The sequence below is a fragment of the Phoenix dactylifera genome, chromosome 10, assembly GCF_051530095.1.
Source record: "Phoenix dactylifera cultivar Ajwa chromosome 10, Ajwa_hap1_PhDact_Kaust_v1.1, whole genome shotgun sequence".
Taxonomy (NCBI): Eukaryota; Viridiplantae; Streptophyta; class Magnoliopsida; order Arecales; family Arecaceae; genus Phoenix; species Phoenix dactylifera.
Genome location: NC_143199.1, coordinates 31,048,285 through 31,100,834, shown reverse-complemented (window position 1 = coordinate 31,100,834; position 52,550 = coordinate 31,048,285). Strand labels below are relative to the sequence as shown.

General features: G+C 37.7%; 6 protein-coding genes and 1 pseudogene across 17 annotated transcripts; 4 read left to right on the top strand and 3 right to left on the bottom strand.

Moving 5' to 3' along the window:
* The first annotated feature begins 283 nt into the window (after positions 1-283).
* Positions 284-8,218, top strand: LOC103699135 (alpha/beta-Hydrolases superfamily protein). The gene is made up of 9 exons (XM_008781192.6): positions 284-717; positions 1,762-2,079; positions 2,808-3,007; positions 3,221-3,571; positions 3,690-3,890; positions 3,996-4,066; positions 6,240-6,379; positions 7,634-7,828; positions 7,908-8,218. Exons 1-9 carry the CDS (start codon positions 687-689, stop codon positions 8,051-8,053), a joined length of 1,653 nt encoding a protein of 550 aa, XP_008779414.2. The 5' UTR covers positions 284-686; the 3' UTR covers positions 8,054-8,218.
* Positions 8,219-8,445: 227 nt separating this feature from the next.
* On the bottom strand, positions 8,446-10,233 carry ROC2 (rotamase cyclophilin 2). 3 transcript variants are annotated; one of them, XM_008781179.5, is made up of 2 exons: positions 10,105-10,233; positions 8,446-9,123 (listed from the first exon to the last, which is right to left on the bottom strand). In XM_008781179.5, exon 2 carries the CDS (start codon positions 9,087-9,089, stop codon positions 8,565-8,567), a length of 525 nt encoding a protein of 174 aa, XP_008779401.2. In that variant the 5' UTR covers positions 9,090-9,123; positions 10,105-10,233; the 3' UTR covers positions 8,446-8,564. The 3 variants fall into 3 exon arrangements, with proteins under 3 accessions (XP_008779401.2, XP_088562124.2, XP_008779405.2); XM_088705998.2 differs by having other exon boundaries at positions 8,446-9,952; positions 10,105-10,216; XM_008781183.4 differs by having other exon boundaries at positions 8,446-9,092; positions 10,105-10,188.
* A 1,839-nt stretch (positions 10,234-12,072) lies between these two features.
* On the top strand, positions 12,073-18,393 carry LOC103699104 (bet1-like SNARE 1-1). 3 transcript variants are annotated; one of them, XM_008781159.5, is made up of 6 exons: positions 12,073-12,301; positions 12,756-12,903; positions 15,291-15,438; positions 17,741-17,797; positions 17,953-18,012; positions 18,092-18,393. In XM_008781159.5, the coding sequence occupies exons 2-6, from the start codon at positions 12,890-12,892 to the stop codon at positions 18,179-18,181; spliced, it is 369 nt and encodes a 122-aa protein (XP_008779381.1). In that variant the 5' UTR covers positions 12,073-12,301; positions 12,756-12,889; the 3' UTR covers positions 18,182-18,393. The 3 variants fall into 3 exon arrangements, with proteins under 3 accessions (XP_008779381.1, XP_088562126.1, XP_026657626.1); XM_026801825.4 differs by having other exon boundaries at positions 12,155-12,301; positions 12,761-12,903; XM_088706000.2 differs by lacking the exon at positions 17,741-17,797.
* Positions 18,394-21,032: 2,639 nt separating this feature from the next.
* LOC103700024 (AT-hook motif nuclear-localized protein 20 pseudogene) lies at positions 21,033-24,078 on the top strand (annotated as a pseudogene).
* A 7,377-nt stretch (positions 24,079-31,455) lies between these two features.
* LOC103700014 (transcriptional regulator TAC1) lies at positions 31,456-32,004 on the bottom strand. The gene has a single exon (XM_008781997.4). The coding sequence runs from the start codon at positions 32,002-32,004 to the stop codon at positions 31,456-31,458; it is 549 nt and encodes a 182-aa protein (XP_008780219.2).
* Positions 32,005-35,189: 3,185 nt separating this feature from the next.
* Positions 35,190-46,014, top strand: LOC103699088 (serine/arginine-rich splicing factor SR45a-like). 3 transcript variants are annotated; one of them, XM_088705997.2, is made up of 7 exons: positions 35,190-35,355; positions 38,333-38,453; positions 38,539-38,625; positions 38,773-38,884; positions 40,551-40,700; positions 41,354-41,417; positions 45,456-46,014. In XM_088705997.2, the coding sequence occupies exons 2-7, from the start codon at positions 38,431-38,433 to the stop codon at positions 45,629-45,631; spliced, it is 612 nt and encodes a 203-aa protein (XP_088562123.1). In that variant the 5' UTR covers positions 35,190-35,355; positions 38,333-38,430; the 3' UTR covers positions 45,632-46,014. The 3 variants fall into 3 exon arrangements, with proteins under 3 accessions (XP_088562123.1, XP_008779371.2, XP_008779363.2); XM_008781149.6 differs by having other exon boundaries at positions 35,212-35,433; positions 38,431-38,453; XM_008781141.6 differs by having other exon boundaries at positions 35,213-35,355; positions 38,431-38,453.
* Positions 46,015-46,963: 949 nt separating this feature from the next.
* Positions 46,964-51,072, bottom strand: LOC103699056 (uncharacterized). Of its 6 annotated transcripts, XM_088705991.2 has the most exons (9): positions 50,711-51,070; positions 50,330-50,548; positions 49,027-50,234; positions 48,305-48,452; positions 48,071-48,198; positions 47,724-47,786; positions 47,554-47,622; positions 47,209-47,362; positions 46,964-47,124 (listed from the first exon to the last, which is right to left on the bottom strand). In XM_088705991.2, exons 3-8 carry the CDS (start codon positions 49,303-49,305, stop codon positions 47,258-47,260), a joined length of 792 nt encoding a protein of 263 aa, XP_088562117.2. In that variant the 5' UTR covers positions 49,306-50,234; positions 50,330-50,548; positions 50,711-51,070; the 3' UTR covers positions 46,964-47,124; positions 47,209-47,257. The 6 variants fall into 6 exon arrangements, with proteins under 6 accessions (XP_088562117.2, XP_008779324.4, XP_008779348.4 ...); XM_008781102.6 differs by having other exon boundaries at positions 46,964-47,362; positions 50,711-51,072; XM_008781126.6 differs by having other exon boundaries at positions 46,964-47,362; positions 49,027-49,222; positions 50,711-51,071.
* Positions 51,073-52,550: the final 1,478 nt, after the last annotated feature.

Sequence of the window (52,550 nt, the reverse complement as noted above, 5' to 3'; positions counted from 1 at the left end):
ATATTGTAACTGCTACCATAGTTCTGAGAGGGCTTGGAGGCATTCTGTTTATCTTCAGCAGTTAGTTAGGAGCTTATCTCCTAGTCTGTAATGTTTGGTCCTTTTTCATTTGTCTTCTAAAGCTTTGCATGATAGCTGAAAAGAAATGGTTTCAGAGAGGAGGGTAAATTTGGCAGTGGTCAGATGATCTGAAAATGATGATTGGGTTCTTTTGCACAAGTTGTCCAACTATCGTTAGTAATTATCTAATTTTGTTCGCTGGACTCGCTGCATCTCGTGTGGGCCATAAGATTATTCTAGTCGCTCCTGAATTGCTTCTCAATTCAGCCCAACCCACACGTGACGTGCAGCACCGGATTGAGCACTGGGTTCGGAGGAGGAGGAGGAGGAGGAGGAGGAGAATGGGTCGGCTGCGGCTCGAAACCCTTCGATTTGATCGCCACGCGTTCGCGGTCCGAGTAAGCGTCCAGAAATACGGGGGCATATGCCTCCGTGTCTCGGACCGAGATTGGGGATGGAGGGAATCACCGACGACGGTGGTCCGCCGCACCGAAATAGTTTTGCTCCGTGAGTTTGGAGAAAAGCGAAGGAGCCCGTCACGACTCGAGCTGGATTCAGTTTGAGAAAAAGACACGTCGTGGATCGCATTCGGCATCCCCGGTCGCCGACTCGCTTTCCCACCGAAAATGGCCAAGCGACTTCTCCTCCTCCATCTCAGTATCTCTCTGCCCTAATTTTTTTCGAGTTGTTGGGTCTTGAATGTTCTTTCTTTTCCTCCAATCCTCTAAAACACTTACTTTCCTTTTCTGAACCCAGAAGAACAAGAGATCTTTAACGGGTTTTGCCGCGAGGGTTTCCATCCCATTCGAATTGTCGGCGCTCTCTTTCTTGTTTTTTCCTCTCTGCACCGTCCGGTGCTCCATAAACCAGACAAGAAATCATCGTTCTGACAAATAATATGATACTTCTGTATTATTTTCCGGCTCGTTTTTTAGTGTTTGATCAAATGATATCCGATTCCAAGATCAGATTCTTTGACAACTAATGGTATTCATATTATGTTTGATTCCAAGACCAGATTTCTGGTCTTCAAAGTACATGGTATGTAAGCAATATATAGTTAATAGATCATTGGATGATCAATATTGGACCCCCATTGTCTAATCATGACCCGACCAAATCCTAATTTACCTATATATATAGGCTAAGAGTCTCTAAATCCCACGATTTTTACCATGTAAGCAATTTAGAGGTAGTAAATTACATCAAACTTCTTGGATCATTAATGTTAGACCTCCATTGTCCAATATGACCTGACCGGATCCTAGTCATTCATACGTACATATATAAAAGGCCAATTGGGTTTGCTTGAAATCTTTAATCCTTCTCTTAGTTGATTGATCTCCCAAATTTAATGTAGTTATTATATAGGAAGAGTTTTATAGAGTATTATTCATTTCTGAAACTGCTTTAGTAAACAAGATTCTACTTAGCCAAGTCCACCTGGTATTTTAGATGGAATCAGAACATTTTTTATATACCTATGAGTGTTTGCTAGATCTGGGGTATGAACACATTAATTTAATTCCAGATTTTCTATTTCAGAAAAAAGTTATGAAACAAGCAAGATAACTTTGATTCCAGAACCCTCAAGATTGCAATCAACTAAGCTAAGAGCTTGAAATAAGTTTCAAATGTAGCAAGGTGCCATACTTTTGAGTAGTATGTTCTAATATTGAAACCTTTTTCTTTCTCATACAGATTCTAGCATACGTCTTATGAGAAAAGAAGATTCTTGTCGGCAACTTGCATCAGGTGTTCTGAATCGATGGCTATCACAACACCCCAGAGCCGAGAAAAAGGAGAAAGTAGGGGCCAAGGATTTGAGTAAAAAAGAGGAAAGACTCCCAGATTCTCTGAAAACCAACCTGAATGAACCTGGTAATTATGATCCAATGCTTGTCAAAGATGGTTCTGATGATCAAGAATTGAATATCTCGAAGTGGAAACTGGAACTTGCTTGGCTCTCTAAAGCTCTTGAGCTGGCAATGCAATTTTATAAGTGGGCATCTTCTACAGGTTCTTTCTTTTGTGCCTTCCTTTTCTCCTTCCCTTTCAACTAACTGCATAGACATCCATGATCATTGTATTTAGTTGACCAATTTTCCTTCTCTCGTATCTTCTTTCATTTAAATAAATATTGATGTCTAAAGCATTATTCATCTTTCTCCATACTGTCATTTGTGTAATGCAGACTCATTAGTGATGTGATGCTAGGGACTGTTTTTCTATGATTGACATGCATGCATATATATTAGACATGAAATTTGACATCATGGAAATCAAATGCTGTACTTTACAGGGATCAATTTGCAAGCCATCCCTCTTTTTATTTCCATACATTAGTTTATCTATTAACAAACCTGAAGTCAGTTTATATTAGGTGAAATGCCAGAGGAGGCATGTATTGTTTCAGTATGGTAATCGAGATATAAATGTTGACGTATCAGCTAATACATTTCTAGATTAGCTCGGAATTTGACATTTCAGTTGTAGCACATATGGAAGTGGAAAACAACACATAAAATATTGTCTGATTATCATACAACATAATGAAACTGATAAGCAACACTAAACAATTTAGATTCAAGATGCATCAAACGCATTGTATCAGGCCTGTAAATATAGTTGGGGATGTGGATTATTTTATCATTTTGTAATCCTTACAGCAAGTCTTCACTCATAATAAAATAGATCCTATTATGCTCTCCAGCTATGGATGCTAACTGAGTGCTGACTAACTGCAGGAAGTCATGAAAAGCAGAAAGCACCACCGAGCACTCATTCTTTTATTGAGATTCTTACCAATCTTCAGCGGAGTAAAGTTAGCATCCAGGACTGGAGCCTTAGTGATCTTACAGTTGGTTTGTACCTCATTTACTTGAGCCAAGCTTCGGCAGAGAAGGTCGAGGATTTCAAGGGGATTCAGATCTTTTCAGATGCTATGGTAATTTCTGATCTGCTGTTTTGTAGGAGACTTTTGAGTGGATATTTATTAGTGAAATGTCTCAATCATTAATTTGAACTTCATTGGCATGTCACTTTATATAGGAACTTGTTGGTAATGCTGTTAAAAAGTAATTGATACTTCTTTACTTTTAAATCTGTTGGAAGGATATTATGATTTGCTAACTTGCATGATTTTATGGTTTTTTGCTAGGTTCAAGAACTAATTTATCACATTGAACTAGCAAAGGGGGCTTATAAAGAAAATGCAACTGGTCTTGCACGCCATAGCATGCTTCGAGAAAGGAACATCATAAAGTTTGTAAAAGATTCCAGTGTGATGAGGCCTGGATACTATATTGGGATCGATACCCGTAATAAATTAGTTATTCTTGGGATTCGTGGGACTCATACCGTATATGACCTTATTACTGATGTAGTTTCTTCAAGTGATTCAAAAGTGTCGTTTGAAGGCTTCTCAACCCACTTTGGAACAGCTGAAGCTGCTCGGTGGTACCTGGATCATGAAATGCAAACTATTAAAAAATGCTTAGAGAAACACAAGGTGATGAGGGATCTTACTGTCCTTTAATTGTCCTTACTAATTTACTTTTAATTTTAAATTTTCTTGCATATTTGTGGTATCTACATTCATTATACTGGAAACCATAATTTATGGACAGGAATATAGGTTAAGGCTAGTAGGACATTCCCTTGGAGGTGCCACTGCTGCACTACTTGCAATAATGCTACGGAAGAAATCAGCAGAAGAGCTTGGCTTTAGTCCTGAAATTGTTTCTGCTGTTGGATTTGGAACTCCACCTTGTGTATCAAAAGAACTCGCGGAAAGCTGTGCCAGCTATGTTTCAACTGTTGTATTACAGGTTGGAAGTTATAACACTTTGATCTGATGAATTGTTTTCTGATTGCAGTTTCTCATTGCAGCATGATGCCTTGCATTTTTGTTCTTCTATTCGCCCCTTCTGCAGGATGATATAATTCCCAGATTAAGCGCTGCTTCACTCACAAGATTGCGAAATGAAATTCTTGAAACTGATTGGTAATTATCTAGAAACATGGTCAGCCTTCTACAACTATGAATACTGAAGTAAATTAGTTATGTATTTGTCAATATATATATGTATTTGTCAATATATATATGTATTTGTCAATATATATATATATAGATAGATAGATATACATACATGCATGCATACATAGATAGATAGATACATAGATAGATAGATACATATACATACATGCATGCCTGCATATACATACATACATACATACATAGATTCATAGATAGATACATAGATAGATAGATAGACAGACATGCATGCATGCATATACATACATACATATATACATGCAAGCATGCATATACATACATACATGCATGCATGCATATACATACATACATGCATGCATGCATATACATACATACATATACACACACACACACATATGTAGAGAGAGATGGACTTGGCTACACTCTAGTGGATCTCCAATCAGATTTGGATATGTCTACATTGGACAATGGAGGTCCTACATCGGACAATGAAGGTCCTACATCGATGATTTAGGCCGTTGGATGTGCTATGCTACCGTTAAAATGTTTACACACAAAAAATTATGTGATTTGGAAATTTCTAACCTATACATCAAGCGATCAAAAAAATATATATAATTTAATGTTATTTAGATTGTCCATTTTTTGACCATTTGATGCATGAGCTAGGTGTTTTCAAATCACATGATTTTTGGTATGTAAGCAATTTAGAAGTAGTAGATGACATGCATGGATCATTGATGTAGAACCTCCATCATTCAATCTAGATTTGGCCGGATCTGAGTGGAGATCCAATTGAGTGTAGTCAAGTCTAGCTCCATATATATATATATATTGGTCGGGATACTTTTTGGAGATCTTTAGTTTACAAGAACAAATATTTGTATGAGTTTGTGTAAAAGAAATGTTTAATCAACATTTGTCCACCCTCAGGTCTAAAGAATGATTGAACATGACAAGGAATATGTATTCAATGTTACAGAAGGGATTGTGCAGGATTTTGCAAAAACTTAGCAGTTAGCAATAAATTGAGGGATAGATTTGATGTATTTATTTCTTGAACAAATCTTGAAGTTATGCAAGCATTCTCACACATATCGTGCATTTAAAATATATAGAAACTTAGATTGGATATGAAACTTTAGTAGAGACAATCTGATAGAAAATTCTGGATAGTACCTCCAGTTTGAGTGCTGCGAGTATCTGTCGTTCGAATATGGAGTTCCTTTCTAACTTTCAGAACATTATGATATTAAGGCTGCCTGAACCTGTTAGACTTCCAGGCTTGAGAGGACTTAATTCACACCGAGTGATTTAATATAACATCACATAACGAGCATTTAAAATACATGGAAACTCAGATTTGATGTGAAACGTAATAGTGACAATCTGATTGGAAAGTCGGAATAGTACCTCCAGTTTGAGTGCTGCCAGTACCTGTCAGCCAAATATGGAGTTCCTTTTTTAACATTATGATGTTGAGGATACTTGATCTGTTAGATAGACTTCCAGGCTTGAGGGGACTTAATTGATTTAATATAACATCTTGGCATGAACTTTTTTTTTTGCTTAATACGTTGAACCATTTTTTTTAAGCAAATTGGTTGAGCATTTTGACCAAACTAACAGCCTGTGGCTATTGATAGAAGTGTCATATAATATTCCACTTTATGTTAAAATAAGCCTATTTGAAACATATTATTTTGGCATACTCCTTTGGGTGCTATCTTTCTCCACCCTCTACCCTCTTGCCTTCTGCCATGGTGTCCCTTGGAGTAATTGAAAAAAGAAATCCTTGTTTTGTTTCAGAAATGCTTAAATAGAAACAGTCCTTTATTTGAACTTTATTATCATTTGATGGTGCATCCATTTATCCACAATCTGTTTACAGTCAGCAATGCCTATGATAACATGCAATAAGCCCAACTTTACAGTATAACAAAAATATAAAGTACCAGCCACTAGGTGATGTTGAAGAGAGTGTTGTTCATTGAATTCTGTTTAGAGCACAAATTTAGATGCTCAATTCTGCACAGAATCCACATAATATCTGTTTTTATTTTATATATCTTTTAAGTTTTAACTATGATTGTCATGTTCGGTAGTTATGAATGCTTGATATTGTAGTATTTTTATTCCTGGAAATTTCTTAAACTTTCAGGATGAGTGTTTTAGAGAAGGAAGACTGGAAAGGCATTGTAGATTTAGTTACGAATGCTAAGCAAGTCATGTCCTCAGTTCAAGATGTGGTCGTGAAACTTGCTGATTATGCCAAGTTTAGGAGTAAATCAAAAACTTCAGGTAAGCCTCTTAAATATTTCACATGGGGCGGAATTTGTATTTTGTAGATCATGAACTGAAATCACCGGACATCTCCTTCATGCTTCCTATGGAACTTCTCTCATGGTAGATTGGCAGTATTGCAAGCTGCTAGATAATCATAGTAGGTTAGTAGCTTTATTACATATATCATTGGAAACCTCTCTTTAGAAGTTCTTTCAACCAGCTGAACTTAGAGTAGCCTGTTAACTATAAGCGACTTCCAAGCATGCTATGTGTTTTGCTCTTCTAGCTTACATCAGTAATGTTTTTGATAAAAAGATTACGTCACTAATGTTTATACCAAGAAATTACAGTAGCAAGCAGTTAACCTGTCAATGGCTGAACCTTCCAAGCTGCACTAGGATATCTTTTGCCTTGTAGATATACAAACTTGACGCAGCCTTTCATATTCCAAAAATGTGCGAGAATATTATGATGCAGCAATTTAAATCTGCATGAATTGTTTGATTATATCAATTCAATTAATATCAGGATGGACTATTGTCTGGTAAAGTTGTCTATCCACTATCTTCTATACATCCCAAGATCATTGGATAGTACTTATGTTGCTATAAGCCATACTTGGTATCCATTGGAGTGTCAATTGCCTTATTTTTTTTAAACATATCAAGCGTTTGTGGAAGAATAAGGTACATTCTCTGAGACAGTGCGACTTATTCTGCCCATCTTTTGACTCCAAGGAGGGATTCATAAACTCAAGGATGCGCGTGTGCGCACAAACACACCACACACACACACACACACGCACGCACGCGCACACAGAGAGAGAGAGAGAGAGAGAGAGAGAGAGAGAGAGAGAGAGAGAGCTAAGTTGTGTTTAAAATCTTGTCAGTGCAGAATAAATCAATATTGAGAATTTATATTGTTAATCTTTATGCTAACTCAGATTTATTGGATTCGTAACTCCATTGTAGTGGAGGCTATGTAGCTATGCTTTAAGCATTGCTTGGGTTAAAAATAACTAACTGTCTTGGTTGAATGCCTTGCCAGCCCAATTATTAAAATACTGAATCTTTCACCATGAATAATTTCTTTTGATTTTGTTTTAGTGTTGGCAATGTCATTTGTTTTTTGCAAGTTGTTGGTAAATGAAATGTTAACCGTGCATATTCCAATGTCAACTTAAAAGTCTTCATCTAGTCTCACAAAGCACTTGGAACTCCTGCATGACTTGTATATTCTTTATCTGATGTGACCTGCCATTGTTGACAGACGTATCTGTTAGGAAAGATGCATCTCCGCTGCGAACGCCCCATGAAGAATCTCAAGCCATTGCTAAACAAGAGGGAGCTGTTTCAGAGGAGCTTTTCACCCCAGGGACACTGTATTACTTGAAAAGAGAGATTGATGATATAGGTGGCAACATGAAAAGTAGAGAATCCTTTACACTCTGGAAGAGGCATCCAGGTGAACATTTCCAGAGGATATTACTTTCCAGTAACTTAATTTCTGATCATAAATGTGATAGCCATTATTATGCTCTAAGGGATGTGCTCAAAAGCTTGCCAGCATCTGATGACAAAGTCCATTTTAAGATATGATAGACCTCTCCCAAGAACTGATCAAATCTCGGATAAACGTCGAGATGTGACCTGCCTTTCACAGCCCATCAGCAATTGGTTGATTATATAAGTCAAATATGTCATCTCCATCCTGAGTTTTAAGGTCTGGGGCTGTCATGTAGGCTATGCTTCAGGGTATTCACATTGTTTTGGTTTTTTTTTTCTTGTATATTATTGGAGATGGATGTCAAAAAAATTGGTCCATCCACTGCTTTCTAATATCTGGTTCATGTAAGAGTTAGTGTTCATCTTTTTTTTGGTCGGCATAAGTTCACTTGCCATTGATGGAGCCCATCTATGTTGTGCTCCTTCTGCTTATGCGAGGGCAAAGCATGACAGCCAATTGAATGGATTTGGCTCCTTAAACTTGGGAGTGTTGATATTTGCTGGGAGCTACTAAAGCTAGAAAATAGCTTTGTCTCCAAATCAGTGATACCCAAGAGCAGCATGACAGCAGACCCATGAATGTGAATGACCTGAATTAATCAAAATGCCATGATACAGGCAAATCTTAGTACATAGATCTTACAGCCTGAAGCATTCAGTAACCCACACAACATGACAGCCTCTACTTGCACGAATCAATTTTCCATGATCTGTCCAGAGTCTTCGATCACCACCGGCGAAGAAGTCCTCCCACTTTCAGAACCCACCTCCTCCATTGCCTGCACCACGCTGTAGCCATCGACAACCTTGCCGAACACCACATGTTTTCCATCCAGCCATGAAGTCTTCTCGGTGCAGATGAAGAACTGTGATCCATTTGTGTTGGGACCAGCATTGGCCATGGATAGCACACCAGGACCCGTGTGCTTCTTCTTGAAGTTCTCATCCTCAAACTTGAGGCCATAGATGGATTCGCCACCAGTTCCATTGCCCCTGGTGAAGTCCCCACCCTGGCACATGAAGCTGGGGATGATGCGATGGAAGGTAGAGCCCTTGTAGTGCAATGGCTTGCCCGACCTCCCAATCCCCTTCTCTCCGGTGCAGAGACACCGGAAATTCTCAGCAGTTTTAGGGGTGACATCGGCAAACAGCTCCATCACAACGCGACCAGCTTTTGCCTTTCCAATCAGTATATCAAAGAATACCCTGGGGTTTGCCATTCTCTGACGGGAGTAGAGAATTCGTCCAGTAAATCTTTCAGTCCAAACGAACAGATAATAGTAGTAAGATTTCCTCAAAAACCGCACCAGTAACAGTTTGCTTTGCTCAAGTAATAAGGAATAGAAATCACAGGAATAGTTATCAATTGCCAAAATATATTTACTCATAGAAGACTAAAGAGGTTACAGAAAGAACTTATCATTACTATTTCCCATCAGCAAAACAAGAAGTTACTCTTGGGTGAGACACAGAGGGAGAGCTTATGAGAATGAAATGAACATATGGGATGCTTTTTCTAATATGAAAATCAGAAAATACTTTATTTAAAAAAAAGTTTTTGGCAAAAAACTGATGCAAAATCTGTTTGCGTACTCGGATGAAATGCTATAAATCAGTATTTTTTAGGGATTTTTCGAGCACCTAATAACAGAACGGATTTCTCAAGTATATTTGAGGGAGAAAAGGTATCTTTCTAATATATGTGGATCAGCATGCATTTTAACTTAAAAAATTCTTGGAATTATTAGGATTTCGGTGCAAAACTCTGGTTACAACCTCGCATGAAATTCTTATCGAGCATTAGCTCATGAAATAATAAATTGAAGTAAAAGGTTAAAGCACCGAAAAAGAGAGCAAAGAAAAAAGTGATCTTTTCACCACTCGGTCAAAAAATACATGAAATTTACGCCAATGATGAAAAGATCTCCGTCTTCCTCAAATGACTTCCAAGAAAAATATGGATTGGAAGTGGATATTTGATGGGAGAGACAATTCTATATCGCACAAGTTTTGAGCTCAACAGGCGTATGACTTCGCCTCCAAGCCTTCGATATGTGCTTCCTCTTCTTCTCTCTTCCTAATTCTTGAGTTCCGAAGATATATGAAGAAGTTCAGGAATTGAGGGATTCACCGATGGTGCGAAGAACCAAATTACAATCAAATTGAAAAGATCGAAATACATATACAGATAAAATACGGAGTGCGGCGCAGAGGAGAAGAGAAAAAAAATCTTACCCTTTGGGAGGAATAAGGATAGGAGGCGTCCCTAGCGTCAGGGTTTTGGGTTGCGGAGAGATGGAAAGGCCTTATAAAGCGTCGGGTTAGGGTTAGGGTTAGGGTTTCACGAAAAGCTCATTCCGGCATTCGGATGGCCCGTTCCATGTAAAAGCCCGGCCGATGGATCACTCTATTGACTCGGCCCATCTATGCATACAGGCCGAGCCCATCTCCATGGGCTTGAATTCTGTTGTCAAGCCACGCAATGACCCAAAACCTGGCCACGTCTTAAACCCCGGTCACCCAGAGGCAAACGATTCATTTCTCAGTTTAATTACAAATCAGTAATACCATCCAATCCGTTTCAAAATTTGTGAGGTCTTCCCTGAAAAAAAAAAAAAAAACATCAACATTAATTTGATATACAACTAACTCCATGAACACATTGAGTGAGGGACAATTTAATGTGAAGGGACGTTCTAGCTCTCCAACTGTCTCATTTGTTGTGAAGGCAAGAGGTTGTGTGGTGTCAACGTCTTGGTGGCCGAAGATGCAATACCATGAACCCTTGGCATGGTGACTTTTACAACCACAGTGCATGCACCACCAATATATATATATATATATTGGTTAGTTTCAAGATAGAAGGTAGAAGACCTACCGCCACTCCTTTCATTAAGAAGATGAAATGGAGACGTAAGCAATGGGTGAAACACAAGGAAGAGACCAAGGGGATAGGGGAAGAAAAGAGCAACAGATGGAGACCCGCGGGACATCGACGATGTGTTTGCTTGGCACGAAGCACTTGACGTGGGGCTGCTAATTAAGGAGACTTTGAGCCTTCCCTCTCTGATTTTTTTTGTGGAGCAGCATTAGCACAATACCTCGTCAACTGCAGAGCCTTCGCGAGCATGTTATCGGTACTGCGACATTCCTCTCTCCTCACTGCCTAGCGAAGAGCCGAAGCGGCAACTCCAATCCAATCCTACTTTGGTCATCTTCTATTATGGTTGCAGATGCAGGGATCAAACATTTCTTTGTTTATTGAATTATCAACTAATTTATAATAAAATAGTAAATAGCAGCAATCTATGCTCTTTCGCACATGCGTGATGAGTCGGATGGCCCACGATCAATGCCTCGTTGAAGAGAAATCTTAGATGCCAACGGCTAGAGAAAGAATCAAAGAGAGTGCGAGAACTCGTGCGGCCTGTGTTTAGTCCCATATCGGTTATCGTTGGATAGATTTTGTGTATTTATATAGGATGAAGAAACTCAAATAATATCTTCTAACTAGCCATTTTGGATAAAATCTTGAGTTGTTTCAAATAGTATTAGAGTGAATGCAGCATGGTCAGTGTTGATCGTGGTGATTGTGATTGGATTTGAACCCTTAACCTTACGAGGACGTTAAGGATTAAACGAGGGGAACCTGAGTTATTTGCTAGGTAGACCTTAGATACTTATACATGATTAAAGAACCCAAATAATACCTTCCAATTGGTGAATCATGTATCATGCATTTGTGCTAGTCCTTCACTATAGCCAACACTATATTGGGCTTGTTTGGCTAAAGCTGAGTCCATTGTATCTCTCATGACAAAGAGGCATGTCCAAGAGAATTTTAAATCATGCAAAAAAAATTAGCCTAAAAGTTGTTTGGTAAGCTTTACATATTTCAAACTACCATTCAAACAACTACTATTATCCAGACCCAAAAAATGCTAGAAACACTTGGAAATTATTCAAACAACAAATACCATTTTTTTTTCCTTTATTTTCTCTTCTAGCCTAGCATTACTCTATTTCTTTGGGTTTTTTTTTCCAGAGTTCCTCGGTAGTAATTTGAGCCTACACACCCAAATCGGCGCGCTTAATTTTCTTAGCCCTTTAACCGGCCCGGCCCATTATGAAAAGAAGTGACGCACGGGTTCCTCCTTATCGATCCTTGAATGTATAAATGCCACGTCAATACTACGTACAAGTGAGGGAGTGAGGGTAAAATCGTAGGTGCCAGCGACGATGCCGTTCTTTAAAACTCGTGGGCGTTACAACGCCCCCTCCCCCCCCCCCCCCCCCCCCCCTCTCTCTCTCTCTCTCTCTCTCTCTCTTCTTTGCCAGGTTCCCCTTGGGCGAGATCGCGGTGCGCTCTAGAGATCCAGAGCTCCAAGAGCTTTAATTCTACTTCTCGTCTTCGTTGGCGATCGTCGTAGGGGTTAGTTTTCTTCCCATATTTTCTATCGGTCGATGGCTTGCATTTGGATTCAGGAATTGGGCTTTTGGATTCAAGAATTGGGTTAGGGTTTTGGGGGGTTCTTCCAAGATCGGAGATGTTATGTATTGCATCCATTTGGCAAGGTCGTTTCTGTTTTCTTATTTTTTCGATTTATGCTAATAACTTTTTTCCCCTCTCTAGAGGTTCAATAATGGGTTTTTTTGTATGGAATGAGTTATTTTTTATCTTAAAAGATTTGATTCTACGAATTGTTTTTATTGCCTTTTTTCCTTTATTTTTTTTCATTTTTTTGATCGATTTGATCTTAGGATGCAAGAATTTAGTTAATTTATGCAAACTCGGTTGCAAGAGTTTAATCAAGTTAGATGAACTCGAAATTTTTTGATCCATGGAAGTATTAATGCCATATTTTTCATCTGTATTTCAATTGTAGAATAGAGAGAGGAAACTTTCTGCATCGCTCTTATCCAAGAAAGTTGATCGTTGCATAAGACAGAAAGAATTGGGAGAAAAAAAAACTAAAGAAGGGAAAGGAAAGTCTTCTAGTTTGCTTAAAATAGTGGATCAATGAATTCAAGAAGGTATTTTTCCAACCCGTCTCGTATTCCATAACTTTGTTGCAAGATTATGGTATGTTAGCTTGATGATTTATAAGCTAGATATTTTATACTTCCTCAGGTTTATTCCTTTGTCTTATCTTAATATTTAATTGAATACCACTTGATTTTGTTTGTGGTGATATCTGAAGAAATGGCTTCTGTCTTGGTGCCCAAGTTCTTGGTTTTTGAGTTGAATTGACACTTGGAAAACATGCCCTTGTTGATCTGAATTTGATTCAGACTGCATTTGGGATCGATTGTAAATTAGAGCAATGTGATAACCATGGAGACCTGGATTGGAAAATAATGAGTGTTGAGCCCTAGCCTGAAACTGATTCTGTTCTGTCTGGATCTGGGTACTTATCCAATCCAATTGCATTTTCGGTTTTCTTTAATTTACCAGGCACATTGTTATATGTTAAAATCAGATGACTGGTTTTCACTCCAAAAAGATCTGAATGATATCCAATAAAAACACAGAGTTATCAGATCTGAATGGGTTTCGGGTCTTATTTGCTGGGCTCAAATTCAAAATTTTTGGTTCAGAATTAGTTTGACCTGTAAAACTCCATTCCCTTCCTGAAATATATTGTGCTTTTTCATATTTAACTTATTCTCATCGAAAAATAATTTTCTCAAGATGCTTTTTTTCCCATTTTGAGAGAGCAATCTTACAAGTTTTCAGTCTTAGTAGCATTTTATGATGTGGCTGTCTTAGTTATGTGGTTGAATTTTGTCTAATTTGACATAATATCCATAATCCAATTTAGTTAATATTTTTCTTGATTCACTGCCTTTATTGTTTCTCAGTCAAAAGTTTTGTTGGCTATTGTTATGGTTAGGGACCTATGAAATTCATTGTGATAGTTGATTTTGTGTCTTAACTTTGAGAACTGTTTTCTCATAGAGTTGTATGTGCATGTGGAATTTGGTATATGAATTAAACATGTTTGTAATACCTATGGGTGGTTAATATTATACTTCTCAGTAGTGACTAGTTCTACAACCACTGCCCATCACGGTTCAACTGTTGCATCTTAGGCTAATCTACATGATGTAAAAACTTCAGTATAGTCATATTCTAATAACCAGAAAATGATGGTGTCTAGATTTCATCATAGTTTTTGGATAGCAATCTAAGTTTTGGCTATGAAATCATCCTTTTTTCCATGGGCCACCTTTTGACACATTATACCAGTTATTTTTGTTTAGTAGTTTTGCACCTCATTCTTCAAAAGACAGAGAAATATGGAAAAAATATAGTTGGTATTACTCTTGAAAAATTGGGTATCTAATCAATTTTCATAACTTCAAAAGTTAAATTTTGGTGACATATGGTAGTGAATGATCATTTTAAAAGTTTTGAAATTAAATTTACAAGTGTTGGACTTTCAACCTACTAAAAAAAATGTGACGCCAAAGGAGCTGTTTACCTATTTTCAGTTATTTCAAGTGAAAAATAATATATTTTGACATGTTAGACGAACCAAAATTGACCCCAAATTTTGGTCAGTTTGAGCTGAAACAGGCTAGTTTTGGCCAGTTCAGTCACAACTGACGCAAACTATTGATAGATGCTCTTTAAAATTCTATTTTAGTATTTATAATCATGTTAGATTCATTTTCTTAATCATTGAAGTACATAGGTAATAGAGTAACAATTTCTGTTCATTTTTTGTTTCTTATTCTTGAGTTAAAAGAGGAGATATTAAATATAAGCCTTGATGGACCAAGGCCTCCAGAAAAACCTTATTATTGTACTTTGTAGAGAGTAAAGACTAATGTGAACAAGTAGATGCAGCATAGTTCGCAAAAATAATACCTTTTATATGTAACATCTGACAAATGCATGCACTTGACTACGTAGAGTCAGCCTCAAAAATATGGGGGAAAAATTGCCCAAATTCAATATTGAACATCAATTGTTTAAAAACTCATTACATTTCATATTAATTCACCGAATAAAAATATTAGTATACCTAATTTCACTTCACATGCAATATGAACTTCAGCCTTAAATTATATAAACCGCAGAGAATCCATAGGACAAATAATTTAAATTGTTGCATAATAACTTTTGTTGGTTTCTTTTATTTTTCTTTTTTTTTATTTTTTTAAACTGAAACTCTGAAATTTGGAGTGAATTTTCCAAAACCGTTAAAACTACCAAAACCGAATCTCTATCCAAGGACCGAAACTGAGTTTCAAAACCTTGTTTCCAACTAATTGAACACTTTTTTTCTTTCTTCCTTTTCTTCTTCTTCTTCTTTTTTTTCCCTTCTGGGTTAGAGCTATTTAGTTATTAAAGGAGTATTAATTCCTGCAAGATAATATAACTGTTACTTATTATGGAATTTTATTGATTACAGGGATTATCGTAGCACCAGAGCTGCTCTTTTTGATGGCATTGAAGAGGGTGGAATCCGAGCTTCATCCTACAGCTCTCATGAAATTGATGAACATGAAAATGATCAAGCTGTTGAAGGGCTACAAGATAGAGTCAATATTCTAAAGAGAGTAAGTTATAATCCATTATGTGACTGCATGTACTGTAAGTTGATACCAGAACTTAAGAAAAATAATTTGCAATGATTGGAGAGATATTTCTGCACTAGTTTAATATGTTCTTTTATAGTTTAGTTCGCTAAGTATATTTCTATCTTCTGTTCTGTTTCAACACATTAATTATCCAAGAACAATTATTTGGTTCAAGGTCTTTCTGTTGGCTCAGACACAAAATATATCAATTTGCTACATTTATGAATTTACTTATATATATAATTCCTTTGCAGATTTTGTTGTATATGAAACTTGTACACATCTTCTAGATATAAACTCTGATATCTCATCATGTTTCACCTCAAATAGCGAACATTTTCTGATGCATTACCATGGCATGACCTTTTATTCCCTTGTCATGCAATTTTCTAAGCTTGGTCAGTCTTGTTAGAGCTAGATTCAAGTTGAATTTGATGGCAGATGCCTGGGTAGTTTGTGCATGCTGATATAGTTTATACTGTGATTTTAAGGCTTGCCCAAGAACCTCCCCATGATTGGCATTTGCTGAAGTCATGGTGAGGATCACTGTCCTATAGATTTAGAGGTATAATGTTCATACATCTTAGTTGAAGCTGAAGGAGGTGCACCATAGAATGGATAAATGTGTTCGTTGTTGCATGTAGTTGATTACTATACTTTTGAAGGGACTGTGTTGAAAATAAACATGAGGAGAACAGTTTTATTGGTGAACTTGATATATTTGTGAAATTCTTTTGAGTTGAAAACATCATTGTTTTGATAGGTCCTGAGTACTCAATGATTTGTGAATAGAACTGTATGAATTATATATACACAACAATAGGGGAAATTTTGATATTATATGGGATTGCTATTAGTTTGGTTATTTTACCTCACTTCATATTGCAAGCATACTAAGCTATTTCTAAGTTTGAGATTTGCTATTAGTTGGCTGAAGTTTGCACCCTCTAAGTGGTGGGCTGGACCGGTGCTTCATGAGATTACTAGTGTCACTGGAATTTATGTCTATTCCTTGCTGGATGATGTCCGTGCAGTTATTTGCTTTCTGTTCTTATGTCCTAAGTTCTCCTTGTTTCCAAAATTCTTTACTACCTTTTTAGATCAAACCAAGTTTTTGCAGCCATGGCATATCCAACCAAAATATATTAGCCAGGGCTATCTTAATTGGTATTCAGTAATGAAGTGGAAGATCATCCAAGATTTTAGATTAGAAGACCTATCATAGTTCATTGAGGATCCATCTTTTGGAGCCAACGTTGAAGCCTATCGACGAGCAAAAGTTAAGTGCATTAACTTGGACAGTATTAGGTAGGCCTGGAGTTTAAGCTGAATCAACAGAGTGATTTTTTATGCCTGATACATGATCAGAACTTGTTCTTTCTCAATATCAATTAACTTTTTTCCTTCCATATCTGGAGTCATGAGGTGAGGGTATGCCCAGCCTTCTCCTAAACATACTTGTTCTATTGGTGAATGGTTTGTTTTGACTTGATATGGGGGAGGCAAATAAAACCTTCAAAAGTTTATTTTTGTTTTTCTGCTTTCTTCTTGACCAGAGTGTGAAAGGTTAATATATGTGAGGATTGGGGAATTGGGAGTATGTCGAACATTCTATGGGGCGAGAGGTATGGCTTGTATGCAGTTTGCACTATGCATAACATCTATCCTGAAAGGTGGTGCATGATTTCATGAGACTAGAGAGCGAAATAGACTTCAAGATTGCGGCATGAAGGTTCGGATTCCTTTTATGCCATGAAAGTAAGACAATTTCTTTGTCATCATCTTGATTGAATGTTCAACAAGCATTTCTGTGGCATCTTTTTGATGGAACAGAGTAATCTACTTGTGTCTTAAGAGCTAGAAGACAGAAAAATTTTGATTTTGGGTGGATGGTGTGGCAGATCGGTAATTAGTACTTGTGTGTTGTTTGATTTATGTGATTCAAGCAACCTTATGATCTTGTTCTGATCAAAGGAATCTGTTCTATGGTTTATATCTTGCTGGTTCATGTGACTTAGCCAGATAAATATTTTTGATACACCCTAAAACTTGAGCTTCATCAACCATTGTGGATTGGCTTTTTTGGAGCCTTAGCTTCACTTCAAGCCTGATGTTGTGTACTTGTGAATGTCAGTGCAGTTAGTTTTACTTTAAGCCTCCCCTTTTGTTCTCTTGAAGTTTGTGACGGTATATAGTTGTTTGGCAACTTGACCTGTTCTAATTCTTGCATTTTATATGTTATATGGCAATGGCTGATATTTTTATTTTTAAAAAATGGCAGTTGACAGGTGATATCCATGAAGAGGTTGAGAGTCATAATCATATGCTTGACCGAATGGTACCTAGTTTATAGCTATCTCTGCTTGTTCCCCCCTCCTCCTTTTTCTGTCACTCACTCACTACAGACTCACACAGAAAGAGAGAGACACAGAGGGAGAGCTTGCACTAGCATGACAAATTAACATCTTGGTAATATTTGCTTTATGCATCCAGGGCAACGATATGGACACATCTAGGGGAATCCTCTCTGGAACGATGGATCGATTCAAGACGGTATTTTAGATAAAACATATTATGCTATCTTTCTCTTCTTTTTTCTGCTCTGCTGATTTTGTTGAGCTGTATCTATCAGGTTTTTGAGACCAAATCAAGTCGCAGAATGGCTACGCTTGTGGTGTCTTTTCTGGCTCTCTTCTTGCTCATATATTACTTGACCAAGTAGCAACCATAGCTTTTTTTCTTAAGCTACTACAGGTAGCTTTGGTAAGAACTTAAAAAGACACCCTTAATTCTGTCAATGTTGGGATTCTCATAACAATATCAGTGTGTATAGTATTTCCTGTGCAAATCGACAAATGTTAACATGTAAGATCTAGGTTGCTGGTATCCTGTTTGCTAGAGAACCTTTACTTTGTGAATCCTTTTTCTTCATCATTTGCCGTAATTGTATGATGGTGCATGCGCTCGTTCAATCTTATGCTGGCTGTGCCAAGAGGTAGTAAAGGCATCCGGCTGTATGTGGCCGAAATTCCAAAGGCCTCAAATTGATCCGCCATGATTCTCGTGAAGAAGGGTCCTTTGGAGTCATTGTTATATAATCATATTCAGGCCATCACATATTGGAATTGTTTGTACAATCATGGGCTGGTTTGTTGAACTCGTGGTCAACCACCAAGGAAAAAGAATTAAAGCATGAAGCATGAGAAGGGTCAACAAACTTCAATATCTTTGGGGGGCTTAAGCTTTTTGATACCCTGATGTGGAAGTTTTGACTCTCTAGGCGGTAAGCTTTCATCCTTCATTGGCAGTTTGGATAAGCAATGCTTGCCGGCTCATTTACCATATTTGGCCTATATGTACAGATGAACAAAGACAACGAACTCGAGGCAGGGGGGTCAGGGGTAATAAGCTGTCTAGTGCACGCCAGCAAAATCTTTTCACTGTTTGGTGTCTTTGCTGCCTCCCGGACAGGGTGCACAATTTGGGTGCTCTGCAGGTTCTTTTGCAAGCTTCGACACTAATTGCTGGATTTTTTAAGACTCTATTATATAAAAGTTGTGCATGGTTTCTTAAAACACTTTTCTTGAGCGAACATGGTTTCTTATACTCTATTCTACATGACATCCTTGATTGCTCTTGTTTTGACATCAAGTTACCTTGCTATAGCAGATGCTTGGATGGAAAAATAGAGTTGCTCCTGCTTGAATCAAACATTCTTCAAGCTTCTTTCAGATCCTTGATACCAACCAAAGCCTAAGTTTGTTAAGTTCAGGTCTCAGGCTTTCACTTTTCAACATTTTATTTAATTGACTTGACACAATCCTATGGATTTTGAAGAGAGGGGGGAGGGACAATGGAGAGGTCTTAGGCAGGCAGGCAGAGGTAGCTACTTCTCTCGTGGAGGTGGGAAAGATAATGCTAAGACAAATAATGTCTGAATTCTACGGAATTTGATTTGTATCATCTTTTTGCGCACATCTGCCTCTCCTCATGTGCCTCTTACCCGTGCCACTGTATCATTTAAGTTAGGAATGTCGCTCACAGCACCATCTATTGAGTTTGACAACGCTTAGGTTATCCATTTCATGAAAGCTGTGCCACTAATTTATTCCAGCCGTGCCTTTTTATTTGTTTATTTACTTTTTGGTTATGAGTGCTGGAGGCCAAGTGGAAATTTAATAGTGAAGCATATGAGAGGATCTCTTAGTTGGGGAGCCGTTGAACTTGCAAGTTGTGCCAGGGACCACCATTTTTAGGAATCTCAAAGTTGTATATTGTTGACATTTTCCCATGAAGCATTATATTCCGTTGCATAGCATATGCTTAACTTTGTGAGGCCATTAGATACTCGAATAAATGGGTGGATGAAGGAAGCTTTCCAAAGTTTCAATGACTCAGCTTGGCAAAATATTCATCTATATTTTGTGGCCAACCATTTTGATCATTGTGGAATGCTAAGGATTTATGTTTTAAAATTTATTGGTATCTTGATATAAGTTTTTATTCGAACTAATTTATGTTTAATCTTTTGGAATAAAATCTTAGGAGTTGGCCAAATGATGTACGTTTGTATTCCGCAGAACATTTTAGTTTCCAACATTTTGGTAAAAGATGTAACAAAATGTTGGAATTGGACGTTGGTAAGCACCAACAATGTAAGGCAAATCCTCCAGAAACCGTAGAGTTTGTTGTTTTAATTAGCTAGATCAGGATGCTGTATATTACCAAACTATCCTACTTATGTTGGTAGAATTGAATGACAACTAAAAATTATGGTACATTTCATCGACCAAAGCTTTCTAGATTCTTAGGTTTGTCTCCAACAGCATCTATCACAGATAGGCAATAAGAATACAACATAAAACCTGAGCAAAATCCTCCAGCTGCGCCGGATACCTACCAGATTTTATTTTGATGTTTCATGCCAACAAAAATATTATGTGGCCTGAGGAAGTTGATTTAAATTGGTGGAGTTGATGTGATACAAGAACGCAATTGAATATTAAATTGATAGGTCAACATTGATAAGCCTAAAGAATTTTTCATGTGCACATAACCGGTGCGCCAATGCATTTTCTATTCATGAGGGCTTAGTTTTAAATGGAAGAAAACTTCCTATAATTTCTTAGCCTATCTAATTCTGCCATGTACCAATACATACAAAAAATTCCTAGAATTAACTTTGGTGGTATCAAGTTGGCTGTGGACAAAATTATTTTCCTATCATATCCAAGGATCTTCTATCGTATGCACTGTGTATTCATGTGATAATAGTGCTGTAAGAATGCAATTGACCTTTTTCTTTTGAGAAATTACAGTAGGGCCTCCCTACTTTAAGTTGTTATGTCTTGAATAATGATAACTGCATCATCTTGATGATATTTCTCCAAGTTATGTCCAAATTTGTTCTTATTGAATAATTCTACCTTATATGTGAAATTTTGCCTATAAGTTTGTGTTTCGAACTTACTGATATAATCTTATGCATTGGTCTTATAGGGATTTCACTTTATAGGCATGACAAGATATGAGGGGAAGCTATTTATTTAATTGGACAAGTGCAGGTAAGGAAGATGAAAAGGTAAGGTCGATGCAAAAGCATAGAAATTTCTATATTAGGTTCAAGTAAGCAATTAAATAATGCAGGCTTTGGGGTGTTCTATGTAATTGCTTGTAACCAAACTAACACTATGCAGCTGTAGTAGAATAATATGTTACTTACAAGAAAAAAAAGTTGGAATAATGTAGAGTTTGACATCTCCCCATTCACTTATTTTTTTACCTCTTTAAGTGTTGGTCTCAGACAGGCACTTCACTGAACTTTGTACTGATTCAAGAATGGCAAGCTCCATCTACAACTAAAATATAATGATAGATGCAATACTTTTATAGGCTTTACTTTGCAGATAACTAAAACATAATGGGAAGTAATTGGAAATGATTGGTGCAATCCCTTTTAGTTTTCATATAGGAAACTTGAAGGCATCACTAACTACGTTGTCTCTCTCTCTCTCTAAAACAATTATTTTACTACTCCTCATTGAAATAGATAAAGAAGTGCCTGATTAATAGTTACACTTTCTTATTTTTTTTTTGAAGGCTGTGAGACAAGGGAGAGCCATGAAGGTTCGCTCTGTGGTGGGTTAAAAGTAGTAGGAAACTCGAAAGAAAGTAAACAAACAAAATAGGTCCTCCGTTTGATGTGCGTGCGTGCGTACGGTTGGGATGTCGAAGTTTTAGAAAGAGACGCGCTCTCCACCTGCCCCCTGGCACGCGTTCCTACAAAAAACCCTAATTTCCACCACACTCTCCTCTACTCCTGTACCACCTCCAACGCAAGTTCATGGCACCCACCTGCCTTCCCATCACCAACGTCGCCACCAACTCAACCAAAAAAAAAAAAAAAAGTTAGATGATCGAGCTGAAAAATTTATGGGTTGGACTAGTATAACGAGCAGAAGAATTTTATTTTTTTTTAGATTTGAGCCATCTCACTTCAAAATTATTTCTGGATATTTATGAATATAAGTCTATCCCAACTTATAAACTTATTATTTTGCTGGCTGTATTGGCTCAATTCATGAATCTCATAATTAAGATTTCCAGCCTAATCATCTGAACAAGCCTTAAACAATACAACAAAACTTTCCATAGATTACTTTCCTCAATCAAAATCTTTTATGGTGTTGCTCATGCAAGGCCAAGTGTCATGCATTCTTGGATGGCTATCGTTAAAAGAGATGGACGGCCATCAAACAATACATACCGTATATGATACGGAATGTATTTGTAGACTGTCTTTTTTAATGGTGGTCCATTATTTTATGCCCATCCACTTAGGGTTTTTTTTTATTGAACAAGAAGAGAGAAGATTATTCATTGAGTCTGGATCTTCTATGGTGCATATATTGCACTGCAAAAGGCCATGCATATTTGCATGGGCGACACATCGCCCATCTTAGAGATGAACGGCTGTTGCCCGGTACGCTGCCGCGAGGAAATGGCTGGGTGCCAAAGACTCTGATTGCCTGGTTCATTTCCAAGATTGAGGACGTGTCGACCATTTAAATATGCAAAGCCCTCTGCGATGCAAGACACACTGCATAGGATCCCTCCAACACCAGCTCCTAGAAATATTATAATAATAGGTGACCAAAAATATTAAAGAAAAGCAATCCTTTTCCTTGGTCTCCCATAATGGTACCTCTTTCTAGCTGTTGAAACTTCTTTTCCCTGATACAAGGCATAGATAATAATCCTTCTTCCTCTTAGCCCTTCCTCCTGAAGTTCTCCTACAGACAAAAGCTAATTAAGCCCCTTTTCTCTTCTTCTTCTTCTTCTCCAGAGGGCTTTCTTTCTTTCCTCAATATTTGATTCATGTCCCCATGCTTAGGGAGATGAAAGGCAGATTAGGAGGAGAAGGAAAATAAAAATAAACGAAGTAGAGGGGACTAAAGTCGCTATAAGAGGAGGAAGAAAAGAAGAAGAAGAAGACACTCCTCTCTCTATACCGGCAAGCTGGCGAACCATTGGTGGCCTGGCCACTTGGGCCTCCCTGGAGCCGAGCCGGCCTCCATCTCCCCCGGTACCAAGAACCAGGAGACACCCCCGAAAGAAGCTGATCCAAGCGGCAGCGCCACCGCTCCCAACGATGACGAGGAGAGGGAGAACAGCAGCGAGCCAAAGGAGGGCGACGTCGTGGCCAGCACCCGCAGGCCCCGTGGCCGGCCTCCAGGTTCCAAAAACAAGCCCAAGCCCCCCATTTTCATAACCCGGGACAGCCCCAACGCCCTCCACAGCCATGTCATGGAGGTCCAAGGTGGTGCAGATGTTGCCGACGCCATCGCCCAGTTTGCTCGCCGCCGCCAGCGCGGCGTCTGCGTGCTCAGCGGCGCCGGCATAGTCGCCAACGTAGCGCTCCGCCAACCATCCGCTCCGGGTTCCGTGGTGGCCCTCCATGGCCGGTTCGAGATCCTGTCCCTCACGGGGACGTTCCTGCCGGGCCCTTCACCACCAGGGTCTACTGGGCTAACGGTGTACCTCGCCGGCGGGCAGGGGCAGGTGGTGGGGGGTAGTGTCGTGGGCTCCCTGATTGCTGCAGGACCCGTTATGGTGGTCGCGTCGACGTTCGCAAACGCAACCTACGAGAGGTTGCCATTAGAGGAGGAGGAGGGTCCAGGGCAGCTGCCAGGCGGGTCGGCCCTGGGGATGGCTGGAGGCAGCGGCCCCGGTGGCCTTCCTGACCCCTCGGCTCTGCCCATCTTCAATTTGGGCCACGACGCCTTTGCATGGGCTCACGCGCGGCCGCCGCCGTACTAAGGGAAGGAGACAGCGCTGACAAGGGAGGAAGCATGAAATATCCGAGGAGGAATGGAGTCATGGCCATTAACACATGTAGATGGATGGAGTGAGTGCTCAGGGTGAGCTCTTATTTTATGTCTTATTAAGAAATAGTCTGTAGACTGGATGTGGTATTAAGTACTGATCTTTTACAAGTCCTTGTACTCCTAACAAAGGCTGCAAGCATAATGATGCTGTCATGATTGTTTGGAGATTTTGTTTGTGATGAAGGGGATTGTAGGGGACATCAAGAAAAACTTTCTGAAGCCTTAAATTGTGTTGCTAGCTAGTCATCCTGATATGATTTCTGATCCCTCTTTAGGGTTCTACTTCTGCTACAAAGACTAGATGCAGCACATCTATCTAAAGCCAAGATCCCCTTTTCAACTCATGCCTCAGACCTTCAAGTGTTTTTGTTCAATCTATTTCCCTTGTTTCCTCTTTTTGTTTTTAGAAGGATGACCAATTCATAAAGAATGAATAACATAGATTTTTTTGGAATTTCGAGTATAGATAAGGTATCACGAGGTCTTCTATTTTTTTTTTTCTTTTTTTCTTTCTCTTTATCCAAACTAGACTGATAAAAATCACTCAAAAAACTAGACTGATAAAAGATTAGGGATTGTTAATCTGCGTGGTAGCCGATTGAAGCATATACAAGACTAGTTCTTTTTTAACATGATACTCCTTTTTTTTTTTTGTCTAAATAGTGTTACATAGATTTGCTTGTTGACATATCTCAATAATGATTCAGGCTGAGTTAACCATACTTCAATTTTTTCGAAAAAGTAATATTCAGCATATGTCGTTGAGAATAGTACCATACTGCACACAAAAAGCAATCTTAAACAAATAGCTTGCAGTACAATGTCTTGGCAAGGGAAAGACACAGATAATCAAGTCAACTATGAATGTATATATAGCGAGGATGGCCAATAATGGCTGGAAATTATCCTATGAATTATGTTGTAACAAATGCAAAATAAAAAATACATGCTTTTAGCAAGCCCTAACTTTATGGAATTAACTTCCAACTAGTAATGATCTGTATATTAATTCCCTCTGCCAGTCATGCAACATATATAGGATGGCTACCCCCTCATATGGTTCAGAATTCAAGCTACATCTCAACAATCACAAACCGAAAATGATATCATAGAAGTTGATTTTAGAATAAGTTGCAAATATTGTCAGCTTTTTTAACCTTGTCTGGAGAAATATTTCTATTGCTGGTTTTAATTGATAATAAATTAATAAGAAAAAGACATGGTCAGCTTAGTCAATAGAAACTGGCTTAGTTTCTTCCTGCTGATGAGGCGTGATATATATATATATATATATATATATATATATATATATATATATATATATATATATATATATATATATATATATATATATATATATATAAAGATCAGCTGCTGATACGAACTCTCGAATGAAACAAAGCTTGCAGTGGTCAAATATGTATAAAGATTACAAAGTTGTCCTCATTTTCAGTTATAGTTCGCTCCAGAAAGACAAAATCCAATACAAAAATTTGACATATATAATTCTATTATCACCTTTCTTTTTAGTCGTAGGCTTTCTTTTTAACCTCCTGCTGTTTTAAAAGCTGCAAACAATTCATGATTAATTACGCATTACAAAGAAAGGTTGGGTTAATTTATTTACATCACTTTGAATTACTTCTCATACATAATAACAATTTTTAGGCCAATCCAATCATGTTGATGTGCTTTGAAAGATTAAGTTAAAGGTACTAGGTTCTGTGGTGTAGTGTGAAAAGGAACTCTACTCCTTAAACTGCTCATTTATTTTGTTTTGCTGTTATTCCTGGACTTCTTTAAGTTCGACATCTGCCTTGTCCACCTTTTAAGAAGTCATCTATTACCTACTGGTTTTGATCTTTCTTTAGATTTATATATGGTGCTCCATCTCAATAATGGCCCTCTTCCAATGAGTGAAATCTCTTGTTTTGTTATTTCATCTTTGAAACCTAATTATATGTAAATTATTTCAGAAATATAATATTTTGCAGACAGCCTTATGTAATAACGCATGTTAGAGTTTTGTTTTGAGCTCATTTCTTTTCAAGGTCTTGGAGCTTCCAGAGACCTATTAGTATTTTGACAGCTTTATGCAACCTAGTCTTCATTCAAAGAATGAATTAAAGCCAGCACTTTTAATCTGAAATATATAAGACGTCAATTGTATTATCTTTGTTGAAGTATCCAAAAATATGCTGTCATTGTCAGTCCTTTGTAATTTGATTTTTTTGCAATCTGCCAAAAGGACCAAGACTTAGAAGCATGCAAGATTAAGCTTTTCTTGGAGTCCAAAATTGTGTAGCATCAAATCTTTTTGGTCAGCTAGGCTTCTCAGAGTTGCATTGAATTCATGTTAAACCTATAAAAATATCAATGAATTAACGATTGCTTCCCGTTGATTACAAATTAATATCAAACACCCCAACTCCTCCATATGCAGTTCTCATTCTTCTCCCTTGCTTTAGGATCCGTTGATTTTTGACACATTCAAAAAAATGCTTTTGTAACTAATGGTTGTTGCCTAGGCTAATGTCAATCAAATCTATTGACTTTGGTGAGAGCATTATTTGCTCTCTTCTTAAGTACTGCTTCCTATGTTAAAATCATGATCTTAAGATTGTCGGAACATCGAAAGTAACGCCAAATCTAACCCAAATCTCACACGGCATGAAGAGCATTCCTTGACTTCTTAACCCAAAATTCACATGGCATGAAGAGCAGTTTTAATGTCGGTCTTCCTTGAGATGATTTCACGACCAATTGTCATCCATAACTGGGTTGCCAATGTCCTACTCGATCAGCAACTAAATTTCTACAGATACCCGGCCATTATATAATCAAAACTGTTCTAAATAATGGGTGGAGCGGGTTGGAAGAAAAAGGGGAAGCAGAACCATGTGCAAGTACTCTATTTTTAGGGAATGGAATTATCTCATATGGGAGGCTTTTAATTTGTTGTTTGAGTAGCCTCAACCTCTGAAAGCCATTCTTCAAGTAGAGTTCAATGCTGGGCTGCTATTGAATATTTGCTAATTTTTACATAATAAAGTAATTACAGGTTAGTGTTTCCCATAATCAATTGCTTATTCATGTCCACTGTTCATTTTCTGATATTGACTGTCCCCTTCTTTCCCTATAATTTGAGACTTGAAAGATGAGATTACTTGAAAAAATTTCTTCCAAAAATCCTAATAAAGTTTATCTTATAATAATTCATCACTTACAACATCGAACTATAAGCAAAGTCATGGGTAAATCTTGTAGACTTATCTTGTAGGTTTTGTACAATGACTTGGTAGCATCGGCCGCCTTCCTGTAGAACTTATTCTAACCTTAAAATGAAGTAAATTAGTATCTCATGCAAGTACATTTAGATGGTCTTTTCCAATTACTAGGTAAGCTAGGTCAAATCCAAAGATTTCAAGATTGCATACTTTTAAAACATGGAGCTAAGAATATAGGAGGGGTTCAACTTCAGAATCCAAAGGTGATGTCTAAGAAACTAGCTAGATTAAAGAGTCATTGCTTTTGTTTTCTTATGTACCATTTAAATATTCATTTTTAATGTAAAATGCTGATAACAATTATCAATCGTAATTGGTATAATCATTTATATCCTTTGCAATCTCACATGTTCCTTTCCTAACAAGCATTTCTTTAATGCTTGTTAGAATTTAATCGTTTTCTTTTTTCTTTAATGCAAGTAATGTCAGAATTGGATGGCTGAGAACTTACTTTTCACTAGATCTCTTATAGATTGTTCACCTAGCTCTCGAAGAATAAATTAAAGTACCAAGGGCGACTCTTTCACATGGATTAAACATAAAGTACTCATCCTATATAGCTTTATTTTATGAGAAGGCAGTGCAAGTTGTGTGAAAAATAGTAAAGCCTCAAATCCATGCATGAACTAAATCAGGAAGATATATGACACCCATTAAATAACTCCACCTCAAGGCTCACGAAATGATGTTTCTTTATTCTGTATTTCTTGTGATTCCAAGGTTATCATGAACTTAATCTCATCACTTACAATATCTCGGGGATCAAATAAAAGCCTGAAAAGAATCCACTAAGCATGCATTAATAATCCATATTGAAACCATTAGTAACACATAGGAAGGGGACCATGTCTAACACTAGCTTACCAGCTTAGCTCTCGGAAATATATAAAAAAAAGGGAAGTGCGGACCACCCGATTTGTTCTTGTGTGTAAGAGATTCTTATGTTATAAAATTAGAACCGACGATGGATTGGGAAGCTCCAGATTCCAAGTTGAAGCACTCAATGAAGCTGGAGTACGTCCACTTGATTGTCTTTTGAGGCGAACATCTTCTAGATTGTCAATGTATTAAGTTTATTTAGCAAATGATCCTAATTTTAAGTAGTAACTTTATTTTCAGGGCTGTGGGGCTCGGTCGTATACTAAAATCCAGTTCTGACTTCCTTTTAGAAGCATTCATGTGATGATGGAAACCACCGGCAATTAATTATCAATTCATCCATGTCCTGAAAAGAAAGAATTGATTAAAGATTTTAATATGTTGAGTGCATAGACTTCATTGAGGTCCGGAGTCTTTCTACACTAGAAGGCCTTATGAGATGTCTGATAGGGTTTCGCTAAAGCATTTTGCTCCAAGGGAGCAAAATCTTTTAAGTGAACTTAAGCACGATGAGTTAGAATTATTTGGTGTCCTCTAAAAAAAAACAAAACAAAACAAAAAAAAGCTTAGCATAGAGTGCTGGCATGCTCCATAGGGCACCAAAGGAGGCAATGGGACCGCAACCTGAATAACATAATTGTGCATTTGGTGACCTAAATGGGATTGCTAAGATGATCTTAGATTATTGATGATCTTTATCTCGAGATAATTTGATCTCCAATGATCTAACATCATCGTGTTTAGTATGATCTGTTTTAGTAATTAAAGATCCTCAGATATTCACAAGTAATTTGTTTGGTAATTCATAAAAATCAGAATCACTGACCATATAATACTAAAACTATACTTGATATATTCCATTAATATATTTATTAATTCTATAAAATATATTAATTGTTATTATAGAATTACTATTTTTATTTATATGTAATATATAATTTTTTTAATACTAATATTTATTTTGACTAGGAAAATTAGGAAAATAATATTTTTATAGCAGTAATATATTAAATAATTTTAGAATATAAATATAAAGTACAATAATATATTTCTACTATAATTTAAAATACAATTGAATAATAATATGACAATAATATGACTAATAACATAATATAATATAATATATATCATAAATGCTATATACGAAGATTAATATAATATAATATATATATATATATATATAAAATATTGAGATAATATATTAATGGTATATTGATATACCATTTTTTCTCGCCAAATTGAGAGATACTTTTTTTTTCCAAATTTTAGTCCAAGATCACTTTTCTCGGGTCATCTTGAATACCTATTCTCAATGATAGGTTTTCCATCACTAGGTTAGACTGTGTTTTGAGGAGTAGTGAAGGTGATTTAGGATCATTGCTATGTAGGATCACCTAGTGCAACCAAATACAGTGATTTTATCATCTTTACCCACATCACTCCTGATCTTGAAGTTATCACTCCATAACCAACCTTCTGCATGTATGACGTTTGAGCCAATGCGGCAATCCATGTGTGATGCATTCCAACAAATGCATCTGCTGCCACCAGTATAGTTTGGCATTATTAATGTCCCTACTAACGTTCTATTAACAACATTAGAATAAAGTCATTATTAATTAATAGAACACTCTACATATAAACATGCATTTTCAAGTACACAACTCTCCTTGTTATATCATTAGCATTGCAAATTATATGCAATACTATCGCATCCAACATATGTTGTGTCCCTTTTTTAAGAACCTAGACCTTATAGAGACCGAAAATCCCTACTCTTCAACTGAAATTTATGTTAACAAGAGGGGCATGCAAGCCAGACACATGGCCCTTCAACCCTAATCCAGATTTTCTAGCAGGGGTTCACTTCCTTTGTTTTCTATGTAGGAAAAAAAAAACTAATGTGATTTACCCTGCACTGAATCAAGCATTTCCTTTGGAATGGGCACAATGACAACTTGATATCTTTGCACCGGCTTTCGTGCGTAGGGAGAGATGTATAATATCTAGCTGACCAATTCTATATTGGAGAGTAGCCCACGGCCCAGCCCATTTATAGAGACAAAAGCTGGTTTCATCCGAGCCCACAGAGACAACTAAGGACCAAGGCCCATTTTAAAATAGCTACATACAGACCCAGAGGTTCCAGTAGCCGTCTTAGACTCTTAGGTTACCAATGTAATCCATATGGCTCTAATTTTATTGCATGCTAGCCTGAGCCTGTTCACTACAGGATTCAACTTATCTCCCTGGTGAACAGCCAATAACACCAACCTAAAATTTTATGAAACCAAGTTGGTTAAATAGAAACTAAAGAGCATCATATGTTATTCAAAAGTTACTAATCAAGATATGTAAACCAAGCAATAATCTCCATGGTTGGCTTATGGGAAAGTTCATGGAGCAGCAGCCAACCATACCGATGCCGACTTCTAACGAGTAGCGCCGGAAGCTCAAAATTATTCTCATTCAAGTGCTCACCAGGGATCTTATACCTAGACCCAGGAGGTAAGAGAAATATGATGGGGATTGGACAAAGCACCGATATAAAGCCCCATAGAATCACTAATCACAAGTCCAATGGAAGTTTATGATATTCTCAAATGACAATTAAAGAGGACATGAGCCAATTCCCCACACATTGTTTTATACTAAAACTTTTCACCAGCAACTACAATTAGAAGAGGAGAAGCATTAAAATCATTTACTAACTGATTGTGTTAATTTGTGTATTCAGATTTTTGGTTCACAGGCTTTCTAAGTTAGCAAGGAGATCCTTTACATAAATCATTTCTCAGTGCTAGGGTCCAATTTGTGCATGTGTGCGAGGAGTACTTCATCCAAAGAATTAACATTTATTACGATTCTTGTTTAACAGATGAGCATCAGAATATTTCAGAGAAATACTTGCACTACTCATGCCACCCTAGCTAAGAAATTAGAGCTTCAAAAAATATATATATATATTGAAATCCAAATCGTTGAGGCAATGAGACCTTCCATTGCAACTTCATAACTATTCCTAATCTTGCTTGAAGCATCCACCGATGACAAAATATTTTCTCAACATATATCTTAAGCTCGATCTGCTTAATTACTTCAAGCCTGCTTAACAGGTTTATAATCGCAAAAACCACATACTTTGACAAACGAAAGCAATTGAACAACAAATTAAATGCCTTGGGGGTCATATTTGCGTGAAAAATATTCATGTCCACTGATCATTTAACATTTCAATTCCTAAGGTCATTCAGTCTAAGACATTATCATCACTAACCTCAGCTCTCATATTCATTCGTCAAAAGTGATAATGGAAGATATTTTTTCCTTGGCACCGCACTGTCATCAACTTCTCTTGTTCTCATGTTATTTCCAAGTGAAGAAAACAACACCAACTTTATAGTAAAACAAATTGCACTATATCGAATATATAGAAATACTCTCTATGATCGGGCTTCTGGCTCATGACCGAGTCGGAGTTCCAAATCCAGTTCTTCTTCCTTCCCGTCCATCTTCCTCTCTTCTCTATCCTCCATAGCTTCATCACCACCATGAAATCTTAAATCCAGATGCAACTCCTCACCAAAAAGACTCAGTTCTTGCGGCCTTCTCGAATGATCATCCTCATCACTAGACACTTTCACCTCACGATTCGAAGATGCTGATGCTGGAAAGTACATGGCATAATTCCTCAGCGACTCAGAGAACGGTGGATAAGTGGACTGATGGCTAGGGATCAAGCAGTGAGATCCACATCTCTCAGAGCCTTCACCGGGCTCTTCAGTAGCTGAAGGGATCACAGTCGACCGCATCCTGGCTCGGTCCTTCCGGTGGATGTTCATGTGGCCGCCCAAGGCTTGTGCAGTGGAGAAGCCTCTCTTGCAGAAGATGCACTCATAGAACCTTCTGCCCCTGGCATCACCATCCACTTGCTCCGACGATTCTGTATCATCGGCTGATGCCTCAGATTCCTTGTTTTCACCAGCTTCCATCACAGGACTTGCCTTCGATCCTTCATAATTAGCAATACAGTGGAACTGTGTCTTAATTGAAGAAAAAGTGATAGATCAAATGAGAAGAAGAGATGCGAGGAAAGGGGTTAGGGTTGAGATTGTCTTAAGGGGGATGGAGGTCTGGCTGAGAGAAGGAAGTGGACAAGACTCGTTGCTATTTGTCAACTTGGTCTTCAGAAGGGAAGAAAATAGTGTTGAGAAGACACGGTTTTGATCTCGTAAGGGATATGTATACTCTCTTGCGGCCGGCCCTTGCTACTATTTTTATTTCTTCGATTTGTCGGCTTGTCATCTGGAGTTCTTTCCGTGACTTCAGTTCTTGTAGCTTTCGGCCCGGTCCTTGACGCGCTTAGGGTTTCAGGGAATGGCATTTTTCGGTGTCAAAATTATATATGGATACTTTTTAGGGCCCTTGTAGACCTAGTCAACCTATAGCCATTCCACGCCAGCATGCTGTCTTATTAAGCAATAGAATTAGTTAACTCTATCATTTATAGGTCGATATATAGATGGTTGATGAACTAGATACGAAGTAGCACAACTGTGTATTTGTGTGTGGGTTTAACCCATGAGATGCAATAAGAAATTATGAAAAATCTTTGAGACACCGGCACGTAAGATCCGAACGATCGAAGGCATCCACCAGCACATATTCATTAATCATGTACACCAAAGTTGCAGCCGAGAATAACTTGAGCCTTCCATCTAGTTGAGCAACATTACAATATTTGGCACGTTTTGAATCTTTACACACCATGCACGTAAAATATATAAATCCATGAACATCATGTTCAGAAGGCATAGAAGTTCAGCGCTCTAAAGCTTTAACATTATAGGCCTTGAGTAATTAAAAGACACAGCTATTGCATTTTCCCACTTTTAAAGATTGGTATTTAACAAGCAAAGGTCAGGAAAAAAAAAGAAAGAAAGATAGAATATGCATACATATAGTATTGACAAAAAGATGAACTGTTTTCAATGACACACATTAAGTCTTACTGTTGAAATGTACTGCAAAGGAAACGTCAACTTGGACTACTTGATTGTAGATATAGATCATATTTCAGCTATCCCTTCCGTTTAGTGTGATACAACTAGTGATGAACTGATTCTTTCTGTAACACACAACATGCCATGCACCAAGTCTTGATCTAGAAAATCTAGGCTCATGTCATACAGATATGAATACTAGCTAGCTTTCACAATTGTTGTTATTCGTTAAGTCATAGAAGAAGTTGGTGTTTCCATTTGCGGGACAACTGGAGAGAGACTAGAGTTTAATTTCCACCAGATCTGACTTCTCCCCCATAGGAAACCAGAGGTACTTAGGGATTCTCAGACTAGACCTGGCTCAAGCTACGTTTAAAAGGCCGGTGTAATTTTTTTGGAACATTAAAAGGCCAGTGTGTACAATTGTTATAATATCGCTATGCAAGTATGTTTATATACGAATGCTCTTGATTTTTTTGTTCACGCGAGTGCTATAGACAAAAAATGCCAGTGTATCTATCAATAAGGCCATTCATGTGTCACTTTTGAAAACCCTAAACGGTTGATTGCTCCGGAAAAGAAAATATGTTTTCTGTTAATACACTTGTACAAGTTTGAACAAATCTAAAACATTTTTACTTCTAAAGCTTTATTCGTTATTGTTACACTTCGCTGTAATTTAATACTATATGAACTTTGCATGCATTAAGTGTGGTACGCTTTTTACAATGAACCGAAAAACTAAAGGTAATATATGGTCCATGAATTTACCACTGCCGAAAAAAAAGAGAGGCAAAAATAGCAAGCAAGGAACGAACTGACACTCGTTACTTTAATATTTTGATATTCCTTAATTTTATGGAAAATAAAACATACATTGAAATGGCCAAGGTAAAGGATACAAACAAAGCATATAGATTCCTACATAATATATTATAGCAGATTTGATAATGTGGCACATATTCTATGCCATTTATGTATCTATGTCACGATAGTCACATAGACAACGATCAAAGTATCAAGTAATTTTAGTGTTCATATAGGCCATTGATATTGGCAAGATAATATGTATGCTAGAAGGTTTTTTTTTTATTATTTTCTTGATTTTTTCAAATCTTTCATTCAGTTTTTTGAAACTTATGTATAAGTGAGCTATTAGAACTCAGGTTAGATGGTTTGTTAAATTGAATTTGGTTGACACGAATTAGATTTCAAATAAATATTATTATTTAAATTTGAACCATACTCTAATCAAATTCAAATATAGACAAGCTCAAGTCTAAATGTACAAATAAAACCTTAGATACATAACCACGAGTACCTTTCCATAAAGTGAGGATGAATACGTGTTCGCATGCATGATGATGCATCCATACGCATATGCTTGACTGGCTATGCATAGGATGGCTGGCCCATGTGCGAGCGTGAGGCCCATGCTTGACTTGAGCAGCGGCCCAAGCCACGATCACAAGTGAAGGGCATATGAAGCCCTTGCAATAAAAATATCAATGTATGTTATAATATATATGAATAATGAAATTTTCACCCAAGGTGATGAACAAATTTTATATCAATTAAAAATATTTTAATTCTTCCAATAATAATCTTGACATATAGATGGTCATCATCCTCTTTTTTTTTTTTCTTTTCTTTTTTTTTTTTTGCTAGGATAAACGAGGAGGGGGAGAAATCCTCACATGCGTAGCAGTTTCCATTGGGCCTCCCTTCCATCAGAGAATGTTCATTGCGGGTGGAAATTTTGCCCCCTTCCACCAGGGACTGTTCGATGCGGCTAGAAATTTTGCTTATACTCTTCTGGACTCATGGGTTCCTCCACGTGTGAGTGTGTCACCCCAGTGCCACCTCAGTGCTAGCCGGAGCATATAGCATTTTTACCGAGCGTATCCAGGCGGAGGGCATCCGATCTCCAATATTTAATCAACGCCCATGCATTTCGAATCTGGACCGTGCTGGTGGAAGCAAAGCTCCATTCCAACTGTGTTGCAATTATCATTCTATTCCGGGAGAGAAAAAAAAAAAAGAAAAAAGAATAAAGAATAAAGCTTACTCCAAACGGTAACAGTTTTTTTGAGGGATTTGTTATAACGGAATTATGGCATTTTACGTGCAGTAAAAAATCCTTATAACGTCGTAACGCCCGTTATAACGGTTTCGGGCCCCTCGGTGGTGTCCGAAACACACAACCCCAAATTGGGGGCAAGATCGGCGGAGGAAAACTCCCATCGTTTTCTTGATTCGATGACTTCCGAGCGAGCTTGTGTACTAGTAGCGTTTTGTCTCGCTCGAAAAGTTGAGATCTAATCCTCCTCCCTTGAAGAGGTAAATTTCCTCTTTTCTTGTTCCTCGCGCCTTCGATCTCTCTCTCAAGAGCTGTTAGGTTTTGGGGTTTTGATCTAGGTAAGCCTTTCAATCATTTTCTTTCGGGTTTTTTTCCCCCTGTTATTTTACTTTATCTTCCTGTGTGCAATATTGTAATATTTTATTCAGATTCTCGCTTGCTATTTGTAGTCATGATCTTCTTGATTCTTGGTCTGATGATGGTGTCTGTTAAATTTCTCTCGATCTTATAATTAATGCACTCATATTTTCCTCTTAATTTTCGCGGTTGTTTTAGTTTTTTTTCCGCTGACTTTGATTTGATTCAAAGGAGGATATTACTTCACTTGGGATCTGTGAATTTAACGGGAATTCTTGGAACAAACGAAGCTACGAGTCTCTCGAAGAAAGAAAGCATGAAACTTGGTGGAATTTAGAGAAATATTCATGCTAGCATTCTTTCCTCGAAAGCCAATATGGAACGCCCGTTCTATCCTTTTGTCTTTCTTTATCACTGCTCGCGGAAAACCTTATATTTTTATTTTTTTTAGTATTTTCATCCGCTCGATGGGAATCCAAAACCGCTTTAGTTCACATAGAGTTAATCCAGTTGGACCGAAACATTATCACCTATGGTGCGACGCTGTTATTTAGAAACATAACCGGAATTCGGGTTCCAGTGAAGTGAGAAACAAAATATGAGCTTTTGTTTGTGCTGAAGATTATGGGTTTTACCTTCTTGGTCCTTTGTAGGCGAGATGGATGCTGATTTCTTCTCTTTGTGGTAGTATCTCTTTGTTGTTCTTTCACAGCACCTTCATACCAGTGGGCAGATCACAGCCCTTCCTTCCATCTTTTGCCTATTACAGAATAGTTATTATTGATATCTGAAATTGACGCGAAATTTATAATCAATAAGTGTTCTTCAATTATTCAACTAACATATTGATTTACATGGGTAGTGTAACATTTGATGTGGAAACTATAAGTATAATGTGTTATGATGATCGAATAATTATAGCCAGGCTGCCAGAGTAATGTTAGATACCAAAACAATAGCGATCACAAGATACCCCTAGATTATTTGGGAAATTACTCATATTAAATAACACTGAAATATCAATATCACTAGAATGGCAGGGCTGGTGGACTGTTGTTATGTTTTATCATCAGTTGTATATGTCTGCAGTTGCTAATTTGATGTCATATGCTGGATACTGAAAAACTTTTGAACTTTCTTATTGTTTGTTACCTGTTTTAGCTTAGACTATTACAATGTGTGTTCAGCTTATCTCTATATAAACAAATTATTAGACTCACTTTCTAATGGTTCTAGTCTTTGTATTAGTATGAACAAAGATATATGTTCATATATTTATTATGTAGTGTCTTGCCAAATAGAAGTTACATTAGGATTTCATAAATGAGGATGCATCTGTATTTTAATTAATCAAGCATCAAACCCTTGTTTTGAAGACCCAAGTAGGCTTTTGTTATTTCTACTATTTTTTTTTTTTTTGAACTTTACATAACTTTTGTCTTAGTTTTTCTACCATCATTCTTGACCTCACACATAACCATGCCCCTCTTCTTTTATTTAGCATTCTCATACCATATCAGTTAGTGTCCGTCATGTTTCCTTGTCAGTGCTATGCTATCCTTATGTTTTCTTCAACATGCTCATTTCTTTCTCCAGCCTTTGTAAGTTTACCATGTACATACTTAAGCATTATCATCTAGCAACATATGTCATTCATGTCTCCATAACTTTGTCCAAACATTCTATTCGATACACAATCATCAATCTTGTTATTATGCGGTAACACATTTTACAGAAGAGGCATCTCTTCACCATGACCTATATGTTTTATAAATCTCCTTCCTGCCTCCCCTCCCCCCCTTTCCCTTATCTCATCTTAATCAGGTAGAAAATATTATACTTAGGGATTATACAACACAAGCAACTAATTTTCCAATGACAACTATAAAGAGCTCAGAAGTTTTCTCTGGCATACTAATTTCTTTCTCCAGCCTGTGTAAGTTTATGGTGTCCCTGCTAAGCATTATCATCTAGCAACATACATGTCTCCATACTTTTGTCCAAACATTCTATTTCATACAAATTCATCAATCTTGCTATTATGTGGTAATCACATTTTACAGAAGAGGCATCTATTCACCATAACCTATATGTTTTTTATATGTCTCCTTCTCCTTCTCCCTCCCCTCCCCATTCGCCTTATCTCATCTTTACAATTTGGCCAGATATCATACTTAGGTGTTCTACAACATAAGCAACTAATTTGCCAATGACATCTGTAAAGAGCTGAGGACCAAATCTTTAAACTCAAACTTATTGCTCTTTTGTATCTTTTCACTTTCTTAACATTTTCGTGAGACATGGTTTTTTACCCCTGAAATGTGAAGGACTTGGTCTTTATTCTCACTTGTTTCTTTTATATGTCCTTTTTAATCTTAGGTAGTCCGATAACTTTCTTAAACATACCAAAATTTCATTATGCTCAATCAGTTTCATGTATTCCCATAAAATTCTTACAAGGATTGTTTATATTCTCTGCAAATTATTGAATCAATTGCCTTGGGGGAAGCAAACTGAACTATCAACAATTTTAGCATAAATCTGAAAAAAATCAGGAAATTCTTTTTAATTTTTTTATACCAACTTCTTTTTAATTTAATAATGCAGCCATTGATTCAGAACTGCATTAATATTCAGCTTGTGTAGATATTTGATCTATTTTGGTACTGTATCCATGCTTGTCATTCTACATAAATGCATTTAATTTCTAAGTCTGAGGTTTATTCATTTTGAATTTTGCTTCTCCCATTGACTTCCTTCTGTTCTGAGCAAGCAGTAACCTATGAACTTCATTGGATTCACTTATATTGAAATGTGTCTTAAATATTGCTAAGCATGATTATTCTTTTGCTAAAATTATACCACTTATTTAATGCTTAGGAGATCAGCATAGTTGCATGAAAGAAGTTGTATGTAGCTTAGGTACCTGTTTCAGTTTATTGCAGAGTTTCTGATATTATAATTTTGTTTTCTGATAGATGTCACAATCAAAAGAAGTAAGGTTAGTTGTGCTTTCCATAACAGTTGTCATAGTTGTAAGAATATCACTTGTAGAAATTTTTATAGACAAATATTGATGTTTTTAGGTATACTTCTCGATCTATCACACCCCCTCCAAACAGACGTAGTAGATCAAGATCATCATCAAGGTCAAGGGGAAGGAGTCGCTCTAGGTACATATTTTTATTCTGGAACTGTTCAAAAAATTATTGATAATTGTGCATATTATATAATGTGCTATGGAGTCCATGCAGGAGCTCGTTTTTACGAACTCGGTATTCTTCTTTGCTAATGGTCTGAATTCTACATACGTGCAATAGGAGCCAAGATTCTAGAGCTGCAAAGAATCCTGGAAATAACTTATATGTAACAGGCTTATCCACACGAGTTACTAGCAGTGATCTTGAGAAGTATTTTAGCAAAGAAGGAAGGGTATGTACTTTAATTTTAACTTGTAATATTTTTTTAGTGAAAAAAAGAAATTAGTAATACTTTTGATGATCCTGATGTTTGTGAATACCCTTCTCTAGCATTTGTGATTTTTGGATGAGTACTCCAAAGCATATACTAGAGAAACTATCTTATAGGCTCTGCATGAATTAGAACATACAATTATGACTTCGGCATATTATTTACATTTAATCATAGGTGATGCTTTTAGGACTATATAGAGATCAAATCAAGAAGCCTTTTAATGGGGTCTAAGAACTTGCTGAATTGAATAACTTATCTTTCATCTGGGGTGTTGCACCCAATTTGACATGTCGGAAATCTCTCTTTTGCATTGACACTTGGTTTCTAGTGTTTCAACAGCCATCTAACTTAGTATCTTTTGTGCTACCAATTTTTCTATACTAAAGCTGATCTTATTTAGCAGAAAATTTGCCATCTGCAGTTGTAACATTTTTTGAATCCTAAGTCTTGTATTTTTCTAATAAAAAATAACAGAAAATGTTAATTTTGTTATTTTATTAATTTATATAGATTTTTGCATATGTGCCCCAAAATTTCCTATTTGCATATGTTCTTGTCATAAAGTAGAAATTGCACATATATATTCCTCCAAAAGTCTTACATATGTATGCATACCCTTCATGCCTTTTTTTTGGTTTAGTTTCTGATTCTGATTGTAAGTTGGTGCATGCGGATGTTAACTTGTTCATTGACTATTTCTTCCTTAATCATATGTAGTTTTTGGAATTTTAGGAGCATGTCTGAGAATATGTGCCAGCATATAGTATATATGTATAGATACAAAGATGTATACCACATTTGTAAATACATATGCACTTACATATATAAATGCATATCACATATATGTTCACTTCTGAGGGTAAGCAATTAAGCACTTTTTAAAGAGTACATGTGCAAAAAATTCTTGAAGAAAAATTGTCAAGTGATGCATTTCTGTTACTGTTCTGTTGGAGGATGTCATCTTATCATAAGGGCATATATGCTGCTTTCAGATTTTTGGTGGGGTTGTACAGGCACTGTCCACTTTCAAAGGGGTAAATAAGAAAATAAATCCTTGTGAAGTGTCGGTGCCTGCCTCTGCATGTGTATGTGTGAGGTCCTTGATAGAAGTTTTTAACAATTTAACAGAAATGGGCCATCCAAAATAGAAACCTACACCTATGATCTCATCTGCACCACTAAAGATGCCTAAAAATCATATATCTTGGAGGTCTCTAACTTATGGATTAAGTGGAATTACAAGAAGTGCAAAAATTGTAGGATTTGCTAATATTAGAATTCTGAAACAGACTTGTAACAATGTATTTGGTTGTAGTCCATTTAGTAGGCTAAATCATCACACATGTCTACACACATTTATAGACTGTTAGTATTACATCGTTGAATGACCTTTTCTTATCAGAATGTTTAATTACTTATTGATGCAGTCTCTCTCGTTATATTAGTATGTTTTTTTAATTTGAACTGCGATTTGTGTTTTATTTGGAAATTTGAAGGTTTCCATTAATTTTAGGAGGAATTATTGAATGAAACATGATTTTATGTAATTATTTTGTTATTTTGGACCTATATATAGTGAATTATTTAAAACTTTGCATGGCTTGAGAAAAGTCCCAATTTGCAGGTTCAGGAATGCCATGTAGTCATGGATCCCCGAACAAGGGAATCTCGTGGTTTTGGCTTTGTAACAATGGAGACTCTGGAGGATGCAGACCGCTGCGTTAAATACCTGAACCGTTCTGTACTTGAAGGCCGCTTAATCACAGTGGAGAAGGTAGTGCATTTTATTCTTTTAAATAGCAATAGGCAAGTGATAGTTGCAATAACCCAATAAATTTGTATGATAGCTCTTTTCATCTTAAGAAGAGTTACCTGATAACCTTTGGCATCAGGTTTGGTATGTGTAGCTTCATCGAATTCTCAATGCATCCTCTTAACAGACTGTACCTCCCCCCATCTCAGCATGAGCCCTGCATCGACATCTGAAAGACACCAAACCCAACTAATTACAGAGGATTGTTTGCCCTGTATTCCTTTTTTACCCTGATTATAAACATCATACGGTATGCCCTACAAAATTATGTCAATTTGTGACGATTTATCTTTGATTTTGGTGCTTCTGCTCTTTGGTTGGTGATATTATCTTGATTGTGCAATGCTATTTTTCTTTTTTAATCTAAGAAGGTGAACTATCATAACCTTCATCCATGTGGCATAAATGTGAATGTGAGTCCTGAAATTTTAAAAAATGGATTGTGAACTCTAAAACAATGACAGTAACCTTGAAAACTTACTATCAGGTTGTTTTCATTGTTTCTGTTTGCTATTCTTTTCTGAATCACCAACTAGCATAGGCCATATTGTTCAGCTCACAGACCTCTGCATTGTAATTCTGTGTTGTCCTTATTCGATGCTGATTTATGGCAGGCAAAAAGGAAACGTGGAAGGACACCAACTCCTGGAAAATATTGTGGTGCAAGAGAAAGAAGAGGTACATATGGAAGCAACTCAATTTTGCACCTGTTGTTGGTTCTAAAACAATGTTCTTGTTGCATATGAATGATCAATGCAAATATCAGTTTCAGTTTCCGTTTTAGGTTTATAATCATTACATTCTGTTCTTTTGGACATATGCCCATATTCTGTAAATCATTTGTAAGATTTCTCTCCTGCTGATATTGAGTTTTTCCTATACTTTTTTACTGGCTTGCTGCTATCTAACACTAATTTTTGCTCTAATGCATTTAAAAATGGGTATCTCAGAGGCGGGAGGCTCAAATGTATGTAGCCTTATCCCTGCGGAGAGGCTGTTTCTATGTTTTGAACATGTGACACCCATGTCGTAATGGAGAGGCATTTAAAGTATTTCTTAAACTATATGCTAAAATCTTCTCAAGATTCGAGATACATTTAAATTATATTACTTATTATTCAATAACTTAACATGTGTTGCTTTCAAGATGACCCATTTGTTTGTTTTCCTTCTGGGCATCATGGGCTTTTAACCCTCTCCATAATCTGGGGAAGCTCATTAGCTTATTCTTATTATTAGTGAATCCTAGAATATTGGAATCTCATGAACAGAATAATTTCCATCAATGGCGGATCCAAGGTGGGGCAAGCAGAGGCCATGGTACTTCCAAATTCCATGTTGTTTTATGATCTCTTATAAATCTCTATAGTCTCCGCATCATCCAAATTTAACAGCCCCCACTTGAAATCCAATTGGCATACATGGCACCCCGCTCCATAAATTTCAAAGTCTATAGAAGTTCCCACTGTCTAATCTCATTCAAATTTTATTTCCTAAACTAATTAGAGTCGGTAAAAATCCCGGCTTATCTACTTTCCATGATAAGCGTATAGGGAGTGCCCAAATTTCTCCCAGTTCTCATTTAACATTTCTCCAAAAGAGATTTTAACAGCTCACTTGCCATTCAAATTGCAGGTCAAACTATTTGCCTATTTCTTTTATCTAAACCAATCTCTCTCTCTCTCTCTCTCTCTCTCTCTCTCTCTCTCTCTCTCTCTCTTGTGTGCAAGTGCACTCTTTTCATAGCCAAATGCTGGTTCTCTTTGTTTTCATGGATATCTTCCTTGCTCATAGCTAGTCTTGCCTTTCAAGAAAAGTACCTTCTCCCAACATCCTTCCTCATCATAGCATTTGTAAGTAAGGTACCCAAGGTATGCCATATCATACTGAACTGGGTGGTACAGAACATATCATACTATATCGGTATGTAGTATGGGGGACATACCGACACTCGATACACTGAACTGGCCTCCATACCGGATGTACCGACATAGTAACAGAGTGGCACCAGTACGAAGTTCGGTACCGACACATCGTACCTTAAAGATACCTATTCTATAACATTTATATGGGCTTGTTTGCAGCTTTTAGTTTAATAGTATACTTCTACACAAGCTACTTAGGTTCTTTCAAATTAGAGATATGGTGCGTTGAAAAACAAACTAGAATAGGAATTACAACCTAAAGTGCATGCCTGTGATGTATAATGGACTATATTCCTAGGTGTGCAACAAATTTATTTAGTGGGTGCTTCCAATAAAAGTTAAACATATTTGAAAAATTATGCATTTGGGGCTTCTAAAGTGTGTCTCTTTGTGATTCACATCCAAGTATGTCTGATGGAAATCAATGGTATATATTGGTATCTTGTTTCAGGAAAATATTGTTTTTCTTTTACCTTCATACTCTTTGTGCTGTTGTGAAATTGCAATTGTATTGTACATCTAGTGCACTAGGACATGTTGGACACATTTCTAAAGTATGCTATTTCCAATGAGCAATTAGACCACAGTTTACTCAAACTTTATGACCTATTTTAGTTAGGTCTAGTATCTTTATATATATGCAAATAGAGATGATTATTTCATAATGAATATGTGCTTTTTGCTATAGATTTGCATGAACAAGGTTAAGAGGACCTATTGATAGGTAGATTGCATTCTGAAGTCATTGGGCATGTTGATAAACTCTAGCATGAATGAGATCAAGACAAGCATCTTCATGCTTGCTATAGTTTACCAGCAATTGCAGGAGAGTTTTGCCATGTGTCTTTTGAATTGGTGAAATTATCTGATGTAATAGATTAATCTCTTGGTAAAATTAAATAAAGATATCAAATGTAACCAAAGAAAGGAAAAAAAAAAGATACTGGAGCGGGCAAATTTTCATTTAATAAAGGGATACTACTATATGATCTGAAAAATAACAAGCTTTTCATTCATTACTTCAACAATGTAAAAAAGATGTCTTTTCTCTGATACTGGAGAGCAAATTTTTATTTAATAAAGGGATGACTATTATATGATTGAAATACAAGTTTTTCATTCATTAGTTCAACAGATGTCTTTTCTTCTATCTTCCAAAGGGACATAAAGACAAGCGAAAGAGCATTGAGAACTCAAATGTTCAATTTTATCCAGGGACTATCTGTCTACTTTGTTGACCTTTAATGAATGAATGTCTGAGACCTCTGGCTGACTGATTCCCCCCTTCTTGCCGACTGTGATAGATTGACTTGTCCTTGGTAGGAAACCAAACTTTGCATTGTTGGACCCTCCCTTTCTTATCCTCTTCATCCAACATCCTAGTATAAGTTGCAAGGTGCTTCAGATAACCAGATAGCTCTCCTTGCACTGGACTCACCTGGTCTCTTAATTGTGGGCTGCTAACCTGCCTGTCTCGTCTCGACTAAGAAGGCATTTTAATGGTAAGGCCGTTGGCCTCTTGGATAAAGTGAAGAAATATGTTAAGATGTGCAAGGCAGTTGATGGTGAGCCCTTTGGACCTCTTGCATGAGATGTGGGAAGACACAGAGAGGTCCAATCGTCCAAAAGAGGGTTTTCACCTTTGTGCACTTATAGCACCAGAGGTAACTGGGATATTGTGAGTGGACCACTTTGGTTTTGCATGTGCTTTCTTATCATCCTCGTCAGCAATATTGCAGTTAGGTCCAATGTGTATATTACAGACCCTTTGGTGTATTGGGCATAATCATATTGCTAGAGATTTTTCTTTATGAGTTTTTTATTTTACAGTTGATGATGGGATATTCGGGAGAGGAGTTTGTCCTAAATTAAGAGGGCAAAGGGATGAGGATAGGAAAAATACAGGTTGTGAGACAATGTTTTGGACACATACACCAAAAAAAGGGTGGCTGTTGGAGCAACTTGGTTATTTCAGCCCAGAATATTAAGGCTTCACCATGAGAATATTTTATATGCTCTTCTTTTGAAGGGTTATAGTAGGCAAATTTTCTTATGGCAGAAAAGGCGACTATGTATTTTTGACTAAAACATATATACACATTTATGTTATGTGAGTACCAGTCTACTTATGAGCATTAGTGCCTTCCCTCTTTCTCTCTCTCTCTTTCTCCCTGCGCGCATGCGCACATGCATGTGTGTGGATGAATGTGTGCATGCACGTGAGCGAGCAAAGGCCTATGATGGCTTCAGAAACAAAGTACTACGATATTCATATGCTTTACCTTATAAAATGAAGCATCTTTAACCTAGGTGGAGGGGGGGGGGGGGGGTGTCTAGGTGGGTGGGTGTGGAACTGTGATGGCTTCAGAAACAAAGTACTAGGATACATGTACTGTACCTTACAAAATGAAACATCTTTAATCTAGGTAAGGGATGTATTGGGGGAGGTTTTTTGGGGTGGGGGGGCAGATGTTTGTGTGTGGAGCTGTGATGGCTTCAGAAACAAGGTACTAGGATTCATATACCATATTCCTTATAAAATGAAAGCATCTTTAACCTTAGGTAAGGTGAACGTGTGGGGAGGGCCAATGATGGTTTCAGAAACAAAGTACTAGGATCTTTAACCTGGGTAAGTTGTTCCTTTGAGGTGGTATCCAGTTCTGTGTGATTGGAATTTTTCTCCTCAACATAATGTGGGCATTAACAGTATGATATCCTGTAGCTTGGTGCGAGTATAAGGAAAATTGTTATTTTATCTTGTTTTATGTTGTTCTTATTATAATTTCTGCAGGTCGTGATCGTAGACGTTCTCGTAGCTACTCACCGTATCGACCACGCGAAAGAGATCGCTCTTATTCAAGGGGCCGGCGGGAACGATCCCACTCACCATATGGGAGGGGGTCGCATAGAAGGTGCAGGGATCGATCGATTTCACCTATCAGCAACGGCAACCTCAAATCTGATTAGCACACCAGTCTGCATTCTGGAGCCTTCTCTTCCACCATATTTACATCACTGTGGCAATTATAAGTTCTGATAGGTCGGCAAAAACTTCTTTTTCGTACCCTGCTTTCTTGGATTGGAATGAAGAAATTTCATCTCTGATCCCAACTTTATGCCTTTGAGCTCATCTCCGTATGTAGGATTGTTCATCCATCAAGTTTCAGACAGCATGTGATGTTGCTTTCATATGCAGGGGCACTTCATTTTGCCCACAAACAAGTTCTTGTATTTTTTCTTTTGACCTTTCTCTTCTGCTATGCGTATGTTTGAGAGTATTGTGTTGTGACATTTTACCATGTTCAAGGGAAAAGCGAAAAAAGGCCTACATCGCGTTGAATCATTTCCAATCTGATTGCCGTTGTTCCCCTAATTTATTGGTTCTGGATGCCCAGTCTGCATTGATTTGAATCGAAGCTCGTTTGTTACGAGGGAGAGTTGGGTGACTAAGAGCATTGCTATGTAAGAGTAGTAGCTGCAGGCGGTTTTGCCAAGAGCGTGCAACGCCAGCGCCCTTTATTTGACACGGCGGCTGCCCAATAGATTTCAGAAGTTTGACCGAAGCGTCTTGTTCGATGTTTTCCTCCATAAATAAGAAGATTTATCTACTTCAGCAACCAACCAGTTCCAAAGCCTTCTTCATTTCCTTGTCAACGTTTTCATTTGTCCGCAAGGAGGGAGAATTCACACGTCACTCTGGTTGGCCCGGATATTCGAGGCTTAGAAACTGATTACCTTAATCTGGTACAGTGGTCGACAGCATTAAGGAAACAGCAAAAAGCGGCGTTTACGAAGAACGAGCGACGGATCGGGAAGGGGAGAGCAGCTTGGAGCAAGCCCGGTGGGCAAGCGCACGTCACTCGCCATCTCCACCGGGTTTTGAGAGAGTCACCGGCATCGGCAGCCCGGGTGGACCGTGGACGCGGTGGGACGCACGCCGGGCCGACCTGGGAGAGTCTCTGGTCACGCTTCACCAACCTTGGAAGATCTGCTTCGATAGGGAAAGTTTTCGGGGCAGCATCCATCGCCGGTGTTCGTTGCTCGCGTGTTCCAACTTAAATGGAATCTCGAGCGCGGGTTCCAGTTGCTGGTGGCACCGGAGGAAGTCATGAGGTTGAGAAATCTCAAACTTGGCTCATTTATATTCCGACTCTGAAATCCAATTCAAGCCCAGCTTTTATGGTGATGGAGCATGCGTTACTCAAAGCTAAATTGCAAGGCTGACTGGAGATGCTCACAACCGCTTGTTTATTCAGCACCGCTACACTAGGCTGATAGTCCAGCTTTCAAGCCAACATATAATATAAGAAATTAACATTCATTCTGCCAATCCATCCTACCATCGTTTTCTGGTGGGCAATTCTAATTCATTGCTCCATGTTGAGGTTAATCTACCAGGTCAGGAATATTTGGTGGACACTCATACCTGATAAGTTACATACTGCAGCACTACTTCCCACCTGAAAAGGATCAGTAAATTACATTGTGCTACTGTTCTTGGTCTAGGAAAGGTTAGCCCTCTTCACACATGGGATTCCCGATACCTTCAGAAAGCATCCAAGAGGAAGATGCAGCATTCTTTCTTCGACCTATTCATGTAAAATAGTACCTTTCATCTCGATCCTGTCGGGAGTGGAGAGTTTTCAACTTCCTTGCAGTTTGGATGAAGCCCAGAATCACCTGCATCTCATCCACTTGCTTTTGTATATGGACAAAGGAACAAGGTTAGTTCAGAAAAAAAATATATAGAAGAATAGGGCATCAGGTATCCTACAGGGCTTCAAGTGTATATGGCATAAATCATCCGTCATATGAATTTAAAAACATTTAAACGATGCATGCCAACATTCACATGAAGTGCAGGGTAACAATTAATGGTCAATGGGTACCTGAGAGATGAAATGATGCTGCACTCCATGAACCAGCTGCTTCTTAGATGGATTGGGATTACTGCTGACCTGAAATTTCTTTCTGATGTTAGTTCTGCAAAGAAATTCATAGCTTCCGGGAAGAGGTGTGGCTAGAATCTGATTGGAAAGTGACTGATGATATAACTCACCAAATTGAAATGCCCCCAATATCTCCATAAAGCGGCAGTTCCAAGTTTTGCCAAATTCACCCTCTGTCATCAATAAAGAATTCAGAACATAAACAACAATGCCACAGATTGCATCTGACACAAAATGTATAGATATGCCTCCTCGCATGGAGATATCATAATGATGGTAACATAATTGTCATCTTTTCCCGCTTAAAGGTTGTATGCCTGGAACCAAACTACTTAGTCTGATTTCCACTTTTCTGGATCATGTCCTTGTAAAAATACTTATGCATTATCAATTTTATACAACAATCCACTGATAAACAGTGTATTCTAGATGAGCATGCAATAGCGAAATTTATTACCTTTTGAGGCTTAAACATATGAGATCGCATATCCCTGTAGCTGGTTCGACTCATTGCCTTGACTGAGGATGCCCAAGGTCCGGTATGCCTCACCCTACGCTTTGTTGGTTTATGGAGCTCCATTCTAGCTGTACACCAAAGAGGAGATAAGAAATAGTTCTGATGAATGAATCATATTGCTCATCACAGTTGCTAACCTTACAACTACAATCCAAGAGTAGGTAATAAACTCACAGTAATCAACATCTTTCTCTCCCATGTCAGAGCTACTACAGATTGAGTTATTGCAATCAATCTCATAGTCATCTTCATTTCCAGTTGGAGCTTCCAGCACACTCAAAGCATTCCTTTGCAACTTCACCTCTACCCCATTTTTAAGGACCTGGAAACCCATATATGGAACAAGGAGCATGGATCGGATTAAAAACAACCACACCGGTTAGAACCTTCAAGTAATATTATTAAAGTTAAGCAACCAAAAGTCTATAAATCATAGTTTTACTGCACTTATCTAATCAAAGTCCTTCCCTGTACTATCAGTGTATTGATAGCAAATGCAGGTATTTTGGTTGTCATAGATCAAGATTAGGACCTTCAGAGGTGAGGACAAAGTTGGAAAAAATAATGCCTGATTCCCAATTCTTTCTCCTTAATAAAGATTACCATAGCAGATGAGCCAATCAATATCATAAACACACCAACAAATCATAACATGGTTGGAGAGTGCTTCAACGGCAAAGAATTATCATGAAAACTTAATTTTCTTTATAGCTTCTCTTCAGACATACTTCTATATGGAATCTATTTATGATTGAGACAGATGAAATCTAACCAAGTCTAATATTCTTATTACAAGCAGACAGGCTGGATGGTGCAAATAAAGCGCAAAGGCATCTGCAATCAGATAATGATGATATTGCATGAAAAGCTATTAAAGTGGAGAACTGTTTTTTTACCAGCCAGTGCCAGCCACCAAGACCAACAGCCTTCTTGACGACACCCTGCAGTCCCACCAAAACAGACTTTGTTCTGTTGTTCCCTGTAATGATGACCTTTGTGTGCCTAGGGAGCACAGAAAGCTCCTCATCTCCACTTTCTTCCCGAGATGAAGAAAGAGTTCGAGGAGAGCAGAACTCAGCCTCCATCATCTGCCTAAAAAAAATCTTGAATTTCAACCAGCATACAGAGCATAACAAGAACATCGAAAGCGCAAAAAAATTTACATTCCTAGCCATTGCAAGGATGTTGCTGGAAATTATTAAAGCATGGAAATCAAGAATGCCTTATCCATGAAGCAGAAAAAAAGTTTCTTTATTTGGAAAAAGAAATTCATCCAATTAAAGATCTTTGTTCTTCATTATAATAGCACTTACATGGTTTAACCTGTCATAACCTGTCATTCCTCATAAAAAATAACAACGAAGAGTAATTAAGAAAAAAATAAAAATGGATTTCAAGCTCATAAGACAAATTCTGTTGATTTAACCAGATTAATGAACACATCTAAATTTTCAAACAAGTTCATTATCGGCAAACCATTACCACCAACACACGCACACCATTACAAGGGGAAAAAAGGAGAAAGGGAATCAACTAGGCTTGTTGATCCAGGTCGCCACCCAGACAAGATTAGGCATCTATAATAGGGTGGGGCAGCCCTAGCAACAGAGCAAAAACAATGTATCCTTAGAGTCAAACAGCATATTACAAAATAGAACAGATTCAAGACGTCGACAGAAGTCTAGAAAAATCAGGACCCACTGACCATATAATTATTGATTCAAGACAGCATGAGTGCAGTTATACCAAACAACACTTCTGTCCCTATCACATCATAATTATAGCCAACAGCCTTATCGCAAAAGAAACAGAGCCACCAGAAGTAGAAAGGAACTAAACAAAAGCTCACGACCCATTTCTTCAATTTGAAACACCAATTTCGACTACCATTTTTTTATTCTAAACAATAATTTTGTACTTCAAATTGAGTTGGCCGAGTAATCTGATTATTTTTTTTTGAAAAAAATATCCAGTTATACATGTCTCGACTTCCATTTTCAGGATTACTAAAATTATAAATCTAAATTGTGACCATATTTTTTTAGTGATTGGAGTCGATCCATTCTGCTAACATAGTTACTCTGAAGCAAATCCACTTCTCCAGCTGCATATCAATAAGAAACAGCACTTTAAGCTAAATCCAAGCTTTAATAGTAAATACTATGCAATTGAAGTATCAAACTGAAGTACAACTCCCACCTGAACTAAAATCTCTGTTCTCCGGACAGTCTACCAATAAAACCTTCTTCCCTTGAGATCAAACTAAAACAAATAAAAGGGAAAAGGGGGAAGAAAACCAACTCCCAAGCTCCAATCACAACTCTTGATGGAAATGCAATGAAATCATATCCGAGAAAAGCTCGATCCTCGATTCTTCACTTCATGACTCCCACACAAGGCCAGAGATCTCATTCAATTCTAACCATCAAAAACCAATCCATGAGCACCAACTGGACCAATTTACCAAGAATTGCAAAAAGAAGAAACCCTAATTCTAGATGAGAACTGATCAATTTCCAAGAACAGCAAAGGGAAAAATCAATTCGGGTAAGAATAAAAAAATGCTGGATTGCAGGATACCAGTTGCCATTGCTTCGATTAATGGAAGTAGAAGAAAAAAAAATCACACGGGATCACACGAAATGAGGCCGATCTGTGCTTCAGCGAGCTAGAATTCGGGATTTTCCTTCACGAAGGACCTGATTTTGAGCCCCAATTCGCGAAAAACGCCACGGATTTGAGAGAATTGAGCTCCGGGAGCTCGGTTCCGCGATGATAGAGAGGAGGATAAGGCGAAAGTTTCTTGGATTTTTCCCGAGAATAAAGCCGTCTTCTCAGAGAGAGAGAGAGAGAGAGCAAAGAAGGAGAGCAAACACACTCACTCGATGCTTTCCAACTGCCAAGCTAAACGACCTCTCTCTCTCTCTCTCTCTCTCTCTCTCTCTCTCACGTACGCTCCTCCACCGGCCATAGCCGGTATGTAATTTCGAATCCTTGTCTGATTACTGGAAATGAAATGACCGGACTACCCTGCTGTCTGAATTTTTTACGACGGAGACCTGGTAGTTTCTTGGCGAGCGCCCCAGCTAATGTCCGCGTTACTCCTCTGATCGTCTGAATAGTTAGTTATCCATTTTGAATTTTTCGGACAAAAAAAAAAACTTCCATTTTGTTGTCTTAGCCTGCATTAGAAGTCATTAGGAGTTCAAACCTTCTGTGAGTAGAAAATTTTGACATTTTCACAGATTACAAACATGATGAATGAGTGTAGAACGAATCCTGCTTCCATTTTCTCATGGACTTATTTGGACCCCTTTATGCAAGGGTGCAATTAACATTTTACCTGGTATAAAATTTATCAGGAAATATTAAAATATTTGTGATAAACAACTTCAAATCTATGTTTAACAGATCATAAGATCCATGTGGATCACGATCCCTATAGTTCCCATGAATCGTGAAGCTAGAATGTCGTGCCCAGGTTGATTGACGAGATTCACAAGGGTCATCGTATCAACTCCATTCTCCTAACTCATCCTTCTCGTGCCAAATAGTGTGAGACAAACCATAAAAAATATTTACTTGGATTCTGCCCTGTCCCACTGATCGGAGGGAAGGGGGACAAGATTCTATGATTCATCAAAGAAGGCGCCAATTAATCTTATAAATATGAACGTAGTTTTCTTTGCCAATATCCTTAAGCATTATTCGCTAGGCAGTAACACTAAAATTACCACTCAACATTATGTACTTAACTGATGATTAGGACGCATTGAGTACATCTAGTATACGACCTTTTCGCGTGAAACAATAAAAAGACTAGTGCTACCTTTTAATACCAATGGCATACGTATATACCGCGTGCTTTTTAATGCCAAGCATGGAAAGCCATGCTACGATCTTTACAATGCGTGGGCGTGGCACCTGGTCCTAGAAAAATAGCGTCAACCTGTGCTTGTGTTGGACTGCAAGTAGAAAGTATCATACTTGGGTAACGTATCACACTTTAATATATGCGACGCATGCAGGCAAAGCAACCTACGGTTGCTTTTGAGAGCAGTCAAAAGCCAAGCATGAATATTGTAGCATGTGATGTGTCGTGTTAGCTTCTACGGTGGAAGCAAGATTTCATTATTTGATGGACTCGAATGACGCCAATGTCTTCAACCCCATTATCAAATACAGATGCCAAAACACCTGGTGGGTGGCCAGGGGCAGCCCAAGGAAAGGGTCCATCCGGGGCGAGTTTTGACATCCACATCGTTCCATGTGATGGTGCCACCTTAAACTCCTGCTATCAGGGTTTATTGTTGATGATAGTTCCAGCCAGTTTAAGCTAGATCAGGGTTTGGATCTTGACAAGAAGCAATAAGCTCAACGCAGTAACATGAGTTCCATCCCAACTGCAGGCCAGTAAAGA

Excerpts from the sequence above, each read along its gene's own strand:
- LOC103700014 (XM_008781997.4), bottom strand. The coding sequence starts at position 32,004 with ATGGAAGCTGGTGAAAACAAGGAATCTGAGGCATCAGCCGATGATACA.
- LOC103699088 (XM_088705997.2), top strand. The coding sequence starts at position 38,431 with ATGTCACAATCAAAAGAAGTAAG. Across the intron at positions 38,626-38,772 it reads AGGGGAAGGAGTCGCTCTAG|GAGCCAAGATTCTAGAGCTG; the intron begins GTACATATTTTT and ends TACGTGCAATAG. Across the intron at positions 41,418-45,455 it reads TGGTGCAAGAGAAAGAAGAG|GTCGTGATCGTAGACGTTCT; the intron begins GTACATATGGAA and ends TAATTTCTGCAG.
- ROC2 (XM_088705998.2), bottom strand. The coding sequence starts at position 9,257 with ATGAGTAAATATATTTTGGCAATTGATAACTATTCCTGTGATTTCTAT.
- LOC103699135 (XM_008781192.6), top strand. The coding sequence starts at position 687 with ATGGCCAAGCGACTTCTCCTCCTCCATCTCA. Across the intron at positions 6,380-7,633 it reads GAGTAAATCAAAAACTTCAG|ACGTATCTGTTAGGAAAGAT; the intron begins GTAAGCCTCTTA and ends CATTGTTGACAG. Across the intron at positions 7,829-7,907 it reads ACTCTGGAAGAGGCATCCAG|GGATGTGCTCAAAAGCTTGC; the intron begins GTGAACATTTCC and ends TTATGCTCTAAG.
- LOC103699104 (XM_008781159.5), top strand. Across the intron at positions 17,798-17,952 it reads ATCATATGCTTGACCGAATG|GGCAACGATATGGACACATC; the intron begins GTACCTAGTTTA and ends TTATGCATCCAG. Across the intron at positions 18,013-18,091 it reads CGATGGATCGATTCAAGACG|GTTTTTGAGACCAAATCAAG; the intron begins GTATTTTAGATA and ends TGTATCTATCAG.
- LOC103699056 (XM_008781102.6), bottom strand. The coding sequence starts at position 49,305 with ATGGCTAGGAATGTAAATTTTTTTGCGCTTTCGATGTTCTTGTTATGC. Across the intron at positions 47,623-47,723 it reads ATTGGGGGCATTTCAATTTG|GTCAGCAGTAATCCCAATCC; the intron begins GTGAGTTATATC and ends AAGAAATTTCAG. Across the intron at positions 47,363-47,553 it reads AGCATCATTTCATCTCTCAG|CAAGTGGATGAGATGCAGGT; the intron begins GTACCCATTGAC and ends CATATACAAAAG.